The following is a 72,089-nucleotide window of genomic DNA, read 5'->3' as shown; positions in this document are numbered from 1 at the left end:
TCAGGTCTAATTAGGCATGAAATATCAATTAGTTTAGCATCGAAAAGTTAATTTTCCCTTCACAAATAATAAAAATTTTGGTCTCCATCGAAGGTGATATTAATAAAACTGATTCATAAGAAAAATCGGGATATTTTAAACCTGAATCTAATATACAATAAGAAATGAAATATTCCGATGCATACAATATTCCTTTTAACAATATTGCCACATCAGACCCACCATCGCCAATATCATTTATTACTTTCAATTTGTAGTATAAGATAATATTGGTGAAATCTATTTAGTTACTTAAGTAACTGTTTCCATCTCTTCTTTATAAATGTAAAATATATTATTTATTCTTGTTTATTCAATTGCCGCTGATGCTCTGAAAAATATTATCAAACTAACACAATTAATGTCCCTCGAAAATGTTGTAGAGATGTGTTTCTCCTGTTAAACATGAAATGAAATAAGCTGATTGCTCATACGCTAGCGCAGTTAAGGGAGTTTATAAAGCACGATAATTCATGAGATGAGATACGGCCTATATTTCATATATTCTAACATGATACCTCATATGAAGCAATTTTCCTGAAAAATACGTGTACTTGACATAAGCTAAGGCTAGCAGGAACTGTGATTAAATTAAGCAAGTTGGCTAGATTTTGACTTATAATTTTGAACACTCAGACTTGATATAGAGCATATCTACATCTGTATTCATTCTGAATTTACCTTTCGGAAACAATTGGAGTTGTTATATTAGCTATAGAAAGTAACCTAGATTGAACATTTTACGAAGAAACGTAGGAAGATAGAAAGCAGCCAACAAATAAGTAATCAAATGACCATATTTAAGAGGTACATAAAATATCTGTGAAAAATCACTCAAGTTCAGTGTAGCCAATTATCAGAGTACGGCAGAAATTTACGCATGACAGTACATACAGATCAAGGAATATAGAAAGTGTTATAATAGATTTTCATATTATCCTGTTGATCAAAATATAATAATTCGTATTATAACCTTTACTGCGTTGGTTATGGGAAATTTGTGGGTTTGTACACAATAGTTTCACCTTAACTTCGAAGTCATCGGACGCAGAGAGCTAATGGAAAGTTCTTTAACACTTCTCATTCTCGCGATTTATTGGATAAATAGCATGAACAATGTTTAATATTTATTCATAAGGTGTAATTGAATGAAACTAACGAAAAAATAATTTTCTCATTTTGCTTTTAAGCTCGTCTTGCTTTGTTCACTTCTTACTCTTACTCTGGACATGCTTTCTGTCAATTGTGCTTAATTTTCGTCGAAAATGAACATCCACACTTTCTGAAAATGGCTCCGCATTGCATTTACGCTCGTCAAGGATCTTTTCCTTATTCCTCTGTCCAAATGACCCAAAGAAGCTGAATCAGGCTGCAAGTCAGAGTTTTTCTTTTGCTTCTAATCGTTCAACTTTTTCCCTGTATAGTGAAGATGAATGTTTAGGAACATGATCTTGCTGTTGTATGAAACCCTTGCCAATTAAACGTATCCTGAATGGTTTTGTGTGGTGTTGGAGAATGCTACGATACGCTTCCGTATCCATAATTCCCTCATTTTTGACAATATCGTCTGTCTTATTGCTGTCAAAACAACCCCATACCACCACTACCTAATTTAATGTAGAGGATATGCATCGAGGTACGATGGGATCTCTTTTTTACAAACTTGCGGAGTTTTGAGCCGAATATCTCGAATTTCGATTCATTTCTAAATAACACTATTTCCACTGACTGATATTCCAATTTTCATGTTGTTTGGCCCAGTATAGTATTTGCTTAGTATTGACAGCCCTCAGTAGGGCTTTCTTTGCTGAAATACACGCTTTCAGATTTGTGTCCTCAATTTGTCTCCTTTTTGTAGAAACACTCACTGGTATTTATCTTCAGTTTTGACGTCACCTTAGGTCTTCTCTTGTGTACCAATTGTTATTACTCTGAGTAGACACATACCTCCTGACATTATAATATACACTTCCCAAGAACACATAGTTTTGCTTTGCTATGCATACTACGGCTGCTGTAAGTAAACTGTTGCTGTACATTTCACTGTTGAAAGTGACCTTCTTTGCCCACTTTAATATCTAGACTACACTTAACATAAAAATATGTCTAGCTTAAAATTGCTTGTGAAGTACTAAACTGCTTTCAACTGTCAATGCCTATTTAGTCAGCTTATGTGAGCTACTTTTTGCGAATTATAGAAAATTCAGTGTTTTAAAATAATATTCAATGGTTCATCTTAAAAATATGCAGCTTTCATAAAAGGAAGGTAGAATAATGTAACGTAGTTACTGTTTTCATGGAATTTCACTGTAAGTTACCTTAACATTTTTTGGTTGATTAATACTGCCTAAGATATGAAACAGTGTTCAGTACCCTGTGAGCTTTAGTGTTTGAATGTGAAACTAGGTGTCATCGAATAACGTTTCTGAATTCACTGTGTATAAATTAAGAAAATGTGGCATCAATTCCACAAAATTAAATTCGTTATAATTTTCTCCAAGATTATTGAACAATAGTAAACAAGCAGTCATATACACTCTTCAGAGATAAACTACTCTTATGCAATTGGACATGAAGCTGTTCTTCCCTGAAGTATTTACTTTCATTCTGCCCTTATTGATACTTTGTTGTTCCTTTGAATTAATCTGTAGGCTGTACCTCCAGGTAATGTCTGGCGATGGAATTTTTATTCTTCTCAGGCACCTCTGAACAAGTCTAGACTTAACCTTTTAAGCATAATGTCTGAAATACCACGGTAGGTAAGAGGGATATTTTAACCAAGAATCAGATAAAGTCTATTGGGGTGTAGCAAGGTAGAATGAAATGGTGCGTGTGACAATTTTGCGCTGACAATGTAGAGAGTTGAATGCTGTATTGCTTAGTACTACTTGGTATTACTTACTTACCTATCAAAACATCACGTGTTCATGGATTTAGTTTTCGATTAAGTTCGAATTTGTATAGAAACATCTAAAGAGAGCTCATCTCAGCTATCTAATTATAATATATTAAAATAATCCTTCATGTACAGTCCTTCAGTCCCGTATTTACAATGACCCTGTTCGTAAATTCATTCGTATATGAAAGTGTAACCAATCCCTGTTTATAATAGTATCCTTATTGTTCCTCAATTTCCATTTTGGGGGCCGATGACCTAGATGTTAGGCCCCTTAAAACGACAAGCATCATCATCATCAATTTTCATTTCGATACTCAGTGGAATGGAATCACAGAATCAAACGGAAGGAGCAGCATATAGACAATTTGAATAACCAATTATTTTCATTAGACGTTTTGCTAAACAAGCAATTGTTTATATCTTTTCAAATTTGTGCTCAAGGAAACGTTGTAATTCATCATTCTCTAGTTGTCGAACGAATTATCGGTCGTAGCAAAAGAATTATTGGGCAAGAATTTTTGCATTAACGGACAAACACTTGAAAAATTTCCTGCATTTTAATGAACCACGTGTCTAAATAACATTTCATATTTTTTTCTTCCTCTCAATATTAAATGAACTAAAATCTGCAATTATTACAGGTAGTAGTTGAATTAAACATTTTCTTATTTATGCGTTCCTCATGGTTATGTCTATATACAATTTTACACCTTCGTACGCTCGCATAGTCCTTTATTAACTGCTAGATCTGTGAGTTTTCTCTCTTTAAGCTTCTTCTTGAATACAGGGTCTCCGTCGCCATAAGACCTATCTGTGTCGGTGCGACGTAAAGCCAATAGCAAAAAAATAAATACAGGGTTTGACCACGCACTTCTAAGTCTCAAATAATAATAATAATAATAATAATAATAATAATAATAATAATAATAATAATAATAATAATCGTCATGAATGTGATTTGAAAAGATGAACTAAGTGCCGCTTGACAAGGTCATGTTTCTTAATGGACTTCATCGGCCAAGGGATTATAGTCCTCGATATCCTCTGTTAGTCAGACGGTAGGGCAGGACACAATACATTTCTTCCTTTCGATTCAAGGGTATGAATATTCCGGAGAAAACTAACTTCTTTCTTTAGTACTCAAACTAATGCTATTTTGTGTATGTATGTATATATGTAATTATGTATGATAGTACATGTGTCATGTATAATATGTTAGATATCTCCAAGTAAACGAATGTACAACTTATACACGCTCCACAGTGATGTCCGCATATGGGTTGGATATTATATATATGAAAAAGATTATATCCCACTTGATAACTATGTATGTCCCACAAAACGCTCCAAAAGAAATTTTAAAAAGTCTGCGAAGTGTAAAATATGTTTTCAAAATATAAAAACGTGATTTCCATCTGTATTTCTTATTTATCTGGAGTAATGAAAAGGAGGATGCTTAGCCAAGACGATTCGCCCGAAAGGACGTACGTTTAATTTCCCGTCGAAAAATATAGATATGGAAATTTTACATCTAGGCAGACACAGGACCTTGGGATTCATTCAGACTATACGGTTAATTCATGGGTAGTACGAAGTGGAAGGATTTGCCTTATAATCCTCCAAAGATAACGAAGTATAACGTTTGTTTAAAACGCAACATACGATAATTAACAATACCAAAAAATAACATCAATAATAAGCTAATATGAATGAAATTTCCTGCAAACGATTCTCGGATTTATCACCTGGTTTATCATGAGTTTATTTTGTTCATAAGTACAGTAGCGCTCGTAAGTCTTTCGACATCCTATGTTCAATCTCTGAACGATGGCAGTACGAACGCAGATAATCCAACTGTAGTGTGCAAGGGTGGAGGGGAGTTGCAGTGTTCACTACAACGCAGCAGAGTCGACAAGTCTATTTACAGTAAGTGTTTTCTAATGGGCATTACGAGCAGTGAATGTTAAAAAGTCTTTAGACAATAAATGTTTAGATATTTCATCTCAATTGTGAATTTCAGTGTGTTGCTGGGTAATTGAAAACCATTAACTAATCCAATGCCACCTCTTAAGCATAAATAGTACTCCATAGAGATCAAGGATGCAGTAGTATATTCCTTTAAGGATGAGAGATCTTAGGCAGAGGTTGCTCGTACGTTTAACGTATCAAAACAACTGGTATCTGTCTGGAAAAAACTGTACACAGTACGTGGTCATGTGTCCAATAAACCATGACAAGGTAGACGTCGAAAAACAAACGAGAGAATAGATAGGCTAAAGAGAAGAAAATCAGTAGCAGACCTTAGAAAGACATCTCGTCACCGCTGATCTGAAACAAAATTATGGAGTAGATGTCCTTATATCTACTGTAAAACGTAGACTAAAGTATCAGTAGTTATCTCACCGTCCTTCGTAAGTGCACGCAACAGAAAGAAGAGATTTGCCTTTGCAATAGAACACCGTAATCGGACACAGCAGGAATGGTCTATGGTATTATGGAGCCACGAAAGAAAATTTTATAGGATTTCAATATGTTCGTTGCCCTACAAATAAATGATACCGTTCGCGCTACCAGGTTCCTACTGTAAAAAATAGAGATGGGAATGTCATGGTTCGGGGATACTTCTTTGCTCAGAGCGTAGGTCCATTAGTGCTCATCGATGGTATAAGAAAAAGCTAAAACTGCTCCGATAATGGTGTTTCCGACACGATAACGATCCCAAACATGGAAGCAAATGTGTAACAGATTATTTACAAAAGAATAAGATAAAAATGTTGCCATGACCAAGTCAAAGTCTGAGTTTAAATCCAAGAGAATATATGTGGTAGCTACTGAACTTACCTGTAAGGACAGGATCGCACACAAATAAAGCGGTGTTCTTTAACAGTTCGAAATCGAATGGGAAAAATCCTTAAGCACAAAATTAGATCTCTTATTGCTTCCATGCCTGCAAGATGTGATGATGTGATACAAAGCAAAAGGCAAGAAAATACTTGTTTGATTTATTTGTCCAAAAGGTCTTCGTCAAAACAATTATGAGCTTTGAATTTCGCAACTTAATTTTGTAACAACCAATATTCTACCTCTAAAAGTTAGTTTGACTTGATGTATGTTTTTTGTTATCAGTATTTTATGTTATGTATTTTATAAGAGGCAAAACAATGTTGTGAATGAAACTATTACAGGGAACGTTGTTGTAAAAGCACTTATGAGCATTACTATATGTGTTTTTTTATTCACACACCTGGACTTGTGTTAGGGAAATCTAATAAAAGTCTGCTGTAGGACCACACCACTGAAGCTCAATATTCATTTTCATGAATGTGTACTGTCGAGATCTGAATGCAAGGCAATTGATAAAATGAATATTAGCCTATATGTTGGAGAACTCTATATGCCCTATCTCTGTGAGTTAATGGTTAAGTCCTATCTCATCTGCATCTTTCTGCCGTAGTACGTCGACATTTTTGCAGTCTTATTCATATCGGAGAAATTCAGCTAATTGCATCACTCGTTTGCATATTTTATCAATCCTTGTAAACACAGGGATGTGAGAGATGGTACTGTTTCCTAGAATAGTATGTGAGCCTAAATGATAAGTTGAAAGCTTCACACAACATGAAAGTGGCTAAAATAAAAATGCCTTACGTATTATAGCCCCAGTAATGAAAATATTCTCAAGTTTCTTAAGCGATTATTGTTATTTGTGTTTGATATAGAGGTTAACATTCCCTTTTCCTTTAGAGTCGTGATTTCTACAGCTGTGTATGCCATTAGGTAACACTGGTTAGTTGCCCCGAAGCGTTCAATTTGGCACCCTCGCGGTATTTTGGAGAAGAATTTTGGGAGGAAACCTCAGCGTTTTAAGTATAACCATGAAGTTCTACTTGCGTGCATCTTCCCAGGCGTATGAGAGGAAAAATACGAGAAATGTAATTCGGTCTTTTCCGGTGTCGACTTTAATTTGAATTCGTTACTTTATTCTAAAATAGGCTAGGTGAATTCTAGTTTCCTTGCTATGACCGCTGATGTTTGGATCATGTTCAAACGAATTAAAACTATGACACCGCAATGGCCCGTTAGCACGCCATGTTATCATACCACATAATACCATAGCTATGAATTCTCATACAATTAACGGGTAGGCAAGGCAAGGAGAAGTGATTTTATTTTGAATTGTAACCATCTTAAAATGTGCTCTCATGGAAGAGAAATATGTGTGTATGCATAAATGGGGAAAAATAGTGAAGAATTCGTATTGGTTCTTGGTTTAGTAGGCCTATAAGTTGTCAGAATTTTAGATGCCACAAATTATAATTTAAGTCCATTCATAAATGCCAGAAAATACATTTTAAATCAGTTTGCACTTTGCCACATCCATTGTTCTATTTAGAGTTCCGATTTTCTTCACTGTCACGAAGAATTGCTCGATTATGTATCTTTCATAATAAGTGGGAAGTTTGAGAATAGTTCAAGGTTACAGTGCAGGCAATGGCTTCCACTTATTTCGGCTCCTTTGTTGACATTGTGCATCTACATTCGCTCAAGCAAAAGGATGAGTGCACGGTACTGTATCAATTTTCAGCAGGTACATCTTTCAGAAATAATTGGACCTACAGATATAATGTTCGTTGTGGATATCCACGGGGTTTCTATCTACATGGGAGATGAATTATCATCATCATCATCATCATCTGTTTGACCAAGTATTAAATGCGGGGAACATACAAGACCATGTCCACATTCCTTTTTTGAGCGACTATATATATACATGTGGTGTGAAAATTTGGAGATTTTCAAAGATCTAGTGTTATAAATTTTCATGATTCTAAATTATCAGCAGACCTCGTTCACGCTATAGGACTTTAGGAAGTATTAACAAAGAACGTGTTCCTCTAATTGCGAAAAGGAATGGTACAATATAAAGTTCACAACAAGGCTCCACTTCGACTCGGAAACTATGAGCTTCGAATGTGATAATTAACGGTGGCATTTAATTTCGTGCCACAGAAAACAAATCGTCAAGTGAATTTACGACAATAGGTTTGAATATTCTGTCCAAAATTAATCGTTCTGATTTTCCAAGTGCTAAGTGTGGTGAAAGGGTTTGAGGTTATTTGATAATGATGATGACGGGATTGTTGTTGTGGTCTTCTTTGTGACAGCTGTCAATCAGATATTACTTTCAGAAATTCTGAAGTGAACAACAGAGCATATGAAGCAAGCCTGTGATTTTGCAGTGGGGTATGTGTTTGGATGTTCGTAGTGATGGTACCAACTTGTCTTGTGAACATGCCACTCTCCACTGCTAGATATAGTTGCAAGAAAAGAGAACTGTTACGAGTTATTGAGAAAGAATGTGAATCAAATCTGAAATCTACAGTACAGGACACATTGGATCTAAATACGGACGTGAGAAAAATACGCCGTGTACTGATTATTGTGCTTCATATGATGCCACATTGATGAGGAGTGTGCACTCATGTAATGGGACAGTGCTGCAGTATTGGTGCCCTTTAGAAATATGTGACTGAAGAAAAGAAGAAGAAGGAGAAGAGAAATTTCAAACTGAACGCAAGAAAGTATGCTGAACAGATTATTCAAGTTCCAATGATGGTATGGAACCAGCAGGAACGAAATTTCTATTTCAGAGAAGTATTGAGAAATACAGGGAGAGATTCGTAAAATATCTCGGTGTTGTTGACACCAATTTCTTTAAAACTATTTTAGACAGCGCGTTTTATGCGCTTAATTGTGAAATAGAAAACCTGGAGTGTATTGCCTACATTGAGAAATGAATGGATGGTAACATCATCATCACTGTCATCATCATCATCATCGTCCATTTCCCTCGTCCAGATACCGGTGGTTTTGGTTTCCCACTTTCACACCAGGGAAATCCTGGGGCTCTACATTAATTAAGGTTACGATCGCATCCCTCCGACTCCTAGCCCTTTCCCATCCCATCTTCGCCAGAAAACCTATCTGTGCTGGTGTGACGTAAAGCAGGTTGTGAAGTTGCCTCTGAACTGGGATGTCTATGGCAGCTTTCCATCTTCCTCTGTCCAACAACCACTGTTCTTCCTTAACTGTGTTCCAACCCGGGTTTTTTCAAATGATACTACATGATCGTTTTCGATGAGTTTAGTCTGGGTCTCCCTCTAGCCCACCGTCCTTCTATGTGGGTCTTACTATAATCAACTCAGAGCGAAGGTATGAAAAGTAATGTAAGAGAAAGGATTTAGAAAACAAATGACAGAATATGTGCAATCAATGTACATAAATTGTTGCAAAAGTGGTTTTGGATTGAAGATGGACTACGACAAGGTGTGCTGTCACCACTGTTATTAACAATGGTTGTGGAAAAAATTGTGAAGGAGACAAATGCAATATATAGTCTAAGGACAGCGAGCTGAAGGTAATGCAGTTTTCAGATGATATTGTGGTGTGGGGCGCATAAAATGAGGAAGTACAAGTGAAACTCGACATGTTGAGTGAGATTATTGAACATTACGGAATGAAACTCAGCATGGAAAAGAGTAAGACAATGGTGCTGACTACAGGGGAAAACGAAGGGAAAGGAATTATAGAAAGAAAGGGACAAAACCTTCAAATTGTGGACAGCTTCAACTAACTGAGCAACGAACTGGATGCGTGTTTAGACTGGGATACAAGTAAAAGGATACAGCCGGGATTCACCAGAGTGTGAAAAACCTTGTTTGGAGTGAGGAAATACCAATGAAGTGTAAAAGGGTTATGTATAAGGTATACTATACCAAATTAAATGTCAGAACCAAGGATACTGGGTAGATGGGACACGGAACATTTTGGAATCTGTAGAAATGGAATACTGCTGGGAAAATGATTGCATAGAGCAGCTACGAATATGTAAAAAAGCAAATTCTTAAGAGTAAAGCATAATGAAAAGCAAAAAAAAAATGCTTCATAGTCTAAAAATAAGTGGTCACTAGAGCAATTTGTAATGTAATTGGGAGAATGAGGATAAATATAGGTAATATAACAAATAGGGAAATGAGGGGCTTAATGGTGCTTAATGGTGGTACACAAAATTTAAGCATACAGACAAAATTGAGATGAAAGTAAATGTTTACTATGTTTGAAGACATGGGGTAGGCGCACCTCATGAAATATTATTTAAAGACACGGGAAATAAGAGAGAAATGTATAGATGAAGAGAATATGAGAAAAACTAATAACAAGAATAGCCCTTATACGATTGTAATGTTATTGAACAGAAAGGGGAAGAATTAAAAAATTATTCATCATCATTAGAGGAATATGGAGTATTAAATTCGTGGTAGGGAAGGAAGTGATAGGCTGCATGCTAATTAGTAACAGAATCTTATCTAAGGCAATCTGGACAACATATCTCCATACAAGTATAGAGCAGTTAGGTGTGTAGAGTATATTCATAGCATATAATTGATTTATCGTCGTAGTTCTCTTAGTCTGCATGTTTTTGTTTTTATTCCATAGTCAGTATTATTCATTTCAGGAGGGCATGAGGATGACTATTGCGGTTATGTCTTTGGGGGATCATGCTTTCGGGGTATCGAATGAACCTCAATAGCATGTCCGAGAAGTTTTATTTCTTACAATAATGTTTCTAACACATTTTTCAGGCCATTCTTTCTCTGTTCAATTTCCAAATTACTTGCAAATATTAAATTTTGATTCGTGATATTTTCCGGACACCTTATTCTTTCTTTGTATTGTTACTGAATGTTTTTCAATTATTCTATAAAATTATCAGTTTTTAAACTTTATTTAATGAAAATTAAGATTGCAATAAGCAATACCCTCTCCCGGATCTATGGTTTATGAAATTATGGATATAGATATTATCTATAAGATGTACTACTGCCCAATACTGGCATATGTAGCGGAGAGATGGACACTGACACTTACACTAACAAAAAGACAGGAGAATAAAATCCATGCCAGTGAAATGAAAGATAAGGCAGGACAGACATAGAATTGAGGACGTCAGGAAGGAAGTCGGAATGGAACAAATTTACGACAGAATGGAACGGAGGGTTTACTGGTAGAATTGGAAGGTGAAGTCACTTGTTGGAGATGCTAATAGGCTTACTGATAAGGAGACACATAGTTTAGAGATGTATTATGTTAAGGCTATAAGAGGAAATTGTGGAAATGTGAAAGATATGCAAAGAGATCTTTGGTCTATTCATTTTTCATATACCGAATACAGATCGAAATCCAATCAATTTTCTGTGGTTTACTATCTGGTGCAAATTCAAGAAATCTGAGGAAGATAGCACTGTTTATTCCCATACGTATAGCCTATCTGAAGCTGTCATGAATTCAGTAAAACCTTAATTAAGGTGTTTGGCCCACTCGCTTACGAAAAATTCCAAACCCCAACTATAGTTTTAACTCCCTTACCTTGAGCAGATGTCCCAAAAATACATTTATTTATCAAATATGTTTAAAATAGTTATGTGTGGTACTTAGTATGTATTTAACAATGGCATTGTGGGAATAATCATGCCATTCCATTGGCTCAGATTACAAGAAGGCGCTTTAATACCGTATATACTAAAGGGTATCGATGAGAGGAGGATTGCTGCAGTTGAATACACAATTGAGGAAATCGAAAGGGAAGCTCACCAAAGGAAAATGTTCAAGAGGAAACGACGTAAAGTTATTTTTCTGTTTCTCTATAGATCTCTTGCGCAAAAATTTTGTAACATATCATTCGATGGTTTTCACAAAAAGATACATTCTGATGTCATACTTTATCGAGAAACACGTTTTTAGCAGCAGAACTATGAAGAAAAGGCGGAGGAACGCAGTCAAGCTCGAAGCTGTTACAGCAGATGAGACATAAATCATAACACGAGATATCAAGAATCATTTATTCAAGATTTCTGTAACCGATCTTTTACTATTTGATTTACCTTTTCTCCCAAATTCTGCAGGATACCAAGGTCAAAAATGGTTGGCATTTGCAAAACGCTACTTTGAATCAATTCATGGAGCAAATATCGATTAAAATATAGTTATATTTATGGGGTAACATGTTATGGATTCTCTTGAATTATTGACTATAAGGTTTGATGGACTGTAAAGGAGAAATTAGAAATGATATTAATATACAATTACAGGATTATGGCTAGATTTCTCTTTACACCTTTTGTGCAAATATTTGAAACATACCATTTGATAGTTTTGCCAGAAAGATGAATTTTGATATCATACTTCATCCAATGACATATGTTTATATAGGTGAAGAACTATTAAATCGACAATCATGAAAACTGCCTTGTAACTACAAAATACACTTGTACTTATGCACGCCAAACTTCACCACAATATATCAAATGTTGTGGCTGTTATATGTTTTAACTGAGCATACGTCCGCCTTATATACTCTGGCGGAAAATGAAATCCCAACACCTAGAAGGAGTTTTGCTAGATAAACGAAATTCGGAAGGCGTAATTGCACATCTGAAAGAGGATGCAAATTTACTTTTGCGCTCTAGTCGACGAAGGGCAGTGCTTGTAGAGTCACTATAACGTTGCGAATTAAGTTTGCTTTGTATACACGCTGTACACTTCGCGAGCGTTCGTCATAGTCCGATGTTGACGTTGTGAGGTAGTTGTGAGTCAAACATTCTTTTAAAGAGACGAAGAAGATAGTATATTTAGCTTACGGAGTTTGAACGAGGCCGAGTAAGAGTGCTACGAGAAGGTTGATGCTCCTTCAGGGATATTGAAGAAAGGCTTGGCAAGGATGTATCCACAGTGCATCGGGGTTAGCAAAAATGGTCGAGGGAAAGCACTTTCTCAACAAGACCAGGGTCCGGAAGCAACAGACCACTATGGAGATGGAAGACAGACATACTTACCGCATGGCTGTTATGGATCGTACTGCATTTTCAGCAGTCATTAGTGCTTTAGGTGGCACCAGAAGGACACAGCGAACTGTGTTAAATCGATTACTTGAAGGGCAGCTCCGAGCGAAATATCCTGTAGCATTCATGACACCAACTCCGAATCACTGCCATCTGCGACTTCAGTGATTTCAAGCTAGAGTCCACTGGAGGGCGGAGTGGAGGTCTCTCGCGTACTAATATTAGAACTGCTTTTCTATTGGTGCAGTGATGGCGTTGGTTGGTAAGGACACTTGGTAAGATATTGCAAAAAACTGTCTGCGACGTCTACCAACAGGATCTACGCTAGGAGTTATGGTCTGGTGAGCAATTTATCTTGACAGCAGAACTCTCGTCGTTATTCCAAGAGCCTTGACATCGGATTTGTACATCAGATTGATGAATGAAACCGGTTGTGCTGCCATTCATTCGTAATATACAAGGAAGTATTTTCCAATAGCATAACTCTCGTCCTTATACAGCTGCTGTCACACAACGTGCTCTATAGAGATCACCAAATCTTTCGCCCATTGAGCACGTATGGGACATGGGACGACAAATCCAGCGTCATTCAATAGCAGCATTAACCGTCTCTTATTTGACTGACCAAGTGCAACAGGCGAGGAACTCCATCCAACAAAATTACATACGGCACCTGTACGACGCAATGCATGCACGTTTGCAGGTTTTCATTCAAAATCGTGGCGACTAAAGCAGTTATTAATGTACCACCATGCCTGACATATCTTCCCACGTGTACTTGAATCTGTGACCTAGAAATTTTAATCAAATAATTGTGTTACCTAGGCAATTGCTTAACCTAAATTGCATTCCTCTAAACAAATATCTTCTTGGTGTTGGGATTTCATTTTCAGCCAGTGTGCATTTTGTAACAATCTTAGCTTGTAAAATCTCCTTCAATGCAAGCTGTGCTTCATCTCCTTATTCAGGGAAAAAACTGGAAATCCTGCATTTTATATGACTGTCAATATTATTACGGAAACCAACACAATGTTGTAACAGAAGAGTGCCTACCTCTTTCCCGGAGGGCCCGGTTTTGATTCACATCCAGTCCAGGGATTTTAATTCTGGGCTGAGAAGCTGAAACGAGGATCTGTCAGTCTCTTGAGACGAACTGAGTAGCTGCCTGGTACGAGAGGAAGCAGACCCGGTTATGAAAGCCAAGCAATAGACTGAGGATGGCATTATACCACGCTGCCCTCTAATATCGGCAGGCAATCTACCTGGGTTGTAGATATCTTGGCAGACTAAGGCTCTAATGAGCTGAAATGCCATGAGATGAATAGCGTATTATTATTTTACAAAAACGAAACCTCCAGATCCACATGAAATCCGAACCTTAAGGATGTGAATTTTCATTTCAAACATACCACATACTTCGGCTGAACTTCAAACTGCAAACGACCCTCAGTGATTCAGGCTGGGATTTATGGAGAATAAGTCACAACTCCCATTTATTTAATTGTTGAGAGTATGACACGGAGAACTACCACAGCCGGACGGTTGAATCCCAGGCCACATCGCCTCTCTCCTATCTTCTCCACTCTTGCCTCAAGAAAAAGAATACAAATAAGCTCAGGGCTACAGTCCTAATCACAGAACAGTTAATTGCCCGTGTAATCATGTTTAGACCCAAGGCTTACAACTTAAAGGTCTACATGGTGATCACGGTTCCCCGAGGAACAAACAATTACATCTCCTAGTTACAGGCACCACTAATGCATCACATCGGCCAGGAGTTTGCATTCTATGCACAATGTTATGGAATAAACTCTACCCATATTTATTTTATAACTGAGTCGAAATGGAAAATATCTGGCTTTAGTTATTACCCTTAAAAAGTCAACATTTATATGAGCTCAAATGTGACATGCGCTCGAAAGTAAGCAGATACACTGGTCTGGTATGTCAAAAGTTTCATATCAGGGTGAAATTCCGACATCGCTGTGTTTCTTAGAACTGAAAACAAATTATTATTATTATTATTATTATTATTATTATTATTATTATTATTATTATTATTATTATTATGTTATATTCTACCTCATTTGTACGATCCAGATCCTGGCGTTATTAGGATTGAGAAGCTAAGGGTGTCATGTTCCTCGTCGATCTTATACGAGTCTTTTATCGTAATGATTTCGAACACCACATGTACGGTATGTAGGCTGCTTGTGGATGATGGCTGACGGAACCCTGTTCCCTGAAACGATATAACAATATTGACTCAAGCAATTGCTTTTGAAGTGTTAGAATAGTTGTCGCTTGTTGTTGCTTGTTGTTTTAAGGGGTGTTTTAAGGGGCCTAACACCGAAGGTCATCGGCCTTGTTAGAATAGTTGGTCACCAACTACAGATAGGTGCCATCGTGATAGAGAGTTCGAAGACCTTAGGGAAGGCTTCGCTCAGAATGATACCATAAGAATAATTTGCATTTGCCTCATTTCTGTAATACTCTAATGGCATATTTTGGGACGAAAAATTTTGAAAGGAATATCACTGAGTCGATGAGCTCGATAATCAATCATGTCTATTATTGGTTATATTACACCCGAATGTTTTCTGTAGCGAACACGCCTAGTTTTTTACTTTGATCAAAATCAGATGTTTAACTATTCACAATACTATCAATATTGAAGCAAGTGAAAATTGCAATTAATCCTTTATTCCATTACTGACATTATTAATGGAATTATCTACATCTCAGACTACAAGAGTACATTATTATTCTTCTTGGCTTTTTTCCCAATCGATTGGGATTGGAACTTGATACCTATTTAGCCCAGTTTTATAGCCGGGTGCCCTTCCTGACGCCAGCTCTAATTACTAGAATGTATTATTATACACTGACTGACAGAGCAAATGCAACACCAAGGAGGAGTGGTTCGAAAGGGATGAAAGTTGGTGAAAAAACAGAGACGGCACGGACGAATAATTGATGTTTATTTCAAACCGATATGCTGATTACACAATGCGCATGGTATCGACTCAGTAGGATGTAGGACCACCGCGAACGGCGATGCACGCAGAAACCCGTCGAGGTACAGAGTCAATAAGAGTGCGGATGGTGTCCTGAGGGATGGTTCTCCATTCTCTGTCAACCATTTGCCACAGTTGGTCGTCCGTACGAGGCTGGGGCAGAGTTTGCAAACGGCGTCCAATGAGATCCCACACGTGTTCGATTGGTGAGAGATCCGGAGAGTACGCTGGCCACGGAAGCATCTGTACACCAAGTAGAGCCTGTTGGGAGATGCGAGCAGTGTGTGGGCGGGCATTATCCTGCTGAAACAGAGCATTGGGCAGCCCCTGAAGGTACGGGAGTGCCACCCGCCGCAGCACATGCTGCACGTAGCGGTGGGCATTTAGCGTGCCTTGGATACGCACTAGAGGTGACGTGGAATCATACGCAATAGCGCCCCAAACCATGATGCCGCGTTGTCTAGCGGTAGGGCGCTCCAGAGTTACTGCCGGATTTGACCTTTCTCCACGCCGACGCCACACTCGTCTGCGGTGACTATCACTGACAGAACAGAAGCGTGACTCATCGGAGAACACGACGTTCCGCCATTCCCTCATCCAAGTCGCTCTAGCCCGGCACCATGCCAGGCGTGCACGTCTATGCTCAGCCAGGGTGTCTTGCACATGCTGAAGAATGGCGGTTGTAGTGGCGTGCGGGGCTGCCACCGCTTGGCGGCGGATGCGCCAATCCTCGCGTGCTGACGTCACTCGGGCTGCGCCTGGACCCCTCGCACGTGCCACATGTCCCTGCGCCAACCATCTTCGCCACAGGCGCTGCACCGTGGACACATCCCTAAGGGTATCGGCTGCGATTTGACGAAGCGACCAACCTGCCCTTCTCAGCCCGATCACCATACCCCTCGTAAAGTCGTCTGTCTGCTGGAAATGCCTCCGTTGACGGCGGCCTGGCATTCTTAGCTATACACGTGTCCTGTGGCACACGACAACACGTTCTACAATGACTGTCGGCTGAGAAATCACGGTACGAAGTGGGCCATTCGCCAACGCCGTGTCCCATTTATCGTTCGCTACGTGGGCAGCACAGCGGCGCATTTCACATCATGAGCATACCTCAGTGACGTCAGTCTACCCTGCAATTGGCATAAAGTTCTGACCACTCCTTCTTGGTGTTGCATTTGCTCTGTCAGTCAGTGTATATTACTAATAATGTTATCGGTCTTGCGTCCCATATACTACTTCTACGGTTTTTTTAGAGACGTGCAGTACTTTGTATCTTATCATTTACCATGTCAGTCATAGAACGTTGAATTTAATACCCAATAAACAGATAAGAGTATGCAAATAAGATTAATATTATGCTGAAAATTCCTAGGCCTAAATATTCGTGTTACAAGGAAATATTCACATCTATAATGAACACCGCATGAGTTTGCAATTCCTTGTGGAAATTGATGGTATCATCCTCATAAAACTGGAAAATGATGAGATAAATGGTCTCGGAACTTTCGATTCCATTATATGGACCTTACTTTATATCCTACATGAATGGCCATCTTGTACCATAGGAATGGAGAAGGTCATCGTTCGGAGATGGTTCCAGTCCTAGAGTTGACAGTGGCTTTTCCGCTATTCAGAATATCACCTAGTGTTTACTTCAGTTATTCTGGGATGTTTTTCAAGTCCAAGTACAGCTGTCATACAATAGCTACACTTGCATGCACTGTTACAGAACTTACAAAAACAGAGTACACTGGGGTAATGTTCAGTCATGGAGAAGGTATCTGATAAGTATCGACAACAATGTAACTGGAGCAACTTTATAACTCATGTCATATTGTGATATTAAATCATACACCTCGAAATTTGTTTTGTTAGAAAGTCTATGAAATTACTACATTTTCTTCACTATTTTTGGATTCTGAGCTCGTATTTCTAATGTAGCACACGTATGTGAAGAATGACATATATGTGAGCGTACTCAGCAACATGAAAATGTAGGAAAGGTAAAAATAAACATGAAATAAATATTTTAAAGTATTGTATTTCCCAAAAAATGATTACAAAAATTTGAAAGTAAAGAAGAGTAATATCCTTACGAAATCGAAGAATTGTGTATAACAGTGGGGCAGTGTCGATATATGCTTAGTAATAATTTTACAGGAAGACCAGTAGGCTGTTCAAAGTTTGTCTTTATAGTTCACTACCAATTATGACCGACGTCCACTATACGAGCCAAGAAAGGGCTAGGAAAACTGTGCCGAATAAGTTTCGTTCTCTGATTCTAAACCGCAGCAGATTTTGGCAGATATTGTAACCTTAACCTTATTCTTCCTCTTACTCTTTGTAAATGTTGAAGAAATACTGTATCTATAACTGATTCCCAATTTCGTGCCCACTGACTCAAATTTAAGCCCTAATGATCTCAGTGATTACAGTCAATATTAGTCGTTGTACTTTTCGTCCCAGGAGAGGGGGTTCGATATCCGCTCAGCTCGTTGACATGTGACGGTGTTTAAATGCAACAGTTATGTTTCATGGATTTCCAGCACGTTAATCAGTTCCTTCAGGATAAAGTTTTGACTCCTCAGCTTCCATTAAAATTATATTTAGCGTACAAATTCATGTTCTGCACAATTACACTTTTTGAAAGGCACAACATGTTTTCAGGTAGTTTTCACCTAGAAATGAATCCTAATTGATGAACAAAGATATTGACGATCTAAAAATTTAATAATAATTATAATAATACCGAATTACATGCTGTATAAGTTAAAAGTACTTGAAAGAAAAATTGTACGGAAAGAACTCCGGAAATCAAGAAGTAATTATGGAATATACAGGAACACAGAGAACATAACAGAAAAAACGCGGAAGAGAGGATTGATTATTTCGGCATTTATACAGAATGGATGACAAACAGATTATTCAAATGGATCTTAAAATATCTTTGGAACAAGAAGTCAACAACAACCTGTATTCATGAAATCAAGAAAGATTTAGAAATAAACTATAGGCCTATAAGAAAGGAACCAGCAACAGAGAGAGATTTTTAGAAAGAAACTGTTAAAAATGGAGGGATTCCACTGTCGAGAGGGAAAGAAAATAGGCTCAAAATGGTCCTAGGAGTGGAAAAATAGACGTAGTAAGCAGACGAAGGTGTATTGGAGGAAGAAGAAGGAACAAAAACGGGATGAAGCACTGAAATTGTCGCGTGGTCCCTAGAGGACTCCGATGGAAAAAGAAATAAAAATAATAATAATAATAATAATAATAATAATAATAATAATATGATAACAGTGATATTTCCAGTGTTCCTATTCCATCTGGCACCGCGTTGGATGTATGAGCTGTAAATAATGCACACCGTGACAACGCGTACATTCCGGTATAATACAGCGTGAATAAAAGTCTAGAACTGAAGGTAATACCTCATTCTAACAGTAAGGAATGAAATCAAATTTTCCATGGCAAGGGTACCTGAGACTATACTACGTCGTATCAACCATACGCAGGCCGAATATATGACTGGATTACCCATTAAGTTTGTAAACTTCATTTAAGTCGACGATTTACTGGAATGTCATTTCAAATGTTAAGAAAAACAATAATTACATAGCAAATTCATTAAATACCCGGTGTAATTCAAGCTAGAAAAGTCTGCCAATTCGATTAATAAAGAAAACTTTTAAAGGACAATAAATTATATTATCACACAAATAATGTATTGATCACAATGTGATAGTCACCTAAATGGAGTCCAAATTCGTAGTGTGAAGAATACCGTTATTAGCTACCGTCCTAGGGGGCCTTAATTCCATTCCTGGTACTGCTAAAAATTTAAGATTGGTCGGTGTGCTAGAATGTGGTTAAATCTGTACACGCAGCTCACCTTCATTGGGGATGTGCCTGAAAAGTGCAACTCAACTCGGTATGAGGACACGAATTCAACTAAATGGAGGGATAACGAATGATACGTTACATTCATCAGTCGAAAGGCTTGTCTGATTCTCTTTTAACGGACTCCAAATATGAGAAGTAATATGCTAGATTCCTTCTCCTTCTCTACCCTGGTTTAGTTTTAATAGTCTGAATAAGTATGAACTCGTGACCATCAGCACTCGTGAAAAAGGAAGTGAACTACTTTAATAGCAGTCTATCTGCCGTTTGTAATTGTGTTCATTCCCGCTATAAAATTCGGGATGCAAATACTTACATGAGTTCATGAAAGTGAAAGCAGTCGACATCTGACGGGGAGAAGTAAAACTACTGGACTTTTCTGTACCACGCGGTTCGTGGCGCGAGGTAATTCAATGCAGGGGACACATCACGTGAGTCATAGCGATGAGTATTAAGAAGACTACTGCGTCTGCAGCTAGTTATTTGGAGGATGGAGGATTAAACAGTAACAGTATTTTAGATTTAGAATTTCATACACAGCTCTCTCTATTCAGAAATGTATTGTAGTTCCAATTATTTGTACATTTTCAAGTGAAATCCTTAGCAAAAGATTTTTCACCTGGGTTTATTCGAATAGGTGCTTTCTTGTACGTTGTTTGTTGGGTATTCAGCCCGAAGGGTGGTTTGATCCTCTACAGCTCCACCAAAAGCTGTCATAGATAGCCTAGGTGTAACTGAGGAGGCATACTAGGGAAATGAGGAGTGAGGTAGTTTCCCTTTGCTTTCCTCACTGAGCCAGAAGTTGCTATTACATATCAGTCTGCCAAGAGCACTGAAATGCATGCACCAACCGACCGTATGAGCGATATTTTCACACCATTCGTAACAGGGACTGGCTGCATAAGGAACGGTATTACTAGAATCGCTCATACCTCGGCCACTTTCATATTGTCAAAGCCAAGGATGAGACTGAGACAGGTCAATGGAAGTAACAAATTTATTATAGCCCATACCAGAAGACATAGCGAACTGTAAACACTACAACCCGTCTGCAAAGGCATAGGTGCTTTCATATAAGGCAATATTTTTTAATTAATAATAATAATAATAATGTTATTTTCTTTACGTCCCACTAACTACTTTTACGGTCTTCGGAGACGCCGAGGTGCTGGAATTTAGTCCCGCAGGAGTTCTTTTATGTGCCAGTAAATCTACCGACACGAGGCTGTCGTATTTGAGCACCTTCAAATACCACCGGACTGAGCCAGGATCGAACCTGCCAAGTTGGGGTTAGAAGGCCAGCGCCTTAACCGTCTGAACCACTCAGCCCGGCTATTTTTAAATTCGAAGGAGAGTTGTGAATCCAATAAAGTCAACTGACGACATTTCGTCGCTGTTCGGACAAAAGGTCATATCTCCCAATGCTCTTACTATCCATTATTTTCCGTACGACTGGTCACGCCTCCCAGCCACATATGGCTATTGAGATCATCAGAACAATTTTCTTTCTGCTCATTTTGCTATGCTTGCTTGTAAAGGAAAGTGAAACTTACTGTAATGAAATCTAGGAATGTATGTTTGCGCGACTTATTTAAGCAGTCCTATAGTATAATGTACTTAAGGTTCATTTTCCTTAAACGTTTGCTAAACGAAAATGAACACAACGAAAATTGTCATGATATACTGCATATCAATATGTGGCTGGGAGGCGTGACCAGTCTTAAGGAAAATCATGAATAGGAGGAGCAATGTGAGACATGACCTTTTGGACGAACAGCGCCAATTTAAACTAAATTTATACTGATGCTACGACCTCGCAGATGCGAATAAAAAAGGCTAGTTCTGTATCACTGACATCAATTGAATTGTGCAACGTTAAACTCCTACAAATTCAGAGGACTATTTAGTGAAAATAATGTTTTAGTAGTGACTTCAAAGTATAAAATACACTGACCTTTAATAATACATATCCAGAAAATATTGGTGATAATTAAAATGGTTTCAGATAGTGTTCATATTTACTACAGGAAACAGTAAAAAAGATGTTACCTTCTTTAAGTGAAATCCTTCTATAACTGCAAACCCCATGGCACTTCAGCCCTGAAGGGCCTTGGCCTACCAAGCGACCGCCGCTCAGCCCGAAGGCCTGCAGATTACGAGGTGTCGTGCGGTTAGCACGACGAATCCTCTCGACCGTCGTTCTTGGCTTTCTAGACCGGAGCAGCTATCTCACCGTCAGATAGCTCCTCAATTCTAATCACGTACGCTGAGTGGACCTCGAACCAACCCTCAGATCCGGGTAAAAATCTCTGACATCGCTGGGGATAGAACCCGGGGCCTCCGGGTAAGAGTGAGGCACGCAACCCTTACACCACGGGACCGGCGAAATCGTTCTATGGTAAGAAATATACATTTATCTTACCTGCGAAGGTATTTATAAAATAACACATATTTGAAGTTGTTCTCAAACCCATGTTAATATTCCACATTCGGAACATGGAACTGTTGTCCAGAATGTGCCAAGGCCATGGCATCAGCAAGATAAAAAAACAATGTCGACCTTCATGTCTGTTTAGATATACAAAGCAATTCTTCCTTTTAATGATGAAAATCCACAGCCTGTTTCCAGTCATTTGACCGGGTCGGGATGGAAAGAATGAAGCCCCCACCTAGCGGCGAGGATAGGGATTGTGCCGGCTGCCGAAGCCTGTCGCACTCCTCTGGGGCAATGATTAATGACTGACAGACGAAATGAAATGATACGGGTGAGTGTTTCCTTTTAATGATCAATATAAAAATTAACTGGTGCAAAACAACACGGACGGTTTAGTTGAGTAAGAAACTGAATTAACATTTAACTCTCAGGGGACTTGTAACTAATTTCGTTTTCCGTGCTGATGTTTCCACATATAAACCTGATTACTGTTCGTTGCTTTACGTGGACAGATAACGAGAAATACAAATAATTTCACAGACAACGGGGTTCGAACTCCCCTTGTCCCGAATGCAACTTTACAGCAACAGGGCACTGCCAACAAAATTCTAATTACTGTTGCGAAATAAATCAAACGAAACCAAAGTCCATGGCACTACAGCCCTGAAGGGCCTTGGTCAACCAAGAGGTCACTAATCATCCCGAAAGTCTACAGATTATAAGGCGACGCGTGGCCAGCGTGGCGAATCCTCTCCGCCATTATTCTTGGCATTCTAGACCGGACCGCTGTCTCTTCGTCACAGAACTTCCCAGTTGTTCTCACTTAAACTGAGTGGACCTGGAACCAGCTCTCAGATCTAAGTAAATCTCCCTGACCTGGTTGTGAATTGAACCCGGTGACTTCCTCACTACCTTTAGACCACGGCGGCGGCTTACGAAATACAGTATGTAACTTATTTAAAATGCCACGTCTAAATTACAAAAGCATATAAATGCTCATTTATGCTGTTGGCCTGAAGTAAGAATAAAGGTACAGTATATGTTATAGGCCTACTATAATAACGAAACTAAATATACAGTGTATTACTAATTGCATGTACCAGTTAAAACTTCCTTCCTCGAACTCTTGATAGAGAGCACTATATCCTTAAATGTTACTGTATTTGTTTTCCCGAATCCCGGCAACGATATAAATAAGTAGTATTCAGATTCAAGCCTTCCCATAAAATTTTCTGTCAATGAATACTTGTGCAGCCACGCGGGATTCTTTTAAACTTGACTAGTGAAGAATTAAACGCCGAACTCGCCAAGCAAGAGCAATCTACTGGACAACAAGTGTACTACAGCAATTTTTCTCCTCCTCGCTCCCGCCTTTTTCAAACCGGTGTGGGAGCGGGTGTCTCAGCGCGCACTTCGTTCAACACAGAGCACATCTTAGGTTATGTTTATAAATTTCAGAGGATGATTAAGCTCTTGATTTCCCTTGCCACACATAACGTAGCGCATAAATAGAATTAGACTCAGAGTTAACTGCTCTGGCTGTGTGAGCATATCCCATTTCGTGCAACGTCCATAAGTATAAAAGAGAGTGTTTCGAATACTTCCCATAGGTCATCCTGAGTATTTTTGCCCTGTTTTCCTCCTTTCCTCTCTTACTTTAAAAAATTGTTTGCTATTTTAAAACGCCAGTCACAATTCCCCATTCTCAAGGAAATAAATTGCAGTACAGTCATCCAAGCTAGCACTAACGCTACAATAACCACAGGGACCCTTCTACATGCCATTCCCACAAAATATGGTCTATTGCTATTCGTATAATTTCATACACAGCAGACATATAAAATAGGAGCTATACTACAGCAGCGAAGGCAGGAAAATAATGACGATTTGAATCCAGTTTCATTTCATTTTCGGCATTAATTAATTAATTCCAGACCGAATTATCGGGATGTAAATAATACCTATCATTATCGGAATCATAATATACTGAAAAACTTTCCTCGGTTAGTGTTTTTCTCATATAATATAATTGCTTCGGATAATTTGAAATGTCCTACAATTATATGATTTATTACAGCGACGACTATATCAAAAATTACTATAACTCTTCAAGGAAAATAATATAAGAAGTAAATTTAAGAACATTATACAGAGCATTGAAATAATAAATCAGTGATTTTATTATGTAATACATTGTAAAAAATGGGATGAATTGTAGCCTACATTTTGTAAATTTTCTCGAAAACCCTCTAAATAAGGGGACGAAACTTAATAGATTTCAGTTTGTTACTTTTCTTCCCGCCGGCACTTATCAAAATATAAGGCTATATTTAGAGTCTAGAACAGGATGTAGCAGAATTTAAATAGCATAACAGAGGAGGATAAACTTGGATATCCTAAATGTAGTTCTCTGTCGTTTTTCACTTCAACTCTAGATGAATGACAAGTGGTGACTTACATGCAGGCCACGGCCGCTCCCTTACCAATCCCAGTTCCAGTTCATTACAGCAGCCGGACTCGGTGGTCGTGGCAACTTGGCAGTTTTGATCCTGGCTCAGTCCGGTGGTATTTGAAGGTGCTCAAATACGGCAGCCTAGTGGCGGTAAAACTAAGGACACGACAAGTAACTCATGCGGAGGGAAATTCCGGCATCTAGACGTCTCAAAAATGCTTTTAAGTAATCAAAAGAATAATAAAACAATAATATCATTAATACATTTATAAAGCAGTCACGTAGATCATCAGACAGGCTTGGCCCGTACGATGCAGACCAAACCCTATTCATACAGCAACAGCAACGGTAGCAGCAGTAGCAGCAACAACACCTCTAATTTTCCTGTCATTTTCTTGGGACCCTTTTGCTTCACATATTCTAATCCCACTAAGGTCACTTTGAAATGAAAACCACGTTTCAGTAATATGTTGTGTACTCTGTGAATGTGAACTGACTTTCTTTCAAACCTTTACAATGTTACGTCAGATGCAACTCGTGCACCAACGTAAACCACGCGCCATATAGAGGAAAGTAGAATAATGTTACATTTCATAAACAATGCGAGATGGAATAACTTGCGTCAGGGTCTGAAACCTGTATTATTGCAAGATAAGTTTTAGTTTTAGTTCTAGGATTAGGCTAAATACACTGATATTTGAAGCAAGTTTTAATTCCAACAATGTTGTGTAGGCTACTTGTGCAAAAGATAATTTCAGGGCAGCCAATATTAATCGCAGAATTCGAACTTCAGAACTCTGAATGAAACTGCGGTACGAGTTCGTGTGTTTCTACAGGTAATTTATGCCATACAATATTAGTATAAGGAGAAGTCGCGGTTTAGCACCTCACAAGTCCTTGACAATCCCGGCTAACAAGATCGCAGAATATCCAATTGGCATTTACAACCCATTAAGGATTTTGGTCTGCCAAGATGATTGCTGCCCTGGTAGAAGGCTACATAAGTTCGAAATTCACATCGATACTCTCAGCCGTGTTGACCGGATGCGCTACCTCTCATAGGGCACAGCTACTCGGTTGGTCCCACAACCCTGTATCAATCCCCAGTCATGGATTAAAACTGCTGGCCGAACTAGGAATCGAGTCCGGGTAAGAGACAGGCGCGCTATCATCATATCAATATTATATTAAAATTAGCTTCTGAATATGTCAATGAATTGTTCGTTACATTTTATTTCATCATGCATTTAACTATCCATAATATAAGTGGTAGTATTTTGGTGGTGGTGGACTGTGTTACGAATTCCCGTTATTTTAAAACCGTAAGTGTCGGGCTGAGTGGCTCAGAGACTAGAGTGCAGGCTTCTAAGTCCAAGTTGCTGGGTTTGATACCCACTCAATTCGGTGATAGTTGAATGTCCTCAAACTTACCGGCCTTGCCTGTCGGTACATTTACTTGAACGTACAAGAACTCCTCCGGGCAAAGTTCTAGCACCTCGGCGTCTCCAAAAGCCGTAAATGTAATTATGTACTAGGGCACGTAAATTATATTATTAGTATTATTATCATCATTATCATTGGCACCCGCATTCTTATAAAATCTTTAAACAGAGTAAGATAATATTGAACTTGTACACCCAGCAATCATCTCCAATTACAAAAACAAGGTTGGTCCTTAAATTTTCTAAAGACTTGAGGAAGAAAGAAGGGATATCATTAAAACCAGGGCATTTGAGGTTGAAAGAATATGAATACCAAAATTCCTCGATATTATGAACTCTTCAGTAACGTGAGTGGGCAAACTTCTAAGTGATAATCGTAGTAGCCTAGCCTAGCCTCAGTCAATCAATCAATCAATCAATCAAAGATCTGCATTTAGAGCTGTTGCCTAGGTGCTAGGTACCCTGGCAATTGTTTACGTCGGCTTAAGTGGAATATTTTCAAAGAAGATGGCAATTTATCTAACGTTTCCCTTGAAAACATATTCCAATCCCTTATTCCTCTACCTGTAAATGAATAATTGCTCCAAACTGTCGTGTTCAATTCCAAAAGCTACGATTTAGCTTATTCGTCTATTGATGTCATTCCACGCCATCTCTCCACTGACTGCTCGGAACATACCACTTAGTCGAGAATCCTGTATCCATACTCCAAAGTCTCCCCAGCCCAAAGTTTGTAACATATTCCTAACACTACTCCTTAGTTGGAAATCACACAGAATAAATCGTACTGCTTTCCATTCGATCTTCTCCAGTTCTCGTATCAATTAATCCTGGTGTGGGTCCCATACACAGAAACTATACCTTACCGAAGACTTACACATCCTTACTACAACCCCTAAATACCTTCATACCCATGTGAAGAGATCTGTAAACAACCCCGTTAATAGGATTACAAAAGGAATCATGCCTTATATTAACAACTAGGTACTAACAGTGAACGCTTTGGGGTACTTTCACCTCATCAACACAGTAATTAAAACTGAGAGAACTTTTCCTCTTGGTGAAACTTACTACCTGACTTTTCATCTCGTTTTCCATAATACCATTGTCCGCTGTCCATTGCACAACATTGTCTAGGTCCCCCTGAAGTAGCTCAAAATCCTGCAACGCATTTACAACTCCATACAGAAAAACATCATCTGTGAATAGCAATATATGTGATTCCAGTATATGGAAAATTAACACTACGAAAACGGTTCTGATGGATTGCATGAGGCGTGACCAGTGTTAAGGAATATAATGGGTAGGAAGAAAATTGAAACATACGAGGTTTTGAAAGTAAGCCGACGATATATGTTTTAGGATTTGGTATTAACTGAATCTGAGGGCTGGTTTGAGGTCCACTCAGCCTACGTGTTTACAATTGAGTAGCTGTCTGACGGTGAAATAGCGGCCCTGGTCCCGACAGCGAAGAATAACGGCCGAGCGGATTCGTTGTGCTGACCGCACGACACCTTGTAGTCTGCAGGCCTTCGGGATGAGCAACGTTCGCTTGGTAGGCCAAGGACTGTTGTACCATGGGGTTTCGTTTGGTTAATATTTTCAGTCGAAATTATTGCACATTTTGTCATTACCTCTACTCCCGGTGACCCACGTAAGGTATATGTTAATATTTTTTTGCCAACAAATATTGACTTCTCTGCTACAGAAATTATTATTATTATTATTATTATTATTATTATTATTATTATTATTATTATTATTATTATTATTATTCCGTTGATTATACACGTACATACACTTTAAAAGATTCAACTACGCTAATGGTAGGTACACAAGTCACCGTAATGTGTCTTTCTAGAAGTACGCGTCAGTCTAGTTTAGCGTCGTGGTAGAATAAGCATTATGGTGGCTGTTAGGTCTGCTACTTGCAAGGAATGAGTAATTCCGTTCCGACCCCAGCAGAGCCTGTTCCCCCACCGTCAAGCCTGGCTTTAGTTTCCGCCGCACTCTGCTGTGGAGATTCGGTAGCACGTAGCGATATAAAAAAGCTATAAAGTAGCAGGAGCCATCTACTGGCGAACGGACGGACTAGCTAGGTTTTTATTGCAGCGTTCTTACAAACAAGTTTGAATGCAGGTATCACTCCTCTCCCGAAGCCACGAGGCAAATTACAATATTTACAACTTCAGTGACATTCACCGAATAAAGATTGCGATAAATTACCATTACCCACTACCATTAAAGCAATAATTATATATATACTCTAAGAACTAAAACAACGTAAGTCACATTTTAGAGGAGAGGGTAAGAACGTCAATTGTAGAGCATGTTTACTGCATTTTGACTTGTGCAATAAATATTCATCATTGTTCTCGATAAATTTTGTGTAGTCTTGATCACTGAATATATTCATTAATATAATTTACACTTAAAATGGTTAATAATTATTTGATTGCCATAAAAATAAAATGACCGTGGACTTACGTTTATACGGCTCTAAGTTTCATAAAATAAATAAAATGTCACTTACGTTGGTTTTAGCTCTCGGGTACAGATAAAACAGATATAATTAACAGATACAGATATAACTAACTTATTCAGAACCAGAAGTGAACTAAAATATTGAAGTTTCGGGGAGAATAAATTTGAACGGAGGGCTGAAATGATAAAATCTTGCACATATGCTGTAATCCACTAACTGATATGTTCAGTTACGCCTGACTCGTGAGCCTCATAAGGCGTGCAGCTCCTTGTGAAACACGGACCTTCTACCGCAATCAGCAAAATCGCCGTGTCGTATTATGGATAGTGTACCAGTGCTACAGCACCGCAAGGCGGGCTACATGTCATCTGGGAGCTTTATTCACTTCGTAACGTGATTGAATCCAGCGCCTTAAATTCACCTCATCGAAATTGAAGGATTTCTTCACAAGCTGATGGACACATTGTTAATATTGATTACAGTGGTGATCAAGTAAGCAATATGAAACGATTATGATGATAACCATCTGATATCTTTTCGAAAAGTTTGTTACTGATAGCTAGAGCTATTATTATTATTATTATTATTATTATTATTATTATTATTATTATATATAATTCGCTGGGGCCATCAAGGACCACGTTAAGTCTTGTTGCATTTGACACTGAACTTGGCTTTCTTTAGAGCCCAAATTTCCCTCATTCTTTGTGAGTGGGCCTGCTTACGCTCCTCTGTCCAAGGGGCACCGTGTCTTCTCTTCGGTTTGCTCGTCTCGGTTTAGCCCGTTCGTCAATATTTTCTTGCGGAAGAGATCTCTGTTAAGGGCGTCTTCAGCTGAGATATGTAGCATTTGCAGGTCTTCTTTGGTATTTCTAAACCAGGGAATTGTGGTTTTGGGGTTTGAATTAGAAAAGTGAAAGATTTATTTAGTTAACTTTCTTCCGTCCATTCTTTTCAGATGACCGTAAAATCGTGCCCGTCTTTTTCTGATTGTGTCGGTAATTTTCTCTATTTTACTGTAGACTTCCTCGTTGGATCTCTTTTCATGGATTCCATTTCTGTACTTTGATCCCAAGATTCCTCTCACAATTTTGCGTTCTTTTTTCTCCAGTTCTTCAAGGAGTCCTTTGTTGGCATTTAGAGACAGGGTTTCGGCTCCATATAGGATTACTGGCTTCAGAACGGTTTCATAGTGACGTATCTTGGTGTTTTGGGAAAGGCATTTTTTGTTGTAGATTGTGCGGGATGTTTGGTAGGCTATTTCCAGTTTGCGTACTCGTTCCTGAAGTGCTTCTTTGTCCAGTCCATTTTTCATGATGATCTCACCCAGGTATTTGAATTTGTCTACTCGGGTGATGTCCCCGTATTTTGTATGGAGTTTTGGTGGAGCCTCTTTGATGTTAGTCATTACTTCTGTTTTCTCAAACGATATCTGCAAACCAGTTTGTTCGGCAATTTCCTTTAAAATTTCAACTTGAGGTCTAGCGGTTTCTATGTCGTTTGAGAGAACAGCAATATCATCGGCAAATGCTAAGCAGTCTGTTGCGATCCCCTTGGATTTGGTTCCTATTCTCAATGGACAGTAGTTGGTTTCCTGTAATCTCATCCGCCAGGTTCTGATGATCCTTTCAAGAACACAGTTGAAGAGTATCGGGGATAGCCCATCACCTTGTCGGACTCCTGTTTTAATGTCAAAGGAATGCGAGAGACAACCGTTGAACTTCACCTTGGAATTTGTATCGGTCAGGGTGGCTTATTATTATTCTTATTCTTATTCTTATTATTATTATTATTATTATTATTTTATTATTATTATTATTAATATTATTATTATTATTTTATTATTATATTATTATTATTATTATTATTATTATTATTATTATTATTATTATTATTATGATTATTATTATTATTATTATTATTATTATTATACGGGTCTGATGTGATTTTTCTCTTCTGCTGCCACTCATATCCGATAGATGGGATTACTGCTCTGTCCCGAGTAAAACAACATGCCTGTATATTGGCGTGAAGTAGCTTGGGAGTTAGATAACTTTGCACATGCTATATGATAGTCCCGTTATTAAATATTATTATTATTATTATTATTATTATTATTATTATTATTATTATTATTATTATTATTATTATTATTATTATTATTGTCTCAAAAACTGGCCATCACCAGCTAGTGTACTTCATCCTATTCTTGAATTTACGATAAAATTTGCTCACACACTGAATCAGAGGATGACTCAAGTATTCAAAATAATCTTTCCGAAATAAACTCCATGAAACCAGAGATTTCTTGAGAATTATCTGAATAGTATCTAGACAATGGTATTACTACAAAATATCCGAAAGAATCTAGTGACGAACGGTTGTATTGGTTAGTTGGTTAAGAGCACGCCTCTCTTGTTTATCGTTGGTTGATATTTCAGAATACTCAGATGCGGCAGCTCTATATCAACAAATATTCTGGCAACTTATTAAACCCTTTCTCAGGGTTGAATTTCTGTCTTTAAAGCGATATCAGTGAGGAAGTGTAGTATCATGTATAGCAATGAGCTTCTAAATGTACAACCGTTTAATTAATATATGTGACATCATTGACAATTCGACGCGCACATACATACAAGCATTCTTATTAAGCTTTGTAATGTTATTAACCTAGAGGTCATCGTCAAGAAATAAGCCTTCCAAGTTTTTTTTTAGAAAAGTCACTATTTATGCCACGCCTATTAATATGAAATCGACAAGAAGAAGGTTCGCCAAAAATAATCCATCCAAGGTCTCGTTCTTACACTTGTGTATTCGAAACATACTTGGTATTTGATATTCGCAGTCAATCTTTTACATCCCTCCTTTATTCCATGATATTCCAGATTAATAACTTTTTCCATAATATTCCCCAGTTCTCGTTAATTTTCAAAGTGAAACATTCACCCTCGTTACCACTAGATCACACATTCTTATATTGCCACCTAATGAACCCCGCTCAGCCAATTTACGCGATTAAGCAAATGAACTAAATATAATATGACTCAGAATGATGAAATGTCACAAATTGTTTCCACTTTCATTCTTGTAGGAACTGCACATCGAAAAAAAACCTTTATTTATAAACGCTGGCTAAACTCTGACTTTCAGCCATTGACCAGTTGTAACAACTTACCTTTCGGTAATATTGCTCCCGCAAGTATTTTTCCTTGTTTCTAATTACCTACTCTCTATAGATCTACAACAGCAAGAACAACAGCAACTACTGCAACATAAAAATATCAGATCCACAGAACATAAACATATCATCGGCTTACTTCTAAAACCTCGTATGTTACAATGTTCTTCCTACCCATTATATTCCTTAACACTGGTCACGCCTCTTAGCCATCAGAACCTTTTTCGTAGTGTTCATTTTCCTGTGCGAACGTGTAAAGGAAAATGGACCTTACCATACAGTATTGTAGGGATGCTGTTTTCATGGCGAATTTAAACACTTCTACAGTTATTTAAGGTTCATTTTCCTTTACACGTAACTATAGGGAAATGAACACAACGAAAATTGATCTGATGTACTGTACATCTATATGTGGCTGGGAGGCGTGAGCAGTCTTAAGGAAGAAAATGGATAGGAAGTGCATTGGGGGATACGAGGTTTTAGAAGTAAGCCATCGATATATATATATTAGTTCCTACGTTCCTACGTATAATTTCAACGTTAATGAATTTACACTGTCAGTTCATACCCTAAAGCTCCTTGATAATGAGAAAGCACATACATGCATCTTTATTCATTTTTTTCTCTTACATTGATTGAAACTTTTGGCAGTATCTCCAAACATTCCGGCTGACGGATTAATGAGAGAAATATCTAATTGACATGGCTACTTCCTCCATGTATGCATAGTGTATTTTAACAGCAATTCACACTAATTATAATGTTTTTTATCAACTTCTCCTTCACTTATCACTATAATTCATAAACACCATCGTATTTTACCTAGCCCTTGCATTTGCTAGTTGATGTATTTCTTTCCCTGCTCCTTTTGTTTTACTTTTCCCTTCATTCGCATTTAATAATAATGTTATTGGTTTCTTACGTCCACAACTACTTTTACGGTTTTTGGAGACGCTGAGGTGCCGGAATTTAGTCGCTGAGAAGTTCGTTTACTTGCCAGTAAATCTACCGACATCAGGCTGGCGTATTTGAGCACCTTCAAGGGCCAGTGACTGTCACAGTTAAGTTTGAAAGAATTTCCCGGGGAATACTTATGTGACAGAATTTAACTTTGCGGAGATATAATTTCGTATACGTTTCTGAAATAAATAAATCAATTAAATAATTTTTTGGAACTAAGCTTATTAATGTAAAATGAACGTTAAGAAAAATAGCATTTGTTATGATGAAATATTCTACTGCTTCAGACCAGATTGAATTTTGTATTCCAGCACAGTAAGAATGTTTCAACCTTATATGAGATCTCTTCACAGTTTCATTAAACATTACTGAAAGCTCTCATTATTTTTGAGCGTAAAATTGGAGCCAATCCTATGAATGATGTGTCTTCGAATTTTCCACCTAGGTACATTGAATTTTTATTTATTCTGACAAAGTTGGTTGTCAAAAGAGGTAATGTTTTATGGCTCAGATTTTCATTTTCTATAAACTTATAACTAAGAGGTAGGCCTACAGTTTCGTTAATATCGGTATTTCCTTTCATGAAACTTGGGCTACCTTGCTCAGGACTGAAAAACAAATATAACATGTTTATTATTTCAATTGTCTTAAATAAATTTAGAAAGTAAACGCACCCATTTGACGTTTTGTTATTTGAAGAAGTGTATCAAACCATTTATAAGACTATAGTAATATAGCATACGATTCCTACGCTCATGGGCATTTTAGTGGTTCGCTAAAAGAAGGGAAGAGTTTGAAAAAATTCAGGAGAACTCATCCGACAGCCGTTAAATGCATGTATACTTGAAATACTGTTTGATCAAAAGTATCACAGATTTCCAATCAAGTACTGCTAGTTCCAGCATAGTTGAACTCGAGTTCACTTACTGAAATAAAAGCAAGTCGTAGGTGCCCCTTAAACTTGTGTTCTACCATTTCCATACATATTGATCAGAATTCCTTACGTTTCAATTCGAAAATTCCTGAGGCACAGAGAATTTTGATCCCATCACAAATACATTTTCCCTTCTGTTTTACACACATAAAACATAATTAGAAATTTTCGAAACCATCACTTCATCTACGGACGTAAATATGTGTAAGCTCATTAGTCGAGGACAATAATTGTATAACATAAGATGTTCTAACTGCCTTGATCGAGTAACTCAAATTTGACATGTATATCATTGAATATTCAGTTATAAAAATAAAATTGTAAATAAACATTTAAAGGGTTGAAAGGAATAATATATTCTTATAGACAAGCCCAGTGAATATAAACTGAACACCTCTTGAAAAACTGACTGGTCAGTTTTGGTTTCATTACGTTTTCTAGACAGTATGTTCTAGTGTTGTTCTTACTGGAAAATTGCCTTAATTTGTGTTGATTTGTGTCAAATAATCATACTGAAGGATACCGTTTGTTTTATTAATGGTATTTTCCATACCGTCGCTTCACCGGTAAAACGTTGTATCCCACAATACTCTTCCTATCCATTATTCTCCTTAAGACTGGTCACGCCTCCCAGCCACATATGAATACGCAGTCCATCAGAACAATGTCCGTTGTGTTCGTTTTCCTATGTCGACGATTAAACGAAAATGAACCTTACATGCATTGTACACTAGGAGTGCGTAAATACGTAATGCAAACGTACATTCCTACAGTATGGTACTGTAAGGTTCATTTTCCTTTACACACGGGCATAGGAAAATAAACACAACAAAATTTGTTCTGATGGACTGCATATCCATACGTGGCTGAGAGGCGTGCCAGTCTTAAGGAGAATAATTGATAGGAAGAGCTTTGTGGAATACAACCTTTTACCGGTCGAGCGACGATATCCTTGCGAGCCATGAGTCCTTGCCGGGGTGGGGTGTATTGTGCGTCCTAGTTTAGCAGATAGCCGAGCCGTAGGTTCAGCCATATGGGATGGGTATTTGTAGAGAGAGAGACTATACTAACGAGTGGATCATCGAATGCCGGCCAACAACCTTTTGGAAGCTTCACGGAGACAGTCTGGATGATTAACTGCAATGGCCTTGTAATAATATTTAACATGGCTATATTCATAGTGCTACAAGGCTGAAAGAAATGGGGAACTACAGCCGTAACTAACTCCCGAGGACATGCAGTTCTCTCCGTACGAATGCTCTACGGTGGGTTCCTCCCAGATAAAATATTCCGGAGGTAAAATAATTCCCCGTTTGGATCTACTGGAGGGGACTACACGAAAGGGGGCAATCATTGGGAAGATGGATACTAACATTCTGCGAATAGGTGAGTGGAATATTTTTAGAATTTTGAATCTTTGTGGAGGTTAGAAAAATGGAAACGAATAGATTAAAGTTAGATGCAGTTGAAATAGCCCAAGTGAAGTACGTTAGCAAGAAAGGCAGGATCTTTGGTCAGGTGACTACAGAATTATCAACACAAAATCAAATAGGAGAAACAAAAGAGTTGGTTTTGTAATGAATAAGAAAATAAGGCAGTGGGTAAGCTACAACGACCAGCATAGCGAAAGGAGTATTGTTGTCAAGAGAGACAGCAAGCCAATGCCACGGCAATAGTGCAGGTGTTTATGTCTACTAGCTCTGCGGATGATAAAGAAATCGAAAGAATAAATTATGTGGCCAAGGGAGAGAATGTAATGCAGTAGGAGAATTCGGACTGGAACAAAGGAGTGGAAGAGGGACGTGGCTGTTTGAATTCTGCATCGATCATAATTTAGTCATTGCTAGTACTTGGTTCAATCTACACAAACGACGGCTGTATATGTGGACGAGACCTGGAGACACTGGAAGTTGTCAGTCAAATAGTCTTTGTTACGACTAGGCAGAGATTCAGAAACCAGGTATTGGATTGCAAGACTTTCCCAGGGGCAGACGTGGCCTCTCACCACAACTTGTTGGTCATGAAATGCCTTCTGAAGTTTAAGATATTGAAGAAAGGAATTTAAGAAAATGGGATCTAGGCGAGTCAAAAGAAAAGTGTGTGAGGGATTGTTTCAAGGAACATGTTGCACAAGGACTAATGAAAAGGCTGAAGGAAGAGAATAGGTGAATAATGGACAGTCGTGAATAATGAGATCAGAAGGGCTGCTGAAAAAGGTAGGAGGAAAGGAAAGATTATGTAGGAATCAATGGATAACTCAGGATATATTAGACCACATTGTGAATGGAGAAAGTACACGAATGCAAAACTTTAGGTGGGCTGAAATGAATACATGCTATTCATGCCATGAAGTAGATTGAAAGTGCAGGACAGCTAAGGAAGAATGGCTGAAAGAGAAGTGCAAGGATGTTGAAGGTTGTATGGTCCTAGGAAAGGTAGATTCTGCATACAGGAAAATCAGGCAAACCTTTGGAGGAGGGAAAATTAGGCAAAACGATGGCAGGAACACATCCAATAGTTGTATCAAGGGTAGGAAGTACATGATAAGGTTCCAGAACTTGAAGAGGCTGTTGGTGCTGATGAAATGGGACACTCAACTTCGAGGTCAAAATTTGACAGAGCTTCGGAAGACCTAAATAGGAACAAGGCAACTGGAATTGATGGCATATCCTTAGAATTATTGACTGCCTTAGGAGATACCATCATGGAGAGGTTCAACCGTTTAGTTTTTGAGATATAGGATGCGAAAGAAGTGCCAACGGATTTTAGACACCATGTTGTTATACCTATTCCCAAGAAAGCATTTCGTCGCTGTCGGGACAAAACCTCCTATGTGAAATATTTTGGCTTAGAACATTGGCTAGTAAGTTTCTGTCATCTAAGGTGCAATATTGTGTGAAGGTTGCCAAGGCATTCTCGCTCTTCATGATGTAAGTGCTTAGGGTCAGTATATCTCCACAAATGTTATCACATAGGAGGTTTTGTACCGGCAACGACGATTTGCTAAGTCAAGTGTGAAAACTAACACACAATGTATAATTTCTAACGCCTACAAAATATTAAAACGTGGTATTTATAGAAGAATTCAAAGATGAATTGAAGCTTAGTTGTGAGGAGATCAATGTGGCTTCAGAAAAAATGTAGGAACAGGTGAAGCAATCCTGACTCCACGTCCGGTCTTAGAGGATAGAATTAAAAAGGACACGCCTACGCACGTTTCATGTCTGGGTAACTACTACATCCTACATCTGCTCTTATCTGTCGTCATATTCATACCTTGGTCTACCCCCACTCACTTTACCTGTTACACGTCCCTCAAAAATTAACTGACCAAGTCCCTGATGTCTTAGAATGTATTACTTGGCTATTAGTACGCCATTCTTGATTCCCAATATGAGAACCGATTTATAATAATAGTACTGACAAAATAAATTAAAAAATTAAAATAAACAGTAAAAACACATATTTCATAAAACTAAAGTTGAACACCAACAAGAAAATAGTAATAACTTATATTTACTACAGACCATACACAAACAATTTCAGATGAATGAGGATATTATTCTGTTATTTTGGGGAAGAAATGCTCATTCTCAGTCATCAATTTCCTTGCGTTGAACGATTGTACTCTACCCATATCTTTACACTCGTTCGACACTCGGAAGTTGAAGACCTATAATTTGCCTAAAAAGACCTAATAATATCAAAAAAGACATAAAACTGGAAAAAGGGACCTAAAATTGTGATAAAACATAATTCATAATTTTAGTTTTAATTGCATATTAAATAAAGGAATGGTGAGCCTCCGTGGCTCAGGCGGCAGCGCGGTGGACACTCATCACTGGGTTCCGTGGTTCAGATCCGTGTCACTCCATGTGAGATTTGTGCTGGACAAACCGGAGGCGGGACAGGCTTTTTTTCTTCGGGTACTCCGGTTTTTCCTGTCATATTTCATTCCAGCAACACTCTCCAATAGCATTTCATTTCATCTGCCATTCATTAATCATTGCCCCAGAGGAGTGCGACAGGCTTCGGCAGCCGGTACATTTCCTATTCTCGCCGCTAGATGGGGGCTTCATTCATTCCATGCCTGACCCGGTCGAAAGACTGGAAACGGGCTGTGGAGTTTCATTTCAATAAAGGAATATAATGATTAAAAATGCAAAATCTGGTGGAATGCAATATATACTGCAAAAATATGTTACTGAAATACTTCTTTCAGACAGTACACATATTTTTAGATAAACACAATTAAAAAGGAATTCCGTGTTTGATAAAAAAAAGTACTTGCAGAATTAAGAATGAAATATCTTCTTCCACCTAGAATGAATTCAGCGAACCGGCAATGAACATCCTGGAGAAAGAAATTTAAATTAGTATAACTGGAATCGTATTTGGTTTAACCACACTAGGGTTACAGTATATCGCAGTAGTCATCTCCAGGTTATTGAGTATAAAGGATCGCCGGTTTTCAGGAGAAACATCGAGAAACTTTTCCTCTTAAAAAACACTCACATCAAAACTTTCTCCTTTCAGTATTTCACTTTTCTTTCACATAATTTGATACCCCTGGCTTTTACAAGCACTAGTTTCATTTTCTCATTTCACTTAATTTCATTTCCTCTCTCTTCAGATATCGTTCAAATATATCGTCGCTGCCGGGACAAAACCTCCTGTGTGAAATATTTTAGCTCATAACTTTGGACGGTAAGGTTTTGTCATCTAAGGTGCAATATTGTTTGAAGATTGTCAAGGGATTCTCGCTCTTCATGATGTATGTGCTGCGGGTCAGTATATCTCCAAAAATATTATCTTATATGAGGTTTTGTCCCGGCAACAACGATATGTTTTTAGTACAGAAAATAGATAATGGGTGAACAATGATGATTCGAATTGAGAATGGGCAGTAAAAATGTTGTCTCGAGATGGTGAAGTTTCACAAAAACGCCGTTAAACCTAAAAAAAGGTTAAAAAATGACAAATAAGCTTAAAAAAGCTTAACAAGACAATAAAGTACACATAAAAAAACACCGTTTTCTGGTCTACAATGACCCAGAATTAGCATATGTTGTGTTGGGCCTAGTCTTCGGACACTCGCGATAAATGGGATTTTTCCTCAACTTCCGAGCCCTTGTAATGAGTCACTACTTAGAAAATTGAGACCGTGGCACAGAATTTGTGTTACGAACAAGCACGCCGTGATAGAAGTCTAAATTTAAAACATTTCAAATATCATCTATCCATTATAGGCCTCTTTCAATTTATTTTAATTGGAAACCAGTCTATATACTGTATGAATGTCACTCACGATACCATGATTCCTATCGAATAAAAAGTCTGGTCAGACTACGACGCTGTGCAGGACGATAATCTCTTGCTTGATAAGGAAGCCAAACGAATAAAGCAATATTTATTTCTCTTCTCTTCAAAATTAACCTATTGGTTCCTGATCAAATACCTTTCCATAGAGATTAATCAGTACGAGGTAAACATTGTTTTTCGCCAGTAAAGCTCCTAGAACCAGACATGTCATCGCAAAAAAAAGTGTAAGACTTTTAGAATCGACTTTGTTTATAACTGTTTATTTTCAGGTTTACTTAAATGGCGGTGGTGATTGTCGTTTACCGTGAAAAATATCAGTCTCAAAGGTCTCCTTAGGATAAAAGTGGAACAAATTTTATTTAAATTTTAAGTGTTTCCTTTATAATGATTTTGTCGAGATTTTGCTGCTGGCTGTAATAAGTGATTTTGTCTTGTCTTGTTGATAATATGTAGACATATCGACGACCTAGTTCTAATACCACGTACCTGATAATACTTTTCCTATCTATTATTTTCCTTAAGACCGATCACACCTCTCAGCCACATATGGAATGGAAAGTGATAATACTCGTCAATTACTGAAAATTCTTTAAGTTTAGCTTCATTGTCACAGTATTTTGGTATATTTGCAACTAGAAATTTTTTAACGTTGGTATTATTATCAAGATCAAATTGAAAGGCTTCAATGAATGTTTTTCTGGAGAATAAAGCACAGTTGGCGGAGATGAGTTATTCTAAGCGCGTAGGCCTATTTCTCATTGAAGGATTTACACCAAGTCGTGAAATCTCCACTGTCAGCTGCACACCGTGCAATTCCCCTCAATTTTTTTAAATGTACATGTTTCTGGATATATTACATATTATACTTGATCAGTCATCATGAATACGTCGAATGGAATTGTTTTCTGAATTGGATTATACGCTATTCTACTCAGTATTTCAGATTTCTTGTTCAAATGTGCTACATATTTAGGAACCATACTTAAGGATCTTAAGAACATTGCTCCCTAATGACACTGTAACATATTATTCAATGCGTTTCTCACCCCTAACACCTGCACATATCGTACAGAAAACTCTTTAGGCCTTTGAGAGATACTTCATAGAAAATGAATTCTGAAAAACGTTATAGTCTAATACATTTAGGAACAAAAATTCTACAACAGCTATGACCATACATAAAACAATTTTACCTAAATCCTAGCGTGATTAATGTATCTAAATTTAAAGTAGGGCTCGAGGATGAATATAATATCGTCCCTGTTCTGCCAAAACGGCGAATGTGACAATGCTCTTCCTATCCATTATTTTCCTTACGACTGGTCACGCCTTCCAGCCACATATGGATATGCATTCCATCAGAACAATTTTCGTTGAGTTCATTTTCCTATGAAGATGTGTAAAGGAAAATGAACCTTAAATACATAGCACTCTAGGTGTGGGTAAATACCATGCAAACATACATTCCTTCAGTATGGTACAGTAAAGTTCATTTTCCTTTACCCACCGACATAGGAAACTGAACTCAACGAAAATTGTTCTGATGGACTGCAATCAATATATGGCTTGAAGGCGTGACCACTCTTAAGGGAAATAATGCATAGGAAGAGCATTGCAACATTCGCCGTTTTGGCAGAACAGGGACGATATATAATCAATCGTTCAGAAAATTATACACAATTTAAATTGCTGTGAGTCACACCCGGTACACAAATTCGGTGCAATCATACCATGAAAACTGTACTCTTTACGTGTGATGTTAACAAGTGGATTAGTTCAAGCTGAAAATACTATGAATAATAATGGATAATGTGGAAGTAAACTCAACAATTCTTTAAATGCAACGTGCTAGAAACATCCTGAAATTCAATATTAACCTGTGGAGAAAATTAAATCCCGACAAAATTAATCTGGATTTAAGAAGATTGGCACTTTAAAGGACCCTCTTTCGAACAAAATTATAGTTTATATTGTTATCCTTATTCCTGATATCCAGCCGACTGGGTGTTTATCCACTAACTGAAAATGCACACAACCATACGTCCTTCATACTGAACTAGCAAAATTCAAGGGAATTTTTGGCTTTAGCGTTTTCAAATCTGTCAGTTGGCTGCACTGAGAAACATAAACTGATTTCCTGCAAGAAATCTGTTACATGAAGTAATATGAAATAATATGCCGTTAAAATATTAATGTGCATCATATGACGGTCTGTTTGCTTCAGTGAAGACTAGCAGTACTTTAGAATTTGGTTCTAAAATGTGGCCAGAGAGATTTTAATTCATTGCATCTGCATTCAGTTAAGTATCAGTAACGTTTGTCGTTTTCTATTAGTGTGTCCGGAAATTCAAAATGTTTCGTGATAGTTTTATGTATGCATTCTTAATTTCATTTAGGGAAGCCAATGTAAAATTTGTAATTTGATGTATATTGTCCTCAGTAAGATTTTCTCTGAAAATTCTTCTGCTAAATATTACAATTTAAGTTTAATATAGCATGTATTTTAATTTAATACCTAGAAATACCTTTCCGACTAAGCTAAGTTTGAATACCCAACATAGGCTACCGGCCAGTCTATTTCTTCCACACATGCAAGTTAAAAGTTCTCAATAAAGTATTTTTGTGCTCTAATTATCATATTACTTAAGAAAAATATTACAGTTTCACAAAACGTGAATAATATTTGCTTTTGGACTGTTAAGAACTTCAGAAGTTAAATACACAGCATTATTTTACAGATGTTATACTATAGAGGCTTATTTTTTATGTATAGAAAAGCCTTGAATTCGAATGCGATGAGCTTAAAGCTGAAAAGTTTTACACATTTCTGAAAGAATGATTCAGATATCATTATCTAAAATTATACCATTGGCACAAAATATATTTTCAGATTTTACAGTGGTACTATTGGTGACAGTTGATTACTTTTTGAAAATGATATCTTCTCTAATACTAGGCATCAAAAAGTTACAGATGCGAGTGGCATTGACGGATAACAAGTATTATTTTCCGAAATTATTCACGCGCAATGAACTAATCGAAGTATCTGCTTACGATGGCTATGAATCGTATCGTAAAGGAAACAATATTATTTTTCTGTCATTATAATAAATTTCAATTACTGCGTAGAATAAATTAGTGCGTTAAATTTTATTACTTCCATAGTGGTAGAGAGAACGGTATTTTTTGAAGGCTAACGAAAGTTTAAAATATCATGTAAAGAAATTGTACAATTATGAAGTTTTGTATGTTTTTTTCAGGACCCACCAGTACATTAAGTAAGATTCTCCTCCATAGTATTGCTTGAGTGGGCAAGAAAAGTCCCTAAAACACGACATTATAACGATAATCTTTCTCTACGTTAATTTTTGAGCCTTGGATTTCTGAATAGTCAATTTCACAGTCGTATCGTGCAGAGTATTTAAAGTACTTCATTACATATTTACTACAAATAACGAAGGGTAATGATGGCATAAATTGACGGGTAGTTAATGAAATGAATAACGGTGGATGGAGCAACACACTTTATATCTACAGCTTCCTTTGTCTGTATTTTTATCTAAACGTTTCGAGATTTAACTGCACAGCACGTGGGAACTGATCCGCTTGTCAACAGTATTACCAATAAGGGGGAAAGGATGATGAGGATTTAAAACATTAATCACGTTATTAAGATTAAATGCCGATGGAAGAGGAAAAAACAGATTACACGCAAAGTAACCTGACCTCCCTTTACACTTAATAGGTTAAAAGAGGTGTTTACAGGAACCCAGCTGTGTAATCACCTTTCAGGTAGACGGAACAGGATAGCCCAGTGCGTTTAAGCGCTGTTCGTGATGAGAGATTGTGAAGTTAAATGGGCTGAATTCTTGTATTACTACTACTACTACTACTACTACTACTACTAATAATAATAATAATAATAATAATAATAATAATAATAATAATAATAATAATAATAGTGTATTTCTATTTGATACCATATACAATACATGCGTACGAATTTCAGCGTTCCATTTAGCCTACCAAATGGCAGAGAAATCGGAACTTTGCTGGGCTCCCTGTGGCTAAGTTTTTAATCACCTTTTGTCCAGAAAACACCAAATGTGTTTACATGTAAACGATGAGGTGGTCCGTTTGTCAGAAGCAAGATTCATTTCTTTCCTGTTATCTCTTGTTCCATTAACATGAACGAAAAAGTACACGCAGCATACAGGCTATATTAGCCGATAACCAAAATGATTCTAATCTACGGATCCACTGATACACAGAAAATATTTCTATTCACTAGTGTTTACGATATTTTAACGCATCCGTATCATTTAAAATATAAGAGGACACTGAAATATTACATTTATTTTACTAAGATCATACCTACTTTGTATTCTGACACAGTATTCTTCAACATGGAATTTTACTGCTGGGAAACTGCAGCAGGTTTTCCGAAGTTTTACTTCTATAGAAAAGTGCAGTATGTATTGTAAAAAATCGCTTATAACTGTCCACTGAAAGCCTCATTCTTTAAACTCTTTGTCAAGGCTGTTTTGAACGCAATCGTTTATAATGCATTCCTTGAAGTACATGAAGAAATAGATAAAAAAAAGCTGAGAAGCGATATTCACGAATATCAATCCAGGTCAGTTAACCAAGTCGATGTAACTGGTTTTCGTCTGCAAAAGACTTATTCATGCCACTTCATTGCCCATTTAAACATGTTTCATAAACTGCCATCAGGTCTGAAAGAACTACCATTCAAATTATTCAGAAATAAACTTAAGAAGTGTTTGCTTATGCATGCCTTTTCTTTCTAGTGAAGGAATACTTTGAAATTAATGAGTTTATTATACATTGTTATATGTAGGCTGTATCCGTTATTCTCAGTTTGTGTATGTAAATTTGTGGTTTAATTTTATTTGACAGTGTACATTGATATTACATACTTAATTACTGAATAAATTCTATTTCATTCTATTCGAATTTATTGAAAGGATCTTAGTCATCGTTTCCGTGTAAATCTTTTTTTATTTCCCGTAATTCATGTGGTGACTTATTGAACCACATCATGAAGTTCGTTGGGTGTTGCTGTAGCTGAGGCTTTCCTATGCTTAGGACACCTTCAGTAAAGTGTAAGACATGAACTTAAGTTTATGCAGAAACTGTCCAATACTCTGTAATATAATTCTCATTGTAATAATTACAATAATGTTACTGGTTTTACGTGCAGCTAACTACTTTCACGGTTTTAGGAGACGCCTAGGTACCAGAATGTGGCGTATTGGAGCACCTTCAAACCAAATCGTACTGAGCCAGGATCGAAAGCGGCAAATTGGGCTCAGAAAACTTTTCGTTCCTCACAATCCTACAGCTTTCCGTACGAGGCTCATAGTCTCAAGCAAAATCACGCCGAGACGTTCTACTTCTTGCCAGTGGCGGACACCAAAGCTGATGCTATGCGAGAGAGGTTTACTGCCTCAGGCTACCTCATCACGTTATTCATTTTTAACATTGTTCTAGAAACTTCAGCATTTATTCATACTTTCTCAAGCAAAAATCATTGTACAAAATATTTTCCCAATCCTCTTATCTGGAGTGTACAGAGTTTTACCAAGTTATGAGGTCATTGAAGCCGTCACTTCTCACATTTCGAGTGGAATTCGCCAGAACAATAGCAGCAGAGTGAAAAGTGGAATTCTCCTAAAAATTCGGAACTACACAATGCTCTTTCAGGTATATACGTTCTTACAACACAGAATGTCATCTCCTTATCGTTGGAAAATGCAATATTATATCTTGTTCCTCTTTTGTATTTGTAGTTGGGCAATAAAGTAAACTGAAAATGCATCGTTCTTGAATTATTTTTAAACTCAAGAAGTATATTAAATCGAGTGAAGATATTTGACGTTGGCGTATGTTACTGGATGACTGAGAAATTAAAGGCGAGTGTTCGATGCAGAATACGCCTAATATCTGCGGTTATTGAGTATTGTTTGTTCAGCGGTTCAAATTATTTGAATTCTGAGCTTGTGACATATTTCATGCCCGCTAATTAGGCTACTGCCACCACCGTTTCACCATAATCTAGAATATGATAAGAGTTGATTTATTTATTTACTAATTTATTTATGTATTTACTTATTAATTTATTTACTTCTCCATTTCAGTGATGATGTTAGGACTCATGGTCCTCTCTCCCTCTCTATCTCTCTCTCAACCACATTACAGCGATTATTATTATTATTATTATTATTATTATTATTATTATTATTATTATTATTATTTTTTTTTTAAATAATATTAATTTCCGGTTCGATAGCTGAATAGTGATCGTACTGATTAAATAATGGTATTAATATTACAAACTTACTCGCTTACCATACTGTTGGCTGTTGGATCGGCTTTGTTCCTCGGTTGTCCCGTAGGAAATGCAAATATTGGTATGGAGATTGAAACCTGGTATGCCTAAAATCGTGAGGACAGCGGAAAAGAGAACTGGATTCGAATTCCTATCCTCAGACATTCCAGAAGTTATTTTCTGTGATCTTCCACTTCAAAATGTAGGCATTATCAGGATCATAAATGAAGATACAGGCCATTCCTGTTTTCTTCCGGTCCTCTGTCCCAGTTCATTACAAAGGGACGGCCAGTAAAGACATCCCGTTTACACAGGTTTTCAGTAATAATAAGAATGTGGACCAGCATGATCTACAGTCCCAAAATGGAACAATTGTAACAAGATAGTTTTCCAATTCCACCCCAAAATTATAACACTTAAAAAACCCAGTATTATCAAAACCGAACAGATTTCAAACTCATGCACAAAACGTCTGCAGTGATATACTGTATGTGCAGTTGCGTACGAGACAAATTATCAGTTCAATGGGACTGCATTCAAACGTTTAGATGCAATCAACTGTGGAGCCGATGAGATTATTTGTATGCCGAAAACACGTATTACTACGCGTTCTTAAATATTAACGACAATTTCATCAACGGAGAAAATATTTTAAACATTTTTATCATCTACACTAACTCATTGCTTCAATTGGGTTAGTTTCAAGTTAAACCACCTGCGACACATGAAGATTTAAATACCAGCGCTTTTCCTTCTGCGATCACGTCTCGTATGTAACGCTTCATGTAATTATTTGCGATGAGGTCTAACTCCAAACAGACAACGAACCAAGCCCCCTTTGACCAACTTGTTCCATGTAATATCAGTAGCCATCCAGTCCCCATATTTAATTTACTCTCTACTATATTCCTTTTCACCTCCATCCAGTTCTTTCCAGTCGATTCTCACAACCATGTATATTACAGAATATACTCCTAAAGGCACTGAGACGTGGTTCTGTTAATAATCAAAGCAAATTAGGGAGCACGTATTTAAATCCGGTTTGAATGTCAAAGAGTTGTTCTTGATTGTAGAGATTTCATCGGTCTCTTAGAGCCACTGAATTTTTTCCTCCATTACTGGTGTTGTTAACTGCTTCAAGACTTCCATCAAAATTAGAAAAGATGAATATTTGACCGTAAAATTAATCCAAATATTTAGCGTTTAACGAATTTTATTTCTAAAACTTGTGAACATTTTAGTCTCTAATTTCAGCAGTAAACGAGCAACGCAGATAGTGTCTTAAAACTATAGCCCGGCTATGATAATGATAGCAACAATAACAATTGTTTCGAGCAATATACCTTTTCTGGCGTAGCAATTAAGTAGAGATTTACACTACCTAGCAGACCCAGAGCCGAATGCCAGAAATAATACCAACAATATACAGTATCGTTTTACCAGGACTAACTATTCCATAAACCTCAAAGCAATGCTAGGATGGAGCCTCATTTATATCTTCTATGTGTTGCCGTCACAGCAGCATAGAAAATCCAAATAATGATTGTGTTTTTCCCAGATATCAAAAGAAATAACATGAAGTACCAGTTTGCTGTGGAGTGCAGCTGTAGTCTTATAAAAAGTTCTGACTTCCCCATAGTTCGAATCAAAGGACATGCATAGAATACGTCCTAAACTGTGGTATTCAAGCCTGACTTACCAAACATAGTAAATTGACAACCATACGGCAATTTAAAAACAAAGAAGTCCTGATGCTGGAAGTATTTTAGGTTAGACTCTCAATTTCGTGAACTTCTTGAAGAAGAATATTTCTCCATTGCTTTCAACAAAAATGTAATTAACACCAGAAAATATACCTCCTATTTTTTAGAAGAGAGACATCAGATCAGTTTGATTTTTGTTCTGTCCTGTGTGGTAAGAAACAAGCTACTCTAAAAGTAAAGTCAGTCGTAACAAATTAATCGAACTATCAAGAACACGCTTCACAATAGGACTGGGATGCGAATGTTGCCTGATCGAATTCCAGTGCATTTTCAGCATCTGTTTCGCACAAGTTTTTCTCGGATTTCCTACAAGTGAATACGATGCATGAAGCACTTTGTATCAACCAGGTACTTTGATGCAGTCATGTGACGAGAATGGGGGTAGGTGATCCAGGAGCATAATGGGCTCTGTCGTGAATAGTAAGATAAATACTAGAGTCATAGGAGTATATGATCATATGCGGTTTTAAAATACAGTAGGCCTTTTCAATATACGAGCGGTATATGACAGAGGTAATCACAGAGATACTCGAATATAAAAGATTTTATAGGCACATAGTTAATTCACAGAAACATACAGACTTAATAGTAAAAATTATAACATCTGTATTGATGCGGTATGTATGCATGAGTGTATGTATGAGTAAAATTCCATGTTTTATTTCCTTCATCAATCGATCACACGATTCGTTTTGAGAAAAACGAATTCCAGATCATAAAACGAGAATCCTGTCAGTCTAGTAGACACAATTGTGTATTCTTCGAAAGTCATTTAATTATCAAATAATTGTAGTGTAGTTCATTATGCTACTTAATTACAAACATAATAATCAGTTCAAGCCTCCCAAAAATTCAAGTGTTAATTACTTGATCCTGATGAACAGATGCTCAAATTGACTCATGTTACTATTAATAACTTTTACTCCTGGAACAACTGCGAACAAATTTCACGTCTCAGTGAATGAGACTTCCTATTTTTCTTTCTGGTCTTCTTTGCTAATGAGATATGTAACCTTGATACCATTAAATACATAATCGAAACTTTTCTCCTAGGTCTCCTTCTACAGTAAAGTCCATTAGGCTCCTGGGTAACCTGGTATTGAAGGGAGATGTCTATGAGAATGTGTGTTATTATTATTATTATTATTATTATTATTATTATTATTATTATTATTATTATTATTATTATTATTATTATTATTATTATTATTATTATTATATCGAATTAGAACAGGTGCTCCAGAACTCAAACGTTAAGTTGTAATTATTTTATTATTTGTTCTAAATAAAACCAGTACAGACAGGATGGAATAGGAAAAAGTTAGAACTGAGGAGAACGTGACTGTGGCCTTAGTTATTAACGTACAGCCCCAGCATTTGTCTATTGTGAAAATGGGAAACCGTGGAACCTATCTTCAAGACTGCCCATAGTGGAGCTCGAACCCACTGCCTTTCGAATGCAAGCTCCACAGCTACGTAACCAAACCGCGTAGCCACTGCTCAGAAATTTGTATTTCAACATTTTCCATTGGTAACTGCGGGATAACCATTGAGTATCCATCCAGAGAACTTAATAACTTATTTCTGAACACTTCCCTCATGGAGCATGATTGATACTATTACCAGCCAACGTGAGTCTTACGTAGACTAGAATTATCAATTCGCGTTGTCCGACTCGTTGGCTGAACGGTCAGTGTCTTGGCCTTCGGTTCAGAGGGTCCCGGGTTTGATTCCTGGCCGGGTCGGGGATTTTAACCTTAATTGGTTAATTCCAGTGGCACGGGGGCTGGGTGTATGTGTTGTCTTCATCATCATTTCATCCACATCACGACGCGCAGGTCGCCTACGGGGGTCAAATAGATAGACCTGCACATGGCGAGCCGAACCCGTCCTGGGATACCCCGGCACTAAAAGCCATACGACATTTCATCAATTCGCGTCCAATGAAGCCACCATCTAAGTCGATTGAAGTTCAAACTGTCTTTGCTTTACCTCTTAAAACTACAACCATTACTCCCATGTCAAAGGCAACTCACACAAACATCTTTATCCAACTTACTTATTTCTAACTTCTTAATTACGAAAACCTTCCTGTCTATTTTACCTCCTATTTCCTTAAGCAGTTGTAACAGCTATAACTTCAGCTCAGCGTACATCTCTCATTACATATATAAAGGTAAATATATCGTCCCTGTTCTGCCAAAACGGCGAATGTTACAATGCTCTTCCTATGCATTATTTCCCTTAAGACTGGTCACGCCTTCAAGCCATATATTGATATGCAGTCCATCAGAACAATTTTCGTTGAGTTCAGTTTCCTATGTCGGTGGGTAAAGGAAAATGAACTTTACTGTACCATACTGAAGGAATGTATGTTTGCATGGTATTTACCCACACCTAGAGTGATATGTGTTTAAGGTTCATTTTCCTTTACACACCTGCATAGGAAAATGAACTCAACGAAAATTGTTCTGATGGAATGCATATCCATATGTGGCTGGAAGGCGTGACCAGTCGTAAGGGAAATAATGGATAGGAAGAGCATTGTCACATTCGCCGTCTTGTATATATTTACTAATACTGCCTTGTGCAAGAATGATTGACTTGAAGCGCGATTGAATCCCGATGACTAGTGCTATTAAAACACTTTAAAAAATGAGTAAGGCATTTCAGGTGTTCTGAACCTTGCAAACGTTTACTTAACATTAATATCCAGAATTAAGCTTGCTGCACGCTGTTGACACATTCATTCCAAAGTCATCTTCTAGTAGAATCTGGCTTGACGATGATTTTAGTCAACTGATAATTTATTCACGGGCCACGTCATTCCCAGACAGTATAATGCTCTTAATATACCATTCAGAGTTGGTAACTCACTGAGCTCAGGATGTGGTCCGTCTCCTTAGTTCCCTAGTTCTGGTACTTGCCCAGGTTCGATTCCCGGCCGGACCGGGGATATTAACTGCATATGTTTAATACCCCGAGCTCGGAGAACCAGGTCTTTGTCTTAATAGCCTAAATTTCTCTTCATCTACATAGAGTGGACCGCACTACTAGCAACTACAGAAACAAGCCATAATGAACACATTCCTCCACATAGATGCCAGAAATAGCAACAGGCCGTCCAACTAGGACAAATGTACGTCAAATGTCCACCCCAATAAATTTATAAAAAGCCCAGGAAGAAGTAGAAGCCGAGATCTTTACCACTGTCTTCTCATCAAGGCAGCTGCGGTTCGAATCCCGGCCAATGCAAGTGGACTTTTTAAATGGGAAGTAACATCCATGTGGTTAGTATTCCACTTATACCTGGGATAGCCCGGCTATGATAATGATAGCAACAATAACGCTAAACTACATGTTTGCTTGCTTAACTCAATGAACTAGCTTGTCTTTCAAAACGTTGGGGGCTATTAAATTGTGCGAAATTATTAAGTATATCTCATATAAATCTAAGTTCGGATTCAATCCATAGAGCCACACACCAGGAGATTATTCGGTATTAAATTTTGATCTGTTCGAATCTTCACACTCACTCTGACTTACAGAAACGTTGCTGTGGTACATTAAACCTATTAACCTTCCTACATGTCTAATGTAGAAACCTATGTAATATACATATGACTTCATCTTAAGAAACACACATTAAATATATCGAAACATTATCTCTCCTTGGCCTCCTGCGTCTTCTCATTTTTGTCTACGACCGGTTCCATTATTTTGGAAAATAAATTGTTGTTATATTGCGTATTTATATTTTGTGTGCGTTTGTGTGTGCTTAGAAGGTGTAAACATGAAGGAATTCTGCAAAGTGAAAAACTGTTTAGTTCGAGAATACTTCAATATGACAAGTTTGAAATAATTTAGGTTCTTCCCATCTATTAGCGCTAAATAATTGTCTTCTTCAACAACACATATAGTAACACCCACTCTATAAAAAGATTTACCGTAATAAGTCCAATAGGATTATGAGAACCGTATAGTTAAACGTTAAAGATCTACAAAACAGTAGATTAAAATTCCTATATTTCCATACCTAAGAATCCACTAAGCGGTGTTTGTTATTATGTCTAAAATTACAGTTGTATGATGATAGAACTATATATTAATCGTACATTTAACTCTGTAATTAGTACTCATTAAAACAATTAAATAATCTTAATTCCTAGATTTAATTACAATTATCCTCTAGTGTAGTACCTTGGAGGTGCTGGTCCGTCACCTGTCCTGCAGTGCTGCTGAATGTGTTCTACAGGCTCACCTGCGCTAAAGGACGTGTGACGTGTGATTTTGAGAAGCAGGTTTAGGACCCGCAAGCCTCCACTAACCCAAATGCTCACAGTAACTTGTTCTGAATAGACGAAACATGACATGATGCTGCAAAACAGGTTGAAGATGCAACCCTGACCTGCTCGAAATAATGCCTCAGATCTATTAACCTACTTACCAAACATTTTACTCCCAAATCAAACAGTGACGCTTAGGGTAGAGCTCACATCCTTTTGTCTGGACCATGGGAGCTGACGACAGAGCATTATCTTCATCATCACAAGCAACTTTATTTCCACAAACGATCTCACCTCCTCTGCAAAAGCTCATTCCCGTTCCTCTCATAGCATAATGCTGTCACATGAATTTCATACACGAAGATGGGTCCCTCTTCACACACCTAGGAATGGCGTGAGAAAGTTTGAGCTTCTATCTCCCCTTGATATGCACAATGCAGATGGTCATGGTAAGAGCGATTGTGAAACTGATGAGAACGTTGTTCTTGAATCACTTACTGAAATGATATCAAATGCGCTTGGCGAGGGAAATGGCAGTAAACACTGAAAATTCAACGTGAGCTGAGAGGCCGAAAACTCTTTCTACAGATTATTATTATTATTATTATTATTATTATTATTATTATTATTATTATTATTATTATTATCATTATTATGCAATTGTGACGATGTAATAGAGGAATTTCATAACATGAAATATCTAGGTATAATAATAGACAGATATTTTTCATGAAAGCAACATATTAATAAGTAGTGTGAAAGACTGAGGCTAAGCGTGTTCAAACTGCAAATGGTTAAGTATATAATACCTCATAATAGCTTAAAAATGGTTTACCATTCACTTTTCGAGCCACTTATACGGTGTAAGTGTATGGGGATCGGCTTCTGTTACAGACATAAACATGGCACAAATGTTACAAAATCGTATTTTCAACGCATTCTTTTGGTATGAAAACAGAGGAATACTTAGCTTAAGTGAGGATATGCTAACAGGGATGTACCAGAAGGAAAGGTTCTTGACAGTTAAACAACTTTATATGTACAATATAATTAAAGAAAATTACTGGAAGCCACAATATAGAATAGTAAATGAACATACACATGGAACAAGACTGAAGCATATAAATTATTTTCAGGTCATCAGGTACGACAACAAATATGGGTCCAGAACACTGCAAGTTGCAGTTCCTAAATTTTTGAAAAAGTTGCTCTCAGAATTGACACTCTTGCAAACAAAATATCAACTAAAAATCATGTGAAACTATGGATCATAGATAATAAAATTACAGTTTAAACATTTGCCAATAAATGAAAGATGTACCAAGGACTTATCTATTTTGAATGATACCATCAGGGATTGAGAAAAACTCACACTACAGGACAAAATTAAAATGCTAATGTAAATATAGAAACCTCATTAAAGTTGTATACAGTAAGGATCGAAACAATGTATACAAATGTGAAAAAACTACACCGGCAGATAAGCACATCATGTGCTTCGCAGGTGCAAATAATTGCCAAGATAATGTATAATATCCTACTGCATATTTGCAAATGTATTTTAGATAAGTTATAAATAAATAAATAAATAAATAAATAAATAAATAAATAAATAAATAAATAAATAAATAAAATTATTATTATTTTTATTATTATTATTATTATTATTATTATTATTATTATTATTATTATTATTATTATTATTATTATTATTATTATTATTATTATTATTATTATATATAATTCGCTGGGGCCATCAAGGACCACGTTAAGTCTTGTTGCATTTGACACTGAACTTGGCCTTCTTTAGAGCCCAAATTTCCCTCATTCTTTGTGAGTGGGCCTGCTTACGCTCCTCTGTCCAAGGGGCACCGTGTCTTCTCTTCGGTTGCTCGTCTCGGTTTAACCCTTTCGTCAATATTTTCTTGCGGAAGAGATCTCTGTTAAGGGCGTCTTCAGCTGAGATATGTAGCATTTGCAGGTCTTCTTTGGTATTTCTAAACCAGGGAATTGTGGTTTTGGGGTTTGAATCAAAAAAGTGAAATATTTCTTTAGTTAACTTTCTTCCATCCATTCTTTTCAGATGACCGTAAAATCGTGCCCGTCTTTTTCTGATTGTGTCGGTAATTTTCTCTATTTTGCTGTAGACTTCCTTGTTGGATCTCTTTTGATGGATTCCATTTCTGTACTTTGATCCAAAGATTCCTCTCACAATTTTGCGTTCTCTTTTCTCCAGTTCTTCAAGGAGTCCTTTGTAGGCATTTAGAGACAGGGTTTCGGCTGCATATAGAACAACTGGCTTCAGAACTGTTTCATAGTGACGTATCTTGGTGTTTTGGGAAAGGCATTTTTTGTTGTAGATTGTGCGGGATGTTTGGTAGGCTATTTCCAGTTTGCGTACTCGCTCCTGAAGTGCTTCTTTGTCCAGTCCATTTTTCATGATGATCTCACCCAGGTATTTGAATTTGTCTACTCGGGTGATGTCCCCGTATTTTGTATGGAGTTCTGGTGGAGCCTCTTTGATGTTAGTCATTACTTCTGTTTTCTCAAACGATATCTGCAAACCAGTTTGTTCGGCAATTTCCTTTAAAATTTCAACTTGAGCTCTAGCGGTTTCTATGTCGTTTGAGAGAACAGCAATATCATCGGCAAATGCTAAGCAGTCTGTTGCGATCCCCTTGGATTTGGTTCCTATTCTCAATGGACTGTAGTTGGTTTCCTGTAATCTCACCCGCCAGGTTCTGATGATCTTTTCAAGAACACAGTTGAAGAGTATCGGGGATAGCCCGTCACCTTGTCGGACTCCTGTTTTGATGTCAAAGGAAAGCGAGAGGCATCCGTGGAACTTCACCTTGGATTTTGTATCGGTCAGGGTGGCTCTAATTAATGCCAGCAGTTTCAAATCAACTCCAAATTCATTTAAGATGTTTAGCAGGACTTCCCGGTCAATGGAGTCGTACGCTTTCTTAAAGTCCACAAAGACAGACACATACTGCTTGGACCTTAGTGTACAATATCTGATGATCGTTTTGAGATTTTGGATCTGTTCAGCTGTTGAGCGACCTTTTCTTGGTATTCACATATTTGATGTTCGACTTGTGCTTCCAAACGCTCCAGGATGGCAAGTGATAGAATTTTGTAAGTCACCGGTAGCAAAGATATTCCTCTGTAGTTGTTGATGTTCTTCATGCTGCCTTTTTTGTGTAGTGGATGGATCAAAGCTATTTTCCAATCTTCGGGTAGGGTCTCCTTGTTCCAAATTTCTTCTATTTGCTTTTGCAAGATATCAAGTGATTCCTCTGGGGCATATTTCCATAGTTCTGCTACTACTGAGTCTTCACCCGGCGCTTTGTTATTTTTTAGACGGGCAATGTGGCGCTTGATTTCATCCCTGTCGGGTGGTCTGGAATCTGGGTACCTGAGTAAGGGTTCTTTGGTCTCAATGGAGCTTTTCGGTTTAGAGCAATTAAGTAAATTCTTGAAGTAATCTGCCAGAATGCTGCAATTTTCTTCATTTGACGTCCACAGTGTGCCGTCCTTTCGCTCAAAGCATAGAGATGGTAGTTTATAGCCAGTGAGTTTGCGTTTGAAGGCTCTGTAGTACTCTCTGCTTACATTCTTCCTAAAGTTTTGTTCTATCTTTTCAATGAGAGATTTTTCGTATTTACGTTTCTCAGTTCTGAACACCCTACCTGCTTGGGCACGTTGGGTTTTGTAGGTTTCCCAATCATTTTCTGATTTCGTAGAGTAGTACTGTTTCCATGCATTGAGTCTTTCTTGGAGGACTGATTCGCAGGTTCCATTCCACCAGGCATGCTTTTTGCTTGTCTTGATTTCTGCAACGTCTTTGGCAGCCTCAACAAGGAGACTTTTGGTGTTGTTAAAGTCACAGTCATTTGGTCTAGCCTTCTCCTGGAACTCCTCGACCCTTTGCCGAAGTTTATCGTTGTCGAAGCGTGTGATCTGTTTGGTTGTCTTCCTTGTGTTTGCGGGAATTGGTTTGAATTTGATAAGAGACATATAATGATCTGAGGCCACATTGATGCCTTTCTTTACCTTCACATTCATAATCTCAGGGCTGTTTCTCCTGGAGATTGCAACGTGATCAATTTGGAACTCTCCGAGAGCTTGGACGGGAGAACGCCAAGTCATTTGCTTTCTGGGTAGATGGCGAAAGTGGGTCGACATGAGCTGCAGGTTGTGATTTTCGCAGATGGACACCAGTCTTTTGCCGTTGGGATTGGTTCTTTGTGAGCAGGGTAATTTCCTATAACTTTCTTGTACTTCTGTTCACGACCTAGTTGGGCATTGATGTCACCCAAAAGAAGCTTGACATGGTGTTTGGGGATTTTGTTTAATTTTTCATCCAGTAGGTCCCAGAAATTATCAACTTCGTCTGGATCAGACTTGTTCTTATCGTTTGTAGGAGCATGTGCGTTAACTAGGGCGTAGGTTTTGTTCGCGCATTTAATTGTGAGTATAGACAATCTGTCATTCACAGGTTCGAAATTTGCAACCGATTTAAGGATCTTGGTTCTAACAGCAAACGCGCTTCCAAGCATCACAGCTCCATTGAGGATTCCTCTTTGCGCTTTGCTCTTGAAAAATCGGTAGCCTTCGGATTCAAAAGTCTCTTCATCTGGGTACCTTGTTTCCTGCAGGGCCATTATGGATATATGATTTTCGTGAAGAGCTTTGGTGAGGGTTTTCAGCTTGCCAGTTTGTGTAAGTGAATTTATGTTGAAAGTTACTAGAAAGGTTTTAGATTTTGGCCTGAGTTTTTGACTCTTCGGGGTACACCGAGACGCTCCGACTCGTCTCTTGCATGATGTCGAGTCTCCCCCAGAATCCGAACGAGACTCGTGCGCCGTGGCTTTCACGACGAGGGATTTATCCGAAGATTTATCCCCTGGGGTATGTTTCTTGAAATGTTGTGCCATCATGCTTTTTGACTTGACTTTGCTTTGGACGGGTACCAATCCTTTTACAGCTAGGGTTGTTAGCCCTAGAGGTTGCCTCAAAATGTTTTCTGGCTTCTGGTCATTTACCAGTCTTCGCCGTAACCCTGGCAAGGGACAAGTTTTTTTTTCACGGTGGTATTTTATTTCCCTACTACCCTCTGACTCTGCTGGCGGCAGAGCCAGCGAGCTTCCCCAATTCCAATGGGACGCGCCCGATGGAGGTAACCGGTAAATCCCCACACGGGTATTATTATTATTATTATTATTATTATTATTATTATTATTATTATTATTATTACTATTATTATTATTATTATTATTATTATTATTATTATTATCGACCAAGTGGCTGTGTGGTTTATTCACGTACCTATCAGCTTGTTTCCGGGAGATAGGGGGCTCGAACCCCACTGTCGGGCAAATGCTGAGGAGCTGTCTGATATGAGAGAAGAAACCGTTATAATTTCCTGTATTGTACGTAAATCTCTCGAAGAATCTGTTAGCATTGACTCACGGTCAAATGATCATTGCACTACACCACTCGAGACAGAAAAACATAGTCTAGCAAATATTAACACGTTAGTTCGTTTAAAAACAAATTTACAAACGTCGATCAATCTAAATTTTGTCCTAAAAATTGGATTCATTACAGTAGCAGTAAAATCTACTGACACTTATCTCCTGCATTGGAATACTCTTAAAAGACTATTGACTGTGTTCGGATTCGATTCCTCAATACGTATCCAATTACATGAACATAGAGGTACACCTGAGAAGTTGTTTCTGAACACACAGTCTGTAACAATCTTGTCACTGAATGGAAATGAATCAATGATGAAATTTCGTTCATTCATTCATTTAAGTAAGAAGGAGAAGTCCCTTATTGGAATCGTGGTATATACCTAGGTGTTAATATAAGGAAAGATCTTCAATGGGGTAATCACATAAATGGAATTGTAAATAAAGGGCACAGATCTCTGCACATGGTTATGATGGTGTTTAGGGGTTGTAGTAAGGATGTAAAGGAAAGGACATATAAGTCTCTGGTAAGACCCCAACTAGAGTATGGTTCCAGTGTACGAAACACTCACCAGGATTACATAATTCAAGAACTGGAAAAAATCCAAGGAAAAGCACCTCGATTTTTTTCTGGGAGATTTCCAACAAAAGAGCAGCGTTACAAAAATGTTGCAAAGTTTGGCCTGCGAATATTTGGGAGAAAGGAGACGAGCTGCTCGACTAAGCGGTATGTTCCTAGCTGTCAATGGAGAGATGGCGTGGAATGGCATTAATAGACGAAAAAGTTTGAGTGGTGTCTTTAAAAGTAGAAAAGATCACAATATGAATATAAAGTTGGAATTCAAGAGGACAAATTGGGGAAAATATTCATTTATGGGAAGGGGATTTGGGGGTTGGGATAATTTACCAAAATAAATGCTCAATAAATATCCAATTCCTTTGCAATCATTTAAGAAAAGGCTAGGAAAACTACAGACAAGGAATCTGCCACCTTGGCGATTGCCCTAAATGCAGATCAGTAGAGATCGGTAGTGATTGATTGAAGGGAGGAAGGAAATCTTCTAAATGTGATGTAACACAGAAATATTAATTATGGCGTAGATAAGTCTGATCTTCATTAAGAAATAGATACTTGATGATGAACAGTAAATATGACAGATACGAATGGCAAATTTTCGTTTAAACTATAACATCAACATATAGAATAACATAATTAAATGCGGGAACGTGTTTTATATATACATTTATGCAATTATTTCACCTTTATAATTGCAGAATAACTTCAAAATAAGAAATATATCAAGTTATTTTATGTTGAACGGGATAACACTGAATATAAGAGATATCCCAGAAAAACACTGAAAATTTTAAATTGTTAGTCTATATATCAATATCGACTACCAGTGGTTTCAGTGAAGAGAATTTGGAAGTTACCGTATGGTCTTCTAAATATTCAGAAATTATATTATCGATTTGCCTCATTTGACGACGCGTGATGGTCGAGTGACGTCGTAATAGCCTTGTCACCATGGCTGGAATCCCCGTCTATGCATGTGTGATTTCTATCATTTGTAGAAAGAGGCACCTTAGGATAATCGATAGGACAATAAAATTGAAGAAGTTAGTATACAGTAATTGTTTATTCACAGTATTAATAAAAAACCGACTGAACATCTTACTACTCTTCCATAACAAGTACTTTCAGAAATAACTAGGAATTGGATTGTGTTATCACTGTGAATTAGGTTCATTAGCATATCGTCGCTGCGGGGACAAAACCTCCTATGTGAAATATTTTAGCTTAGAACTTTGGTCGGTAATGTTCTGTCATCTAAGGTACAATATCGTGTGAATGATGTCAAGGCATTCTCGCTCTTCATAATGTATGTGCTGCGAGTCAGTGTTTCTCCAAAAGTATTATCACATAGGAGGTTTTGTCCCGGCAACGACGATATGATATCATTCAAATAAGTAATAACATTCAACATGATGGTAACGATAACACCGAATTAGTATGAAATGTAATATCATCCGCTTGGCAATGCATGATGACATCGGACTAACATGATTCTGGACGAAACTATGTGGAGTGAGAATGATAAGAAGAATCTGAGTCCAGCATGACAACCAAAGTAGTGTAGACGTGGGATTGAACAATTACGAAGAAGTTAAAATAGTGTTAAAAATAAGGGTGCATCTACATTCCTCCCCCCTCCCCCAAATCCAGCACTGTTCACAGAGACAGCCAGTTTGTTTTTCACCGCTGAATGAAGCAAAAAAGTATCAACTTCACTTCATACTGGAGGAGTACCAATGTGAGCAATTCAATACATTCTATACCGTGTCGTAACTGCTTACCCTACTTCATTCTGTAAGTGTGTACTTGAGTGAAATACTGCAAGGACGTGACTGCTCTCGTTAGAAATTCAACAAAGAAAACATTGAGGGGAAGTGAGGCTTAGAATAATAAAATTCTGTGGCTTCTCCTAGTGCGGGATTCCTCTAAGTGTGCACGATGTCGTAGAAGAAGTTCGTGGTGCGCATTTTGAAGTGCACCGGAAAATAACAATAACAACACTGCTCCGGTAAAGGAGAAAAATTATAATGAAACAATCACCATTTTACTGCACTGATTACCTACCTCGCTTAACTGCGGCCAGTATCCAGTATTCGGGAGATTTGAGTCCGAACCCCACTGTCGGCAGCCCTGAAGATGGTTTTCCGTGGTTTCCCATTTTCACATCAGGCAAATGCTGGGGCTGTACCGTAATTAAGGCCACGGCCGCTTCCTTCCCAGTCCTAGTCCTTTCCTGTCCCATCGTGGCCATAAGACCTATCTGTGTCGGTGCGAAGTAAAGCCAAAAAAGCACTCATTTTAGGGCTAAGAAAATTTAACAGAGAACTAACTTGTATTTCGTTCTTGTAAACTTCATCGCCATCTTTTTCTTCACACAAGGATTCTACTTGGAAATTTGCCAGGAACCAGCAAACACTTTCTCCTTTTTTCAGCCAAATGGGGCTTCTCCCATTCTTTCCCTCCTCTGTGTCGCTTCTTGTCCGTCACGGACGGACACTTGAAGAGATTGTCCCCAGTAGAACTGGTGACCGTTAAATTTTCAACTAACCTGTCTCTGTGAGGCCTTCGGGAGAGAAAGTCGCGTACTGTAGTCGTATATTTCGTGAATGATTAGGTCTAGTGGCTTATGTTCATTATATTAGCTCTCATAGCTTGATTGATTTCTATGACGAGTAAATTAGAAATTTCCTGCGGTGCTATTGATAGTTATCTTCAGTAATATTTACAGTTACCCAGTAGAGCTAAATGTAAGATGGTGCAGGATTCAATCTTCCATTTCAGATTTTATAGCATGTTAACGACTATTCGTAAATTGGTAGAATCATTAATTATGGAAACCTTTATCATGAAAATCGGCCCACTGCCTATATGTATGAGGTTTTTTCAATATGCAGTCACGTCACTGCAAACGAAACCCGAATAAACTTCAAATTACCAACTTGAGTAAGTATCGAATATTTCAGTCACGTCTTTGTAACTATGACTCTACTTGTATTTAGTTTCTTTTAACTTCCTATCTTCAATGTAAAGCCTCGGTTTTGAATATTTATTATACCACGTAGTAAAATCTACCACAAATTCTGTCATGTTGCACCGGATGCGACTGCAAATTTAATGCGAGAGTACCAAAAATTTGACTTTCATTCTAGTTTCATACACGAATACCTTATGAAATTTGGCTGAACTTCGTATGAGAGAAACACTACTTTTCACATTTAAGATTTAGTTCAAGGTGAGAAAGTCCTGCATATCTCGCCCATGCCTAACATTCAAAATTATGAAAACATTTTTTCAAAATCTTCTTGAATTAGCCACATGAAAAGCTTAAGTCGTTAAGCTGGTTAGGATTATTTATCGAAGTAAAATACGTTTCTGGTATACATTTCTTACCAAAAAAGTGCCCAAAAGTATTTCTTTTAGGCATTACTTATAGAACAATACCATGTTATTGCTGTTAATTAGGTTCTTGGTTATCAGCAGAAAATATTTCAGGAACCGTTAGTTTGTTTGAAAATTGTACGAAGTTAGAAGGTCCTCCTTGGTTACTTTTGGGTTCATATTCTTCCTTTTGGCTCTTTTAGTCATCTCTTCTATTACCAAGCCTGATTTCTTCAACAAAGTCCACCCAAGTCATTCAAAATGCTTTCTGTGTTGTGCAGCCCTCGTAAGGCGGACCCTCCCATGAGCGTGGGCAGCATCTGCCGTGTATAGGAAACTGCGTGTTATTGTGGTGAAGGATAGTGTTGTGTGGGGTTTGTGAGTCATAGGGATGTTGGGGACATTACAATCACCCAGTCCACGAGCCAAGGGAATTGACCATTTAAAGGTTACTTCTCCGGAGCCGACTGAACCGAAAAGCACTATGCTGACCGTTCAATCAAAAAGCCGGACAAATGAAGAGTAAAAACATGAATAAGAACTGTTACCTAGCAAATAAACACCAAAAGAAACGTTACCATGCTGCTCTAATCACATCAAATAAACTCAAAACAGAGGAATCCGAAACATTCTTACTTATTTAAACATCATAGTGTATAATCTCGATAACAACCTAGATAAAAAATTAAATGGCTATTAAAAAGTGAAACATTCATGAAAATACTATATTTAAAATTTCACTGCAGTCAGTTGTCCAATGCTGGATATGAGCGAGTTAACCATTTTCATGCGACGAAAGTGTTGGTATTTCCGATAATGCTCCGAATCAATAGTTTTAATTCCTTATTTTTGGCAATGCTCTTGCATTTTGTAAGTTAATTTAGAACTGTGTCATTATTTTCCTGTGCGTTCTGATGATTTCCGTCTTTTTCATTTGAATATGGCATAGGAGATAAGGTCGTTGATTATCATGAACCAGCTTACTGCTGTGAGATCTGGCAGAATATGATGGCAGGTATTTCTACATCCAAATTTCCATTTGAGCATTGACGCAGTTTTCCTTATAATAGATGCTAAATACTGCCCAGATGTTCCATGCTTTGAGCACAATTAACAGCAACAGAGGAGCCTCCGTGGCTCAGACGACAGCGCGTCGGCCTCTCACCGCTGGATACCGTGGTTCAAATCCCGGTCACACCATGTGAGATTTGTGCTGGACAAAGCGGAGGCAGGACAGGTTTTTCTCCGGGTACTCCGGTTTTCCCTGTCATCTTTCATTCCAGCAACGCTCTCCATTCTCATTTTCATAGCAGTGGCGACCCCATCGTACTAACAGCCTATATCTGCTTCATTCATTACATCCCTGACCAGGTCAATGACTGGATAACAGGTTGTAGGGTTTTTTTCACTAAGCAACAATAATTCTACAGTACATTTAAAGTAAATTTTCACGGTTCGTTCAAATTTTGTATATAAATTATTATGCCAGTTGATAATTTAAGAAGTGTTGAAAGTTAGGATTGATGTAAGGAGACAAGCAACAAGCTTGTCAATATTTGTCAGATGATTTTTATAATTGTTAATTTCCATTCATATGAGGGGATTGTTACATTGTTGATTATCAGCATCGACAGCCCTGATGATAGTTTCCAGTGGTTTCCCATTTCTCACCAAACAAATGCTGGAGCTGTACTTTAATTAAGGCCTTGGACGCTCTATTCCCTTTCATATTCCTCAGTTAGTAAGACTTTACACTACAAGGTAGTGTGTGCATAACTTTTATTATTTCAGTAAATGTAAATGTAAATGTTTGGGACAGGGATCTCTGGACGTAAAATATCGTCGGCTTACTTCTAAAACATCGCATGTTACAATTTCTTCTTACCCATTGTATTCCTTAACACTGGTCACACCTCATAGCCACGCAATAATAGCTGTGAGCTCGCATCAGGGAGATAGTGGGTTTGAATCCCACTGCCGGCAGCCCTGAAGGTGGTTTTTCGTGGTTTCCCATTTTCACACCAGGAAAATGCTGGGGCTGTACCTTACTTAAGGCCACGGGAGCTTCCTTCCCATTCCTAGGCCTTTCCTGTCCCATCGCCGCCACAAGACCTATCTGGGTCGGTGCGACGTAAAGCAAATAGCAAAAAATGTATATGCAGTCCAACAGAACCTTTTTCGTTGTGTTCATTTTCCTGCGCAGCCGTGTAAAGGAAAATGGACCTTACCATACAGTACAGTAGGGATGTTGTATTCATGGCGAGTTTAAGCACTCCTACAGTTTAATATGTTTAAGCTTCATTTTCCTTTACACACATCCATAGGAAAATGAACACAACGAAAATTGTTCTGATGGACTGTACATCCATATGTGGCTGGCAGGCATGACTAGTCTTAAGGAAGGAAATGGATAGGAAGTACATTGGGAGATACGAGGTTTTAGAAGTAAGCCATCGATATGTACAATTGTAGAATTTCTTCGGAATGAAATGAAAGTAGGTCAAGTTTGTAACAGAGCCTGCAACCACTAATTGCATCACTCAGCTATCACGCCTCGGTCCTTGGAACGGGTGAATGGTAAATCGCAATAAAATAAACCACTAGCTGCATTGATATTCGAAACTCGTACCTCTGAACAATACATTTTCCTGTATTTTTTAAGATGTGTATTTTCAATTTTGCCACAGCTTCTTTGGCTGTTATGGCATAAAGTAAATTTATCAAAATAGCAAATCTGATTTTGCTTTTCCGTGATGTAATCTAGTCAGTCCTATTAACTTCATAAACATGATCAGAAAGTGCATGTGGTTGGATTGGTATAACTTTCAAATAGCTAATGTGAGTTGCTTCATGATAGTGCCGCGTAACATAACCATATTCCTTCCGGAATAACAAACATGGCAATATTGAAAACTGCAAAGTGTTCACAAAAGAATTTTCATTGCCTCTCTGAATAATCTTTCCGCGTCTGATCCAATGTCTAAGCAGGACTAGAGAATGGGAAACTGCTTTATGTACTGTTACAGTTTGAATAACTAATACTCACATTCAGTGAATCTAAACACTTGTTCCCCTCTGGAAACTTAATTGTTGAGTATTGATTCCGTCAATTCGCCCTTGATACTTTTACTTCGATGATGAGATTTTCAGATTTCATGAATAAGATGTGAGTGTATACCACATAAATAATCAAGGAGTAATTTATGTACTTCGTATATCTTTCCTTTCTGGTTTACGTGCCATAATTAAACACAGATATACACAATGTGATAGCATATGATGACTGCGGACAAAATATTTAAACTGCTGTTTCGGGGTATCAACAGTAATTCGAACATTTACATTGTGTCCAGTTGGCTAATTCACTCAACAACCAGCCTTCAACAATTTTAAAATACGGTACTGTTTTTTACTGTTGTTACATGCACTGCGTGATGATATCCGTCCGTTTCCATGCCGAATTAGAACCGAAGTCTGATGTCCCTGATTATGCTTCGATATCTCTTGCACATCCAAAACGGAATAAATGTCTAGGACATTAGTTTCATGAACTTATACCTGTGCTGCTGTTTGTGTGTATTAGCAACACATAACACTTAAGTAGAAGAGAACGTTGTCATAAGCGGATTCATTCAGAAGCCACTGTAATTTGCTGACATATGAAACGTGAAGGTACAGAATTAACATTACTTGCTGTAAATAAGCATCACTGCATCTCGAACTGACAACAATACGCACTCAAATCTTGTACAGTCTGTTAAGCTAATACATCTCGACGATTTTTATAGAACAAAATTTTGCGAACTGATCTTGATTTCACCATTGTTGTATAAACGCATAGGACAATTAAATTTTGATTAATTAAATTAATAATTTGTCATTTGTTTATTAGGTACCTAATGGACATTCATACTACAGTATTAATACTCTTTAGGCATTTCAGAGCTTGTATAACTTAATATCCTAATTCAGTGAATCTATACAACAGTTCCCTTCTGGAAACTTTATTTTTGAGTATTGATTCTGTTAATTCGCCCTTGATACTATTAGTTCGATGATGATACATTCATATTCCGTGAAGAAGATGTGAGTGCATACCGCATAAATAATGGAGGAGTAATTAACTGGAAATAATTTGGGCTTGGACTGTAACGTCAGTGTTACCAAATAAAGGAAGAATGCTGCCGGTGTATTTTATTGGTGAAATGAAATGGCGTGTGGCTTTTAGTGCCAGGAGTGTCCGAGGACAAGTTCGGCTCGCCAGGTGCAGGTCTTTTTGAACTGACCCCCGGAGGCGACCTGCGCGTCGTGATGAGGATGAAATGATAATGAAAACGATACATACACTCAGCCCCCGTGCCGGCGAAATTAACCAACTATGGTTAAAATTACCGACCCTGCCGGGAATCGAACCCGGAACCTTTGTAACCAAAGGCCAGCACGCTAACCATTTAGTCATGGAGCCGGACATTTTATTGGTAATAAATTGTAAACTGTGTCGATGTTTCTGATAGTGGAAGTGTAAATAATTAATAGTCAATGTTTGTGAACATTCGTTAATGAACTACTGTCGACAGTGAATATAGCTTGGACCTTTGCTATACAAGCTTGGAGAAGAAGACTATTGGAATATGTATGTCTTGTGGCTGGCAGCAGTGACATTTCGTAAATTGATATATGTTGTACACACTAATGACACATATTAAAACTCTGTGGCAATTCAATGAGTCGTTAAGTGGTTACTAAGAATGAATTATTAATATTTACCGTTGATTGCAGTGATATAATTGAAATTACTACAGGATGACTGTTCATGAAATGAAATGTCGTATGGCTTTTAGTGCCGGGATATCCCAGGACGGGTTCGGCTCGCCAGGTGCAGGTGTTTCTATTTGACTCCTGTAGGCGACCTGCGCGTCGTGATGAAGATGAAATGATGATAAAGACAACACATACACCCAGCCCCGGGGCCATTGGAATTAACCAATTAAGGTTAAAATCCCCGACCCGGCCGGGAATCGAACCCGGGACCCTCTGAACCGAAGGCCAGTACGCTGACCGTTCAACCAACGAGTCGGACACCGTTCATGATTTATGCATATTGCAGTGTATCCTTAAAAGTACTCACATTCATGCTGTTGGAAGTATAATAATAATAATCATCATCATCATCTGTTTACCCTCCAGGTTCGGTTTTTCCCTCGTACTTAGCGAGGGATCCCACCTCTACCGCTTCAAGGGCAGTGTCGTGGAGCTTCAGACTCTTGGTAGGGGGATACAACTGGGGAGTATGACCAGTACCTCGCCCAGGCGGCCTCACCTGCTAAGCTGAACAGGGGCCTTGTGGAGGGATGGGAAGATTGGAAGGGATAGGCAAGGAAGAGGGAAGGAAGCGGCCGTGGCCTTAAGTTAGGTACCATCCCGGCATTCGCCTGGAGGAGAATTGGGAAACCACGGAAAACCACTTCCAGGATGGCTGAGGTGGGAATCGAACCCACCTCTACTCAGTTGACCTCCCGAGGCTGAGTGGACCCCGTTCCAGCCCTCGTACCACTTTTCAAATTTCGTGGCAGAGCCGGGAATCAAACACGGACCTCCGGGGGTGGCAGCTAATCACGCTTACCACTACACCACAGAGGCGGCATAATAATAATAATATTATTAATAATAATAATAATAATAATAATAATAATAATAATAATAATAATAATAATCGTCATCATCATCATCATTTCGTGTGGCTCCTTCCAGTCTGGCGCCGTCCTAGTAAGTCAGACCCTCCTATAAGTGTGGGCGGCACCTGCCGTGAATAGTAACTACGTGTTATTGTGGTGGAGGATAGTGTTATGTGGGATGTGTGAGTTGCAGGGTTGTTTGGGACAGTACGAGCATATAGTTCCCGAGCCAGGGGAATTAGACTTTTAAGGTTAAAATCTCCTACCCGGTCTGGAATCGAACCCGGGGCCTCAGAACCGAAGAGCACTACGCTATCATTCAGCCAAGGAGCCCAACAGGTTGGAAGTAGATCCTGTTGATAGAAAGTCATCACCCGCTGTTTAGAGGGAGGGTGTTATTAACAAACTACTTCAGGTTACCCCTTGAAAGACATTGCCTCGTCTTGTAAGCAACATGTTGAATGATAGAAGATTCCACGTCATCATTTGCAGAGAAATCAGCAAGCCAAGTAAATTAAACAATGGACTTCCTCAAGGACCAGTACTTGCCCCACTCTTGTTCAGCTTGTATATATCAGATTTACCTTCCACAAAATCCAGGAAGTTTGGATACGCTGGTGATCGGGCAATTGATACTAGAAATCCATGTTTTGGGAAAACAGAAGTGATGCTTATAAATGATCTCTCTCTTCTAGGAGACTACTTTCGAAAATGGAGACTTCAAACAATTACAACTAAGTCCGAAGTTGCTTGTTTCCACATGAACAATAAAATGGCAACAAGGGAACTTGCAGTTTACTTTAATAACACCCTCCTTCGCCACAACAGACATTCCAAATATTTGGGTGTAACACTGGACAGAACACTGTCATTCAAAGGACATCTACGAACGACTGCTGCCGAAATGAAGACAAGAAACAACATCCTGCGGAAATTATAAGGTACCACTTGGGGTGCCAGTGCAACTACTCTCCGTAGCTCGGCTTTAGGTCTAGTTTATTCTGTAGGTGAGTACTGCGATCCGGTGTGGATGAACAGTCATCATGATTAATAGATGTACAACTGAACAACACCATGCGATGATTACAGAAACAATTATGTCAACTCCCACACTATGGCTTCTTATTCTCAGCCACATCCCTCCACCTCATTTGAGGCGATATGACATTCTGATAAGAGAATAACGGAAGATCCAGACCGACAAACAACTACCTATTCATTGTGACGTTGCCGATTTACATGTGAAAAAATTACGTTCAAGACATCCACCTATCTGCTCAGCGGAGAACCTTGTAGCTAACAAATTCTTCAGGCTGAGGGATGGTCTCATGATTAGAAATTGTTTGTACCTCCAGAGAAATCAGAAATGCCCTGCATAATTGAGAAGTTGCAAGAGTTCATTCAACCTAGAAAGATCTGGCCGAATTTAAACAGAATTCGGACCAATCACTGGGTATGTGGGGATCTCCTGTACAAGTGGAGGAAAAGACCTTCACCATGTTGCAAGTATGGAGCTGTAAGACAGACTGTTAGGCACTTAGTTCAAGAATGCCCACAAACATCTTACCGTGGTGAAATAAGAGACTTCTTCCTAGGGACACCACAGGCACTTCAATACATTTGTAATCTTGATGTAGAATTATAAATAATTCTCATGTATGCCACACTATAAATAAATAAATAAATAAATAAATAAATAAATAAATAAATAAATAAATAAATAAAATAATACTCCCTTGACTTCCTTTTAATGAATATTACTTTCATTAGGAAAGGGCATTTACATAGGTCACTCTACATAGAAGTCACCAGTATCAACATGCTTAGGCATCGACAACAATATCTTAGAAGGTTGTTTTCTCATCATTTCCTTAAGAATGTGACAGAATGGCACCAAACATAAAAACGTTGACATTTTGCGAGAAGTCAGTGCATCTTAAAGTATCACATGAAGGATAGCACAACGCGACCTCGATACTAGCAACATGAATGTGACTGAGTTTGATGTGCGATCAGGGGCACGCGGCTGTGAGCTTGCATCCGAGAGATAGTGGGTTCGAATCCCACTGTCGGCAGCCCTGAAGATGGTTTTCCGTGGTTTCCCATTTACTCACCAGGCAAATACTGGGTCTGTACCTTAATTAAAGCCGCGGCCGCTTACTTCCAACTCCTAAGCCTTTCCTATCCCGCCGTCGCCATAAGACCTGTCTGAGTCAGTGCGTTCATAAAGCAACTAGTGACTGACATTGATTTTTAGTTTTAACGAACTCCCAAGTTTGAAGGAATAGATGTTTGTTTGCATGTCATACACGACACCTCCCGTCAAGACATGGTGGTGTGAGAGTGAACAGTTTCAAAAGCAACGTTATTTGTGTCAAAACTACTCAGTCATCTGTTCACAGTGTATGTTCAGAGTATCGAAAATGTTTAATATGAGGTATGGGTGTTAATATGTTTTGGTTTGAGGTATAGATCGGGGAAAATTTACGTAGGCTTTAAATACGGGAGCTAAACTGGTTATGGAAAATTTCCAGAGGATAATCTTCCTTTGAAGATTCTTAAGTTACGAAAAAAATCTAATTTCGGATATAAATGAAATGAACGTAACGAAATGAATAGCTGTTGTTCGTTTATGAACACCGGAGAGGATCAAACTTACGCCATGCTGGAATTATTTTACTCACTAATGGGTCTATACATTTAGTGGTGATAATATTCAACCACTGTACTGAAGGAGCATTGTAGCTGGATCTATTTTGGAATATTCAGCAGATCAAATCCACTCGCGCATGTATACTACCATATTATTAATCATGCTAATTAACTTCATGAGCTATCAATTTCTAAATTGTTCGTCAGTAGTACCACAGTTATTATCTCCAGTGCAATAAGAGAAATACATGTGCCACCTAAGTCGCAGACATAATGGAGGAAAGTTGAACCGTTTCGATAATAACAAACATTAAAATAGCACATCCTCATACTTCGAAACTATCAATTATTCAAGGGTTTATTGTGGTGCCTTTTGATTGACATACACGTTCTTTTCATGGAAGATGGGAACTGCTATCCTACTGGATGATTTATTTAAGATCTACATTAGGATAATCCATTATTTGACAGTGAGTACTGTGGTTATTTAATCTTTCATCAGCGGACGAGATGGTAGTGAGTTTTGAGGCGCGCTGCTGTGACCTTGCATCCGGGAGATAGTGGGTTCGAGCCGCACTGCCGGCAGCCATGAAGATGGGTTCCTGTTTTTACCCTTTTTCGCACGAGGCAAAGGCTGTGCCATAAATAAGGTCACGGCCGTTCCTTCCCACTTCTGGGTCCTTCCTACCCCAGAAGACTTATCTGTGTCGGCGCGGCGAAAAGTAAATTGTAAGAAAAAACATCCTTCATCAAAAAGTGACAACTGGTAATGGCACGTATTTGAATGAAACTTTCTCCATCTAAGGATGCTGATGACGTTAGTAGTGGTGATAGTACTGATGGTATTCAGCTACTAATAATGCAATTGAATCGTTTGTTTCACAAACGACACTTCTCCAACGTACCAAATTGTTCAAAAAACAGGAAAAACTGTTTGTAGAGTGTAATGTCATTTCTATCCTTCCGATATTTATTATGCTTATTCTGCTGTTGAAAAGACTATGACAGATAGGTTGTTTGTATGAATTAGTCCAATACGTTACTTTACAGACGTTGTTGAAAATGGTGGAGACGTGCTTTTTCTGCAACAAACACCGTTAATGAGAATATGAGGAAGTTTAGCATTGATTTTAACGTCATTTCAATTTCAAAAGGAGCTTTATATTTACTGAGGAAATACAGTGTTTAAATCCATTATTTAATAGTTATTTGTAAGACTAACTTATTTGCACATATTATGATTAGACCACATTGTATAGAAAAAGAAACAGAAGAATACTCCTTTTAAGTCCCTTTCCAAAGTTCAAAATATATATAAAACAAAACAACACAACATAATACAAGTAACATGTAAGTCTCTTATCTTTGAACAATGCTTCTCACTTCTATTGCGCTGATGTTATCCATGCAAATAGTTCATTATAAAACTCATTGTGTTCTTCTGGTATGTAAGATTCCAACTTCTTTACGTCTGCTAATTTCTTTTCATTTAATGGAACACAGCCTTGTGGATGAGCAAGTCTAGTTGGTAACACATGGAGACGGGTTGCAGAAATAAGCAACTTGAAAGTATGAACGCACAGTCCATCAAAACAGTATTTTCCTAAGAAATGATTTGCCTCATACTGAAACTCCATAAATTGATTTATATGAAACGCGACTTTTGCATCTATTTTCACACCTCTTCCTAGCGACTCAAGTGAAAGAACTGACCACAACTACTTTGTGAAGCGAACTGGTTTGAAGTAAAAACAACACCTCTCCAGGATACGTGTTCTTTCTGCACTAAACGGAAACTTTCATTCGCAAATGACAGGCAGAAATATATGGTAGAAGTGTTTTTTCTGCACAAAATGGCAGCCCTTCGTGCATTAATCATGGCAGTATTAATAACTCATATAGTGCCAAAAAGTGGAGAAGTGCTGTTTCTGCAACAAACGATTCAATTGATTTTACGTCCGGCTAACTACTTTTAAGATTTTCGGAGTGTTTAACTACTTCAGGCAATACTAGATAGATAGATAGATAGATATAGAGAGAGTGCACTTCTGATGACCATTGTGGCTTACAGATGAACAAATGTAGGTAACCTTGTGACTATGAGAAGCAGGGCGTAAAATTGCAAATGCCTCTTCAAGCTCTTCTTGGTGAAATGTCTGTGAACACTTATTTGGTTATGCTGACCAAAGGAATACCTCGATGGTTTCTGTAATCCTTCACCTTCTCATCAAAGTACGTTTTAATGTATTTACATACTGTTGGTCCGTTTCTGGCACTAGCACCCCAATCATTGATATTTTAATGTCCTGGACCTCGTTCAGGTCCATTCTTCACAACATTCCCCTGATCATATTCATGTACTTCCATTTTCCTTGGCAAATTATTTAAACTTTTTAACCATTATTCGGCTTTAAACTGACTCAACCTTCGGCATTCTAGATCCGTCAACTGTCAGCCTACTGCAGATCAGAGAGTGGTCGGTTTCATATAAACATCTCGAGAAAAAAAATACACTCGTTCCTTACAGATTTCTTGAAATAAGATCCACTTATGACGTATTCTAGTGTAGATTAAGTACCTTTGCTTTTATCAGTTGTATTGGAAGTGTATTTTTAAGCATTAATTTACAACAGATTATCTCTAACTCTGTGTAACTCACATCGCCGCACCTATACCCTCATCCAGCAATACAATTTTGTTTTTTATTCAATGGTTGTACCCTATTGAGGTATTTACTCATACTGATGGATTTTAGATGTAGTTCTTACCACGGATGACTTTGAATAAATTTGAAATTAGAGTACCGGTACCTAAAATGGAGTAATTCGTGGTAAACCTAAAATTTAAACTCATCAACACACTTTTAATTTTAAACCTTAGCAAGCAACCTTGATGTTTTGTGTGAGTGTGACACAGTAACCTTGGCCAACGAAATTATACTTTCAATCCTAGTATTAAAATCACCCAT

Source organism: Anabrus simplex, chromosome 2 (genome assembly GCF_040414725.1).
Source record: "Anabrus simplex isolate iqAnaSimp1 chromosome 2, ASM4041472v1, whole genome shotgun sequence".
NCBI lineage: Eukaryota > Metazoa > Arthropoda > Insecta > Orthoptera > Tettigoniidae > Anabrus > Anabrus simplex.
Note: the sequence above shows the minus strand (reverse complement) of the source record.